The sequence below is a fragment of the Notolepis coatsorum genome (genome assembly GCF_963971535.1).
Source record: "Notolepis coatsorum genome assembly, chromosome: 6".
In the NCBI taxonomy this organism is placed as follows: Eukaryota; Metazoa; Chordata; class Actinopteri; order Aulopiformes; family Paralepididae; genus Notolepis; species Notolepis coatsorum.
Genome location: NC_140170.1, coordinates 122,874,861 through 122,946,949, shown reverse-complemented (window position 1 = coordinate 122,946,949; position 72,089 = coordinate 122,874,861). Strand labels below are relative to the sequence as shown.

General features: G+C 43.1%; 1 protein-coding gene across 1 annotated transcript; it reads left to right on the top strand.

Moving 5' to 3' along the window:
• Positions 1-18,669: 18,669 nt before the first annotated feature.
• Positions 18,670-58,552, top strand: LOC311229658 (uncharacterized protein; the record flags this gene model as incomplete). Its single annotated transcript, XM_084315735.1, has 6 exons — positions 18,670-18,810; positions 20,340-20,528; positions 21,736-21,848; positions 22,054-22,133; positions 55,041-55,151; positions 58,545-58,552. The coding sequence occupies exons 1-6, from the start codon at positions 18,766-18,768 to the stop codon at positions 58,550-58,552; spliced, it is 546 nt and encodes a 181-aa protein (XP_084171861.1). The 5' UTR covers positions 18,670-18,765.
• Between the last annotated feature and the right edge of the window lie 13,537 nt (positions 58,553-72,089).

The following is a 72,089-nucleotide window of genomic DNA, read 5'->3' as shown; positions in this document are numbered from 1 at the left end:
CCGCTGTTGCAGACAGGAGTGTGTGTGTGTGTGTGTGCGTGTGTGTGTGTGTGTGTGTGTGTGTGTCACAGTGTGTGTGTGCGTGTGTGTATGTGTGTGTGTGTGTGTGTGTGTGTGTGTGTGTGTGTATGTGTGTGTGTGTGTTTGTGGGTACGCCAGCGTCGGACAGTGTGAGAGAGAACGCTGCAAGAAAGTAGGAAGGAAGAAATTTAAATCAATCAATTAATCTATCAATCAATCCGCGATTTTTCTTTTGTTCTAGATTGAGTCAAGACCCATCAATTACATCATCCAACATTGTTTAAAATACTAACACATTCCCCTTGACAGAATCGCTTCATATTTAGTCGTTATGGTGCTTTCAACATAACCATTTGATCTCCGCGATCCTGTTTTCTCCCGGAGTGAGCCGGGGAGGGTTATGTGATTTGGTTGTGGGCGGGTCCTGAGCCCAGGACCGTGGATTGTTACCAATAAAGACGTGTGAATGGCCAATCAGAATCGAGAAATTTGCATGCCGTTGTATAAAATACAATATACAATCATAAATACACGTACCCATAAATGAAACAGAACGTTGGACGACAGACGACAACGTCGTGGAATCTGTATGTTGTCCGTGAAGCCACGCGTACGCCGTTGACTTTCTTGGTCTTTTGAGTCATCTCTGATACATTTTGGCACGTTCCAATAATGGACAACAGACACATGTCGCTTTCTTTTGGTGTCAACGACGCGGTGTCCAATCTGTTTTGGTAGATTAACTCAACCGACAGTTTTTTTTAACAAGACAAGGCAGATTGTTCTGAATTTTCCTTTCGCCGTTTCTGGCAATTACAATCGAACGCTTGTATCTTTCTGAGTTCCTCTGCTATTTCGCTCTCCACCGTTAAACCAGACATAGTTTCAACTGACCGCATGGTCGATTCAGCTGAAATGCCCAATGCTACAGTTTCAACGCACATGTCTTTTTCTTCATCCTCATCGTCTGCATCGTCGTTAGATTCTATTGAATCTAAAACAAGTTTGTCTCCTCCTTCTCCCTCCTCGTCGTCAGATGATGATACCAGCTGGCCGCTCACCTGTACTGTCATCACCATAAACGTAGTCCATATTGTACTCATGCATTAAATTCGAGGAGTCAATATTTCGTCCATCTCTTCCTCTGTTAAGAGCAGCTGACAATCTCTGTGCGTCCATCGTTAACGGTGAAATGAGCAGCACGGCTCAGTGAATCTGAATATAAACACAGTGTGGGCGTACCTCTCAATGCGCAGACTATTCACATGCAAAAATGTGCCAGCCCTCACAGACTCCGTGCAGAGGACAGACTTCTGTCTCAAAACAGGCTTTTTTAAACACAGATTTCTTACAATTAGAGTTATTATATCTGTTCGCAGTTATACTAAATATGTTCGTCAACCCTCGAACTGTAATTATATATATAATAAAAAAAAAATGAAAATAACAAAACCAGAATTTTTTTTTTTTCCTTTTTTTGAAGAACTCAAGAGGACGACTTGTCGGCGTTTGCACCAGCCGCGGTCACATATGAGAGGTCAGAGGAGGTGACACCACTATTTATTGGTGACTTTAATTTTGTTTAAGTTACTGGATGGGAAAAGAAAAATGGGTGATTACTCAGAATAGGAGCAAGGAGCATTTGGTTTGTGAGATTATAGACACTGACGTCATTTTACACATTACAAATTAATAATTGAGGTTGTGTTGTGAGGGCTTCTTTTGGCTCCCCCATGAGGACGCGTGGCGCGTTGACACAACCCCGAGGCGTACGTCTCTCTCACGGCTGGTGCTAATGAACAATTAGAGAATGCTGCCTTTTCCCGGACTATAAACACCTGACCAGCCCCAGCAGTCGATGCGAGTTCGTTCTGTAGGAACAGTAGGTAATATCGTGTCTCTTTTTCTGTTATGGTTTGTAACCGACCCCAATCGCACAACACAAGACAGGTATGAGAGTAAGCCAAAACAGGGCAAATATTTATTATAGAACAAAAAGCGGCACAGTCCCTTTAAGGGAAAACACAAAAACACTAGAGTCAAGGAAAATATGGAAAATGCGGCACTGTGCCTTTAAGAGGCGAACAGGCTAAGGGACTAAGGCTAAGGGCCAGGGCTAAGGACCAGGGCTAAGTGTCAGGGCCAGGACCAGGGGCACTGGACAGGGCGAGGGCCAGAGCTGCTTACAGGGATGAGGACAGGGGCCCGACGGCGGAGGCCTGGCACGGGAACAGGGGCCCAACAGCGGGGCCTGGCACGGAGATCCTCCTCCTCCTCTTCGGATGCTGCAGACGGGCAGCGCAGAACAAAGGGGGTCCCAGGGGACCGGGATGGGAATACGCCGTCCTCCCGTGGAATACTAGGGAGCGACGACGAGCCTGGGTCCAAGGGGAACGGGATGGGCACACGCCGTCCTCCCGTGGAATACTAGGGAGCGACGACGAGCCTCACCCCCAGGAACGATGATCACGAAGAGACGCCTTCCTCCCGTGGAATCGGGAGCGATGACGAGCCGGCTTGACGTCTGGAGTGGGAACACTGGAAAACCTCCCGTAGAGAATTAGAGAGCGAAGACGGTGTCCCACTCCAGGCAAACGGCGACAGGTGGTGATGGCTGGCACGTCGTCTCACGCCGGAGACGCGGCAGGTGATGGTAACGTACAGGATGGTAACGTACAGAACTCCATGAACACAGAGTGTACACAGATACAGATACAGAACGAACACAGAGTCCAGAACACAGAACGACCCGACCAGGACTGGAGGGGAGTCTGCAACCTATGTACTCTCCCGAGGTGATTGCAAACTCCCAACAGGTGCGTGAAGGTAGAGGATCAAGGATGTCCAAGGGTGGGGGCTGGTGAAGAGTTGAGGAGAGTAAATCATCGCAAGGGTGGGGGCTGTTGAGGAGAGTAGACAGGGAAAACACAGGAAAAGGTACAGGGACAGGCGAATCCTCACAGTACCTCCCCCTCCACGGGAGCCACCGGGCGACCCAAAAAATCAGACAGCGGGGCAGGGGACATGACAAAGCAACAAATAAAAAAAAACTGGGCCCTGCTAGCAGGGGAAGCTACACCTAAAGTGGGGCTAGCAGAGGGACTGGGTAGCTGCCAGAGCATTGCTAGCTACAGGGCATACGCTAGCTGTACTGCTACATTAGCATAGAGGCTGCGCTAGCTGCCGGAGCTAGGCTGGCAGACAGGGCTGGACTAGCAAAGGAGAACAGGCTAGCTGGAAGGACAGTCCTAGCTGTGGGGAAACAGGGTAGCTAACAGGGGAGCTAACAAGGCTAACAGGGGAGTCAACAGGGGAACTAACAGGGGAACTAACAGGGGAAACTAGAGGGAGCTAGAGGGAGCTAGAGTGGGTTAGAGGGAACTAGAGGGAACTAACAGGGGCTAACTCACATACACTGTCTGTGCTGGCTGGGGTCGTCGACTGGTCGGGTCGTACTGTTATGGTTTGTAACCGACCCCAATCGCACAACACAAGACAGGTATGAGAGTAAGCTAAAACAGGGCAAATATTTATTATAGAACAAAAAGCGGCACAGTCCCTTTAAGGGAAAACACAAAAACACTAGAGTCAAGGAAAATATGGAAAATGCAGCACTGTGCCTTTAAGAGGCGAACAGGCTAAGAGACTAAGGCTAAGGGCCAGGGCTAAGGACCAGGGCTAAGTGTCAGGGCCAGGACCAGGGGCACTGGAGAGGGGGACAGGGACAGAGGCCCGGAGAGGCGGGCTGGAGACAGGGACAGAGAACAGGGTTAAGGCCTTGGACAGGGCGAGGGCCAGAGCTGCTTACAGGGATGAGGACAGGGTTCCGACGGCGGAGGCCTGGCATGGGGACAGGGGCCCGACGGCGGAGGCCTGGGATGAGGACAGGGTTCCGACGGCGGAGGCCTGGCATGGGGACAGGGGCCCGACGGCGGAGGCCTGGCACGGGAACAGGGGCCCAACAGCGGGGCCTGGCACGGAGATCCTCCTCTTCGGATGCTGCAGACGGGCAGCGCAGAACAAAGGGGGTCCCAGGGGACCGGGATGGGAACACGCCGTCCTCCCGTGGAATACTAGGGAGCGACGACGAGCCTGGGTCCAAGGGGAACGGGATGGGCACACGCCGTCCTCCCGTGGAATACTAGGGAGCGACGACGAGCCTCACCCCCAGGAACGATGATCACGAAGAGACGCCTTCCTCCCGTGGAATCGGGAGCGATGACGAGCCGGCTTGACGTCTGGAGTGGGAACACTGAAAAACCTCCCGTAGAGAATTAGAGAGCGAAGACGGTGTCCCACTCCAGGCAAACGGCGACAGGTGGTGATGGCTGGCACGTCGTCTCACGCCGGAGACGCGGCAGGTGATGGTAACGTACAGGATGGTAACGTACAGAACTCCATGAACACAGAGTGTACACAGATACAGATACAGAACGAACACAGAGTCCAGAACACAGAACGACCCGACCAGGACTGGAGGGGAGTCTGCAACCTATGTACTCTCCCGAGGTGATTGCAAACTCCCAACAGGTGCATGAAGGTAGAGGATCAAGGATGTCCAAGGGTGGGGGCTGGTGAAGAGTAGAGGAGAGTAAATCATCGCAAGGGTGGGGGCTGTTGAGGAGAGTAGACAGGGAAAACACAGGAAAAGGTACAAGGACAGGCGAATCCTCACAGTACCTCCCCCTCCACGGGAGCCACCGGGCGACCCAAAAAATCAGACAGCGGGGCAGGGGACATGACAAAGCAACAAACAAAAAAAAACTGGGCCCTGCAAGCAGGGGAAGCTACACCTAAAGTGGGGCTAGCAGAGGGACTGGGTAGCTGCCAGAGCATTGCTAGCTACAGGGCCTACGCTAGCTGTACTGCTACATTAGCATAGAGGCTGCGCTAGCTGCCGGAGCTAGGCTGGCAGACAGGGCTGGACTAGCAAAGGAGAACAAGCTAGCTGGAAGGACAGTCCTAGCTGTGGGGAAACAGGGTAGCTAACAGGGGAGCTAACGAGGCTAACAGGGGAGTCAACAGGGGAACTAACAGGGGAACTAACAGGGGAAACTAGAGGGAGCTAGAGGGAGCTAGAGTGGTTTAGAGGGAACTAGAGGGAACTAACAGGGGCTAACTCACATACACTGTCTGTGCTGGCTGGGGTCGTCGACTGGTCGCGTCGACTGGTCGCGTCGTACTGTTATGGTTTGTAACCGACCCCAATCGCACAACACAAGACAGGTATGAGAGTAAGCCAAAACAGGGCAAATATTTATTATAGAACAAAAAGCGGCACAGTCCCTTTAAGGGAAAACACAAAAACACTAGAGTCAAGGAAAATATTGAAAATGCGGCACTGTGCCTTTAAGAGGCAAACAGGCTAAGGGACTAAGGCTAAGGGCCAGGGCTAAGGACCAGGGCTAAGTGTCAGGGCCAGGACCAGGGGCACTGGAGAGGGGGACAGGGACAGAGGCCCGGAGAGGCGGGCTGGAGACAGGGACAGAGAACAGGGTTAAGGCCTTGGACAGGGCGAGGGCCAGAGCTGCTTACAGGGATGAGGACAGGGTTCCGACGGCGGAGGCCTGGCACGGGGACAGGGGCCCGACGGCGGAGGCCTGGCACGGGAACAGGGGCCCGACAGTGGGGCCTGGCACGGAGATCCTCCTCCTCCTCTTCGGATGCTGCAGACGGGCAGCGCAGAACAAAGGGGGTCCCAGGGGACCGGGATGGGAACACGCCGTCCTCCCGTGGAATACTAGGGAGCGACGACGAGCCTGGGTCCAAGGGGAACGGGATGGGCACACGCCGTCCTCCCGTGGAATACTAGGGAGCGACGACGAGTCTCACCCCCAGGAACGAGGATCACGAAGAGACGCCTTCCTCCCGTGGAATCGGGAGCGATGACGAGCCGGCTTGACGTCTGGAGTGGGAACACTGGAAAACCTCCCGTAGAGAATTAGAGAGCGAAGACGGTGTCCCACTCCAGGCAAACGGCGACAGGTGGTGATGGCTGGCACGTCGTCTCACGCCGGAGACGCGGCAGGTGATGGTAACGTACAGGATGGTAACGTACAGAACTCCATGAACACAGAGTGTACACAGATACAGATACAGAACGAACACAGAGTCCAGAACACAGAACGACCCGACCAGGACTGGAGGGGAGTCTGCAACCTATGTACTCTCCCGAGGTGATTGCAAACTCCCAACAGGTGCGTGAAGGTAGAGGATCAAGGATGTCCAAGGGTGGGGGCTGGTGAAGAGTAGAGGAGAGTAAATCATCGCAAGGGTGGGGGCTGTTGAGGAGAGTAGACAGGGAAAACACAGGAAAAGGTCCAGGGACAGGCGAATCCTCACATTTTCTCTCTTCCATCTAGTTTGGAGGACGCCGTCTCGGATACTCGTCATGTTCATCCGCCCGTTAATCCCCTTGTTATTTTCTCCCCCCTGCCTCGCCAAGTCCCTCGTGTTATTTTCCCTCTCGGGAATCAGTTATTGTTTCGCCCCAGCGTGGCCGAGGCCACATGTTCCACTACATCTTTTCAACACGGTAAGACTTTATTTACATATTAAGTACACACACATAGTCTGCTACATCACACATACTTCAGATTTTAACACACACCTCATAACCCAGGTCCCGACCTGCTGACACTACATTTCCACCGTTCATTGTTTGTATGCCTTGTACATTTTTTCGTATTGTTGAATTTGTCTCTGTTTGTAAAAATAACACATGCTTGTTTTAGCGTTTAAACTGTTGGACTGTTTCACTCTCTTATTTGGGTCCCGTACCTCTGTTCCCATAACAGGTTGATTAATGTAATAACTCAAAGCCATCTGATTATATTACTGAGTCAGAGTTTTCCAGGGAATCACATTGCTAGTTACAATTCTGCAGGTATTCAGTCATCTGTAATTATATACCATCGCAACATTATGAGTTCCTCCATTTCCTTCAAGATACTCTGCTGTAGTTGTATGTTCTCTTTGATTATTCATCCGAGAGAGATGTTTGCTTATGAAATTGCAAGAACAATAGGTGCACACAATTTATTTTACAGCATATTTACCACAACGATCGTCAAATAAATGTCACAAATGTATGTGATTATATTTCATTTTTGAGACCTTACACACTCCAATCGTCCACGCCTTTCTCGGGGAGAGCTCACTTTTCCATCATTTTAAATTGCTTGCTATCATGAAAAACTTAATTGATCCATTCAAATATAATTAGTGCATAAAGATAGAGAACCTAGAGGGTTTATGAGGAATATTTGCTTTGGTAACTTTAGTGATGTCAGAGCTCCCAACCGCTATATCACTCACAAAATAATTAGGAGTTTGTTTCTTCACACGTCCCTTTATGACACGTTTGCCATGAGCCAGTAGCAGTGTTGCTGGAGGAGCTAGTGGCTCAGTGTCTTGCTCAAGGACACATTATGAGTGCAAACAAAAATTATACACCCATAGTCCTGGGGCTGATTCTCAGAAAGTTTGCTGCACCGGTTTGATGACTTTTCAACAACTGTCCTACATTTGGATATTTATCTCCATCAGGCAGTAGTCTGGGGGGGGGCCTGTAGCTGTTCCGCAACCGTTCCTACTTCCGGGGTAGGCCTGATTGGCCCCGACAGGCATGTGACCCGCCGCGGCCACGCCCCGCGGCAGCCCAAGGAGCAAGCGCGCTACTGCTGGAGTTCGCTTCGCCTTTCACATCGCTGCCGTTGGCGAAAGCAGGATGAGAGCAGGATGAGAGGCGAGAGCGTCGATTTCGCTGTGTATCATTTAATCATTTAACATTTGAAAGGCATACATTGTTGTCATACAGAAGTACAGAATACTTTTATCCAAAATGCTTCTTACTGTTACACTGTTAGAGACTGTGCAGTGCACGGCTTTAGTCTCACTCGAGTGAGGAAGACCGCTGGTTCTCCAACATACAGCGGTGTGCTCTTCAGAATGTACCGGGAGAAACGTTTACTGTACCCCGCAGACATAAGCGGCTCACAGGGCTGAGTTGTGCACGGCTTTAGTCTCACTCGAGTGAGGAAGACCGCTGGTTCTCCAACATACAGCGGTGTGCTCTTCAGAATGTACCGGGAGAAACGTTTACTGTACCCCGCAGACATAATAAGCATATAAGCAGTGCTTACTAACGTTATTAGTTACGTTATTTCTGACCGAATTAGTCATTCATTTGTCTGCTTTCGCCAACGGCAGCGATGTGAAAGGCGAAGCGAACTCCAGCAGTAGCGCGCTTGCTCCTGGGGCTGCCGCGGGGCGCGGCCGCGGCGGGTCACGTGCCTGTCGGGGCCAATCAGGCCTACCCCGGAAGTAGGAACGGTTGCGGAACAGCTACAGGCGGGGGGGGGGGGGGGGGGGGGGGGGGGCATGGTGGATGAAACTTGCCAGATAGGCTGGCAGCAGGCCAGGGACGTGTATGCTGGAATATGACACGTGTTGAATACATTTCCACCATTGTCCATAGAAATATATATACAGTAATCAGGAAAAGTTACACCTCGTAACATGTGCTGTGAACATTCATGACCCCTAGAGGGAGACGTTTGTTGGTTTTGTGGACCCCATGACCTTGTCTCTAGTGTCACCATTATGGATTTATAGCCCGAGTCTGTTGAGATATTAGTCATCTACTAAGTACAATCTTGCATGTGAAAGTAATGGCAAAGTGGAGAGATTGTTGGAATCTCTACTGAGTGCATTCTTCTAGTTCCTTGTATTCAAGCATACTGGTATGAAGTGTTTCAGGAAATAGCTGTTCCCTTATATTAGATGTTGTATACTTGCTATTAGGGATGCATATATTACATTTTAATGTTTTACATGTATTCTATATCCTACTGCACTGTGCACACACATGTATAGTTCTCTTATGGATCAGTGACAAGTATCCCACATTCAATTCATGAATACAGACCATGCCTAGTTGTAATGCCAATTCAGCCATTCTCTTTAACACTAGCACAGCCATGGAGAAAATTACACTAATTCCCTCCGGGAACGGGTCAGATGAGAGAAGGAGATGAGATGAGAGGGAGAGAAGGGAGGGAGGGTCAATGAGGGAGGGAGGGAGGGAGGGAGAATGAGAAAGGGAGGGAGGGAGAGATAGAGGAAGGGAGGGATTGATTGATATAGGGAGGGATAGGAAGTGAGAAGGAGGGAGAGGGAGGTATAGAGAGAGGGAAAGAGAGGGAGGGAGGGAGAGGGAGGGAGAAGGAGAGAGGGAGGGAAAGGGAGGGGGGAGAGAAAGGGAGAGAGAGAAAGGGAGGGAGGGTCAAGGAGGGAGGGAGGTGGCCGCTCAGCAGAAATAGCTGAAATAACGTTCTAATTCCATTTTCCTGAAGTCATTTTGAAATTTCAGAAACCGTGCCAGATAAAACGGGTACTTTTAGGAAAAGTCATTGAGTGACAGAGCTGGAGCTCGACCGAGTGACGAGGATACATTTATTGAAAATGCCTAGGGGTCATGTGACCCCTTGTCGGCTGTGCTAGTGTTAAAGCCCTTTCAGTTTTTTTTAAGTTGGTACCCTTTCTTCAAATACCTACTTGTCTTAGAGGTATTGTCAGGTGTGGGAGGCAGCCCCCACTCTTCCTGCTTATTGGTTAGTCTGCTGCCTCTCTAGGGAGCGTGGCAGAGTGGCTCGTCAGCCCAACTAGACTCACCTGGGCATTGCTGCCTGCATATAAACATGTCTCTTGTTAACATTCTGTGCTCTTCTCCATCTCCTCTCACCCCCTATGTTCAACTAAGTTGTACCTGGTTCAACTAAGTTGATCAAAAGTCCCATTATCCAGATTCAATTAACCCGATGTTTGAATCCAGGCTTTTTGTTATACTGTAGGTTAAAATAAATAAGCATATTAAATTGCTTTCACGTGTGGACTCCCTTTTTTGTCACAATTGACCCGTTTGTGACAATATGAAGGCTATTTATTTATTTATTTTTGCCTATGGGTTGACTCCATATGGGATGGGGTTATATTGCATTGTGAAGGCGTTTGATTTGTGGGTGGAGCTGATGTGCTGTTTGGAACATTCTCATCCCATTATGGGTGTAGATGTTGGTATTTTTTGCTCCAGTGATCGCAAGCATCACCAATGTGGACATGCCTGTTACAGCCGCAAAATACAGTTTGTAGTTTGAGTTTGTCTGTGGTTTACTCTTGGTTTTTGTATTAGGAGCTCATTGGTCAATAATTGGTGAATGAATATACTGTATGTCTCCATTGCTTTTTTGTGTTTGTTGGTTGCGCTATCCAAGCGCAACCAACAATCCTATCCTAGAAAAAAAGAGCTGGAGAACAATGGCAGAAATAGGAATTCATGCATACGGTATCTGCATTATTCAATAACTAAATGGTTGCTTATTTACTTATTATCCCAAATGATTACATTGATTCTCAATATATACAGATGAACATAATTTAGCAATTATTGTTTTGTTCTATGTATGCCAATTTAAAAAAGAACAGGACGAAACAAAGAACACCTCCACAGGGATTAGCACTGGCCGATCACAGGGATGAAAACCCTGACCTTGCAGTGAAGGAATGGTCCATCTAAAATCCAGGCCACCCTGCTGCCTATTGTCATCCTCTGTCCATGGATGTTTCTGGCGGTCACAATGCACAAGTCTTTTTATACATCCGGCGAACAAACTGGTAATGTTGGTTCCAGAGTTGTTCAGACTGTATGTGTGTGCGGGTGAAAGAGAGTGAGCGAGAAAGAGAGAGATACTCTTGAGGTCAGAGAGGTAAATGGACCCCATCAAAATTGTGTTATAATACTTGAGAACATGTCCACCCCTTTCCAGATAAGCTATGGAATTGCAGCAGATTCCTCACAATCGCTTGGTTCAGGTGACACCTCTTTCTAACCTAGTTATTCCAAGAATAATTGGCAAGAATAATTGGCTGTGTTTGCCTTGTACACTATTCCACCTTGGAAGGCCCCTCTGTGGGTGTCTTAGCATCATGGGTCTGCATCTGCTGTATATTTGCTTGTGAATTAGTGACAACAATTGCGTTCATCCATCATTTGGCCATGGTCCTCCATTGCTCTCTTCGAGAGTGAGACAGAAAACTGGACGAAGGAGAACAACCGACTTTATGTTAGTTTCCTCCTCCCGTCATATTTAATCTCTAGTGACAGCCTGTTGTCATTTCAACTAAACGGCTGTGGCAGTCACAGCCTTAAGGGGCAGTAGACACATTTGTCATACAACAAAAAAAAAGTGGGAGGTATGTGATGTTGACTCTGAGAAAGATTTGATTTGTTAAAATAACCTCAGGCAGAACTCACTGCCATGTGCGTAGGCTACTGGACGTTCCCGACCTTGCATCACAGGATCAAGAGTCCCGAGGTTCACATTATTGTGTATTATGTCATACAAACGTACCCTCCATGATAACCAGTTGCTCCTGATATTTTCCCGTCGACTACTTCTTACCCACCGGTCCTTGGAATGAGTAAGACATTATATGACTCTACAAACTCACCTGCAGCGATAGTCGAGTCACTCTTTATTCACAGAGTGAAGAGAGAAAATGAATGGATGTGGAATAACTAGGTTAGATGGCTCTGTGGGAAGGATTTGACTCGGTTCAACATTTGCTACAAATTCAAATACATCGTGTAATGGATTGGTGAGAGCAAATGGGAAAAACCCAGTTGATCTAGTCCCTTAACCATTGATTGATTGAAAACTTTATTAAAAGATTGCAGAATGGGTACAATACAGTACGGCTCAATGCACACAATTGTTAAGGGGATGCAGGAGTGTGTACAAAAATGCTTCAACACACCACTCACTTCCACTGCTATATAGTCTCACTGGTCTGGTGCAGCCAGCTTGGTCAGCCATCTTACAATACCAGACTTGTGACACATGAAGTGTCTTTGTGTGGCATTTTCTGCAACAATGGAAAACAAATACGCGGCCACACCAACCACCAAGAATCCACTCTGCAGAAAGTCTGCATACAAAAAATAATAAAGCACATAGATGGCACAAAGTAAAGACACTCATGTATTGTAAGTGCTGAGGCAGTACTGTTTGCTGTCAGCAGGTGCCATGGTTACATTATTGCTTTAAGCTAATGTAAAATTCATATTTTATCCATGTACATTGTTGCTAGTAAATGTAAATCTGAAATCACAATTTCACTAAAGCCGTATTTCTGTATATGTACAAATAGTTTAATCAACACTTTCTTTCTTCATTATATTGCATTATTGCAACTACAAAACACATCTATACAAGCAATTGAAACTTCTAGTGAACTGTTCAGCACACAATTACTTAATTTTCCTTATCAAATCTCCGACCTGCAAGCTTCCTTGCCAGCCTAACAAAGCATTGAGTTTGCAATGAGCAGCAGATGCAGACTATTTCACTCTTCGCTGGCTTTCAGATGACTTGTGTTCATTGTGCAGGCTCTTTCATAATCACTTTTCTAATGACTTCTGGGCCCATCACAGCCATGAGGCCAAGTCACACGTACCTGCACCTCCTTTCTCTGCATTTGGATAATGAGTCAAACAACAATGCAGATAGTGAAAGTAACAACAATTTATTTGTACCAGAGAACAACAATTGTGGCAGGAAAATAAAGAATATACCCTCATTGTGCCTCATTTCTATATGTGTGAAACAATGAGAAATGCTGTGTAAGACTAAATGTTTAATACATGCCCATTGAATGATAATATTATGTCTGAATTCAGGTCAATATATCATAACTAAAAGATGGACAATAATAATAATAATTGGCTGCACGATAAGAATCTTTTCATAATACAACTGCTGACTGGAGAAGCTCAGAGATGGCTCTGTTATCTATGTACATGTACATACAATGGTTGCTGTTCCCCATCCTGGCAGCCAGTGGCGGTCGGTCCATAGGGGGCGCTGGGGCGCCGCCCCCCCCCCCCCCCCCTGGTTAAGAGAGCAGGAGAAGAAGAAAATGTTTTATTTTTATTTTAGACCACTAAAAATAAAATAAACGTGTCCTACTAATCACCCCAAAGTACCAGAAAATACCCTAAAGTACCCCAAAATACCCCAAAGTATACCCCAAAATACCCCAAAATACCCCAAAATACCCCAAAGTATACCCCAAAATACCCCAAAGTTGGTGCTTCCTGATTCTGCTGTACAGGCGCACCAACCAACCTGTAGGAGTCGCTGTCCACAACGTCCGATCCCCACCCACCGGCTTTCCCACCCCCTAATACTGCCAATTGTATTAGTATGAACGACCAGCCAAGCCGGAAGCAACGCCGAGAGCTGGGCTCGAACCCAGCATCTCCTGCGTTAATGGCGAGCGCTTTGCCCACTGCACCACTTAGCCGCACTGTTTCGTGCATGTTGACTGGAAGCAACTCATTGACGACCACTGTGTTATTTAGATCTATTGCTATTATATTTTATATGTTTTATGCACTCGCAAATACGTTTCCTCCATTCGATACAACCTTGGCCCAGAAGGGCATCAGCAGAAGGCGCTGTTGGCCCTGAAAGAGTTAACCACCCGTAGGTCTAATTTCAAGTCTAGGGGGGGACGTGCTTTTGCGGTTGCAGCCCCTGACCTCTGGAACAGCATCCCCATGTCCATTAAATCTGCCCCCTCCATCGAGTCTTTTAAATCGAAACTCAAAACCCACCTATATCGCCTGGCCTTCCCTGATTCACTTTGACTCTTGCCTTGCTTGTTGACCTGTTTTTCTGTTTTCCTTTGTCTATCCGTTCAGGGACGTTGCAATGGGGGGTGCGGGGGCTGCAGCACCCCCTCTCAATTATTGCAAAAAAAAAAAAAAAAAAAAAAATTATGACAGTATTTATATATTTGTATATACTGTAACTGTATAACTGTAAAACTGTATATTATAAGTTTATCCTGCTCAAAGCACTTCACCATTTTAATATTGTGTGTATTGAGCCGTACTGTATTGTAGCCATTCTCCAATCTGTTAAATAAAGTTTTCATTCATTCATTACACTACTGTATGTACACAATCATACGTGTAAAACCGAGTAGATTTTCGAGTGATGACAGACTGTCACAGACTGATTGAATGACAGGTGAAACAACTAATTGTATTCACCTCCCGTCTCCCGCCCTTCCCACGCGCCACGAACCACTGAGCTACTGTGATACAGTGCTTGCGCAGTCAGTCGATTTTAGCAAGTAGTCAGACTTTGCCAGCACAGAATGTCTCACTCGCAGAAAAGAAAAATATCAGATTTATTTTCGAAACGTCCCGCGGGTCCCAGTGACAGTCCCACTAAATCTGATAAACGTCAGAGAGAGACAGAGACGACAGGTTCAGCCTCAGCATCAGGTATTGAAGAGTTAACTGAGTCTGTTCCCCTAAACCCCCCCTCGGGCGCCAGGGGCTTCCACTGAGGGGAATAGGGATGATAATTGAGTGTCCCTGTCCTTTACAGTTAGCTAGCTAGGATATCGGAAAATAACGTGAGACCTAGTTAGATAGCTAATGTTAGCTGGAGAGTTTTAACTATCTCACCCATTAATTAAGGCTATACCATTACTAAACAGTGGCTTTTATGCTCTACTTACCACTGTATTTCTTTATTTTATCCTCCTCATCTTATTTCTGCTCCAGATCGATAAATCCTCTTAATTTAGCTTGTTTATTATACTAATGTTAGCTAGCAAAGTGCGCGAAAGCCACAAGGGACACATATTAAAATACCAATTGCACAAACATTTCAATATCAGGATTGAGAACATGAAAGCAGTGAGGTAAGTGTGTCTTCTTGAAGTTGTTCTGAATCTGCAGTGCACCCGGCTTCTCAGTCTGTCGTCGTTGCACTTCCAAATTGCAATCAGCACTGGAGTTGTCAACAGTAATCCTCATGGAAGCCAACGGAAGCCAGGCCTCCCTATGAAAATATGAATTAATATCAAATATGAAATATGAAGAAAAAAAAATTATATATTTTTTTTATATAATTTACAATAATAATAAAAAATATTTCATCTGTGTTATAATTTTTTATTTATTTTTTTAATGTCTCCCTCTTCTCCTTCTCACTCTCTCTAACACACTGTGCCTACTGCAGCAGAGGAGACTGGAGAGGAGGGAGTCGGGATGTCCTTCTCCAGCGTCCCATGTTAAACCAATACTAGCCAATCCGATTCGAGCAATCGAGCTGACTAAAGCCCTGCCCACACCTTAAAACGGGGCTTTGAGCAGAATAATTCGTTTTGAGTCTACATACTGGGATTACTGGAGTGGCATCTAACGTGAATCACGTGACAACGGCTGAACCATAGGTGACGTCATCCCCTCGCGGGATTGATTGATTGATTGTTTGAAAATTGTATTAACAGCAGGCACATTCAGACTAATCCTGTATTCTATTATCAAACATTTAGCACTTTATTAGCCACTTAGTTTTAGCCGGCGGGACATTTATTGAGGACCAGCAGCACAGCACACCACTGTGGATATTATCTATCTGTCCAGGAGGAGCAAGGAGGACCAGTTTATTGACCAGGTAAGATGCAGTTTCTACAGTAGCTTGCATGCTAAGCTAGAGCTACTAATGTAATGTTATGGCTAGCTTGGATGCTAACTGAGTGATTGATTGATTGATTGATTGATTGATTGATTGATTGATTGATTGATTGATTGATTGATTGATTGATTGATTGATTGATTGATTGATTGATTGATTGATTGATTGATTGATTGAAAAGTTTATTAACAGATTGCAGAATGGGTACAGTACAGTACAGCTCAATACATACAATTGTTAAGGGGATGCAGACCAGAGAAAGACTTTCGTCTTGTTTACATCAGGGTCCCCCATGTTCAATTCATCATAACATATATGACATACATGACATACAGATAGACAGTACTGCTACATCTATACATTTATGACATATCAGATTTTGCAAATACAGTACTGTTTGTGATACAAAAGTGTCCAGAAAAAGAGTGTATCTACATTTGACGTAGAAACTGTACATTGGAGGAGGTTGGGTGCGTGGGGTGGGGTTGGGTGGGTGGGTGGGGGCTGTACATTGGAGGTGGGGGGGGGGGGGGGGTTGGGTAGGGGACACACACACATTGTACACTGTACATTGGAATATTGACAAAGCCATGGCTGAGTTGTCCTTACAGTAGAGGAGTGAAGTGTCATGTTTATTAGTCACATCCCTGTGAAGGAGGAGTGAAGTGTCATGTTGCATGATGCTAGTAGTACAGTAACTAGTATATTGGTGCGTCCTAGGGTTAAATGCTACAGTATGCTAACTATTTGGAAAAATAACTGTTCAAAACTGTTCTCTTGGCTTTGTTTTGTTCATAGTAGTAACGCTGCAGAGCCATACTGTACATGGTGACTGCTTGGTTTGACTGGCAATGGCCGCTGAGCCATACTGTACATGGTGACTGCTTGGTTTGACTGGCAGTGGCCGCCGAGCCATACTGTACATGGTGACTGCTTGGCTTAAGTAAAAAAATATATATATATATATATTAATATTAATAACCTTTTTTTTTTATAACTTTTTTTTTTGGCATCCCCTATTATTTTACTCACGCGACGCCACTGGTTGTCAAGGGTTGCTTCTTGAAGCAGTCAAAATTAGCTCCTTGGCTACACCTACAATGGTTGTCAATCATTTCGACATCAGCTTTGACCGGTTCAGAAGAACCCACATTGAACTTGAGAGGTTATGTATCCTTTATTCCTTCCGCGCCGACAAATTATAGTCCCCTGTGTAACTACTGTAACCAGAGTGCTACGGACTGGTTTAAATTTGCATCAGCTTGCGCCAATATACATACATATTAGTCATATACATACATTTAGTCATTTAGGGCAGGGGCACAATGGGGGGACATACATTTAGTCTTTATCCAAAGCAACAAGTCATCAGGAAGGGCACAACTCTATCAGCTGAGTAACAATGTTCATCAAAGTGTTGAGTGCTACAGTGTAGGTTAGTATATTAGGACAAGTGCATGATGACAGTAAGGTTAATTAGGGTTATATTTTTATATAAAAAAAATATATATTATAAAAAAATGTAACTTGGGTGGCATCTCAGGGGCATCTGAGATTTCAGGATGCCCCAGTGGTAAAATCTCCCCTGATAGTATGTGACCCGACCAGGAAATATCAAAGCTGATCGTCTTACAAGGTGTAAACATAAGAGCTTAGATTGAATTGAGACTCCAGGGTCTGGATTTAGCACTGTAGTGCTTGCTCATCTGACCCTGTAATAACCTAAACTGATGATTGATGCTGCAGCCTTACACTTACCTGCTTTCTGAATAACATATGCCCAAGTGCCCTGCTTTCACAAAACCCAGACTGACGAATTAATTTAATGTTTTTCATTATTTTGCTTTTATGGTTATCCATCCACTCCTCAAGTATTCTATTACACATTTCCTTTTCTCAGAAAAGAAAGTAAAGTCAGTTGGAAATAAAACTGGGCTTCAATGGCAGACAGCATCTAAAAGAAGAGGGACATAGGACCCAGTGCAATACTACTATAGGAAGTCATTATACTAGAGGCAAGAGTGCAATACTACTATAGGAAGTCATTATATGTACTGTACTAGAGGCACCCAATGCAGGAGTGTGTACAGAAATGCTTCAACACACCACCCAGATAGCAAAAGATGTTAATTCAATGTTGAGTTATGGTCAAAATGCTTGATTTTTGGTTAAGGTCGACGATTGATGGTGGATCAACCATTAACCGATGAACCACTTGGCCAATGTTGAAAACATGTCATTGAATCAATATTGTTTTGTGGTTGCATTTTAATGATTGAAATGCCAATATCTAATAAATGTTGAATCAACGTATGCTGCTCAACGTATGCTGTCGTCATTGTGTCTCATCACCCAGACTGCACTGCACTTGTGCTGCGCCGCCTCCCAGAATGCACCTGTGCGGCAGCTTCCTGGCTGCTACCTCATGTCTCTCTGCATCGTTAAGACTGGTGAGTACTGCATGGCAATAATGTCGATTATGTTGTATGTTGTATGTATGCTTTCGATTGCAAACGCCAGCGGAGTAGTGCCGTGTTCGTTTTTACATGGTAGAGAATATTATATTAACCGTTATTCATGCCTGCTAGCTGAAGCTAATTTAGCTAGTAGCGTTAGCAGTTAGCTATGATGAATGTTTCCACCTGTTGCATATACTGTTTAGGGATGCACGATAAGGCCGATATCAGCAATTATGACGTCATCCCGATAAACTCGATAACGTTATTGATAGCTCCGATAACATATAATAAATTTTTTGGTTAAAAGAAATCCGGTGTGGGTGGATTTGGATGAAGGGCGCTTGTTTTTATTATAGCCTCCTCCCGTTTTGCCAGTACTGTGGTAAAACTGATAGCGTGTGGTTTAGGAACAGGGAGTTTTTCACAAATCGAGTGCTCTCTTTCTTGGCTGTGACGTAGTCACGTTACATTCGGAGACAGACAGTCGATCTGCCAATTACGTCCCACGGCTTGCACCCACCTCTTCTTCTTACCACCAATCAGAAGCTCTCGTTCGTTTATTTACTTCCGGATTGTCAGCCATTACTCTACTCGGAGCTAACGTTATCTCCCCGCCAGCCACATTGACAAGTACCAGCGCTTATACATTACTGGCAAATGTCTTGTTGCACTCGACTTTAGTAAAATAGACCCAGACTTTTGAACATTTCGTTCTCTCCGCCATTATGAGAGCAGAGCTGTCTGTACTGAGTCGGCAGCGCAGCACCCGTGTGAGTGAGTGTGTGTGTGTGTGTGTGTGTGAGTGAGTGTGTGTGTGTGTGGGAGGGAGCCTGCTCGCAGCAGGCAGAGACAGAGGCAGGAGAGATAATAGACAACGGCCAACAAGATTAGTTTGCGACGTTTAAATTCCTCTAAAAAAACCTCCATAATTTCTCGAGTACCGATAGCAGTACCGATGACGTCGGAGCTTATAAATACTAAAAAAAAAAAAAAAAAAAAATTGATTAAAAAAATATATATATATATATATATATATATATATATATATATATACAGTTAAAAAAATATTATAATACAATAAATATCGGTTATCGGTATCGGCTTGAGGAGCATAAATTTATCGGTATCGGTGTCAAAAAATCAATATCGTGCATCCCTAATACTGTTATACATTTTATGTAGGCTAACGTCAGTAACGTTTCAAAATGTGGCTTATGATGTATTCTTTAACAGGATACACTGGCACAATCAGTTAGCTTAGCATTGCTGCTACCTTGCTTGCTAAAAAGTCATGGTAAACCAGGGTGCAGGCATACAGGCCGGGCCTGTCTCTCTCCCTCCCTCCCTAATGTGTTTGTGCTTAAAACAGTGATGACCGCATGTTCTCAGAGCATTTTCAGAGCACTGTTAAACTGTTAAATTGTCATTTTAAAACTAATATAAGAAATTAATGTATATAGTGGTATATTTATGAGGGAAAAAAAATATTTGCAACAACTTTTAACATTTATACAGGTAGGTTATTGATAACTAATTCTGCTATGAGTGTCATATTACAGTGACATTCATACAGTATCCTTTGATTTCACATAATTTAATTATTATTTCACAATAAAATACTGTAATCAAAATCCTCTGTAATATCACATCAGATTTTGTAATCTCACAATAACATAGCAATATTTCACATTTAATTATTATTTCACAATAATAGTAATCAAAATCGAAAGGTCCATTTGCATATTATTGGTATCTAGGGACATCTATGGACCTCAGGGAATGTATTCACATTGTCAGAAATATTGTGTCTATTACTAGGCTTGCTTAAATTGTGATGAAACAAATGAGAATATGAATTATGATGTTTCTTTGCATCTTTGACAGTGAATAACACCATGCTAATAATGACCAAACATTAAAAACTGCCACTGATCTCGTTCAGTCCCCTCTTGAGGTCATGTGTAAAAAAAAATCGAAGGAAATTAATAAAGGGAAGATGATTAAACTGAAGGTTCTGTAGATGCAGTACTGAATTCTCCCATCCGGACCAATGCAATTTGAAATATTATTATAGAATATGATGCTTATAAATGACCTTATTATAGCCAATTCGCACATTTATATATATATATTATCTTTCAAATGCCTGAGTTCAATTTGGATTTAGTATCACCAGGCATGCATAAGAACAGATAATAATCTACTGTAATCTACTGTACTTAAAAATTTTCCCCACAGTGCAACCGGTTTGAAACTAATTTCAGATCTAATTGTTTCTCCCACTTTGGCCTCCTGACAGACACCGATGCCCTTCAAAAGATCCAAGATGCCCTGGGTCAGAGAGGACGGACCATCCTGCAGTTCTGCCAGAAACTGGACAACCCGGAGATCAGGGAAGTTCTGGCCAGATATGATCCAGAGGCTTCGAAGAAGACTCCTTATGGTGTACTTCAAGGAGCCTACGGAGAAACTGCTGCTCGGAGTTGATGTAAGTTTTATTTATTTAAATATTAAAATATTTGAAATGCTAAACGAGTGATTACAAACCCTACAAACACTGTGATAGACCCTCTAAACACTGTGATAGACCCGACAAACACTGTAAACACTGTGATAGATCTATCACAGTGTTTAGAGGGTCTATCACAGTGTTTAGAGGGTCTATCAGTGTTTAGAGGGTCTATCACAGTGTTTGTAGGGTCTATCACAGTGTTTGTAGGGTCTATTACAGTGTTTAGAGGGTCTATCACACCCTCTAAACACTGATAGACCCTCTAAACACTGGGACAGACCCTCTAAACACTGTGACAGACCCTCTAAACACTGATAGACCCTCTAAACACTATGATAGACCCTCTAAACACTCTGATAGATCACACCCTCTAAACACTGATAGACCCTCTAAACACTGTGACAGACCCTTTAAACACTGTATCAGACCCTCTAAACACTGTGACAGACCCTCTAAACACTGTGACAGACCCTCTAAACACTGATAGACCCTCTAAACACTGTGACAGACCCTCTAAACACTGATAGACCCTATAAACACTGTGACAGACCCTCTAAACACTGTGATAGACCCTACAAACACTGTGATAGACCCGACAAACACTGTGATAGACCCTCTAAACACTGTGATAGATCTATCACAGTGTTTGTCGGGTCTATCACAGTGTTTAGAGGGTCTATCAGTGTTTAGAGGGTCTATCAGTGTTTGTCGGGTCTATCACAGTGTTTGTCGGGTCTATCACAGTCTTTAGAGGGTCTATCAGTGTTTAGAGGGTCTGTCACAGTGTTTAGAGGGTCTATCACAGTGTTTAGAGGGTCTATCAGTGTTTAGAGGGTCTATTACAGTGTTTAGAGGGTCTATCACACCCTCTAAATACTGATAGATCTATCAGTGTTTAGAGGTGTCACAGTGTTTGTCGGGTCTGTCACAGTGTTTAGAGGGTCTGTCACAGTGTTTAGAGGGTCTGTCACAGTGTTTAGAGGGTCTAGCAGTGTTTAGAGGGTGTGATAGACCCTCTAAACACTGTGATAGATCTAGAAGTGCATGGATACACATTGTATTGCCTAGATGGTGTCAGGCTAGGCGATTGCTTAATTCTCTTTCCTGTCCAGGTACATATATTTTTTCGTTAAACACTGGACTGCAGATATGTTAATTGTCATTTTCTCTCTGCTCTTTCCAGAGACCCATGATGAGGCCAAAAAACGAGAGACCAAGTACACCTCAACTATGTGTCCAACCTCTGAAATTGAATCTGAGGACGAAGGAGATCTCCGCCCAGAAAAGAAGATCCAGGTACAGTGTTCACTTTGTTAAAGGGACAACTCTCCCTAGGGTGTTGTAAATAATTGCACTGCTGTTGTAGTTGCAAGTAGTGCTAAAAGGATAACACACAGTGGCCTGAGGGCCTATGTACAGTATTCAGACTTTAGCCTTGACTAATAAACGTAGTATCATAACTACATTTATTACATGTGTGTATATATATACTTTTTTTTAGGCCAAATCAGCAGTATGTGCACACGGACTCTGATGACCACTCGAGTGGCGACGCCAAAGCACCTGATGTGGGTTTCCCAGGTATTGATGCAATGCATTTATTTTATATAGGCACTTTGGAAATGATCACTGCTACAGATAATAATAATAATAATAATAATAATAATAATAATAATAATAATAATAATAATAATAATAATAATAATAATAATAATAATAATAATAATAATAATAATAATAATAATAATAATAATAATAATAATAATAATAATAATAATAATAATAATAATAATAATAATAATAATAATAATAATAATAATAATAATAAACAGTTAAACAAATTAGTCTGACCATGTACCGACAAATTGAGCATTTTAATTTGATTGGACTTCTGCATTTCTTGCAGTTATTCTATAGCTGGCCCAAAATATATACATTGTGAATAACATGCCAACTAAAATATGTTGTAGGACAGACTCCAAAATCGAGCCGGTCTCGTAAGGCGCTAAGATCCGTCAACCCTCCAGTTGTTGGCCAAGAGCCTACAATGAATGGTATGTTGCTATGCATGTTAAAATGCCAACTAGATGACTGTTTAAACATGATTTGTAGCATCTTCAATTCTCACCCTGGCTTACCTTTTTTAGATTATTTGGATGGTGGCATGATCTACAGCTATTTAGATTTGTTGCAGACTCCTGATCCAAATAACAGTAAGTGAACCCATATCTGTGTTCTTGTGAGGAGCTTGCTGGCAGGTCGCTGGCATCATGCATGCAACAGAATACATGTTTACAATGTGCATGCCAGCCCACTACAAAAATTCAAAGCCTTCACAACTTGCAAGCAATGTCACAATAAAAATGTGTAGTTGTACATAATGCTTTTATATTGAGCACAATTTCCACCATGTTTGAGTCGCAACTTATTTTACATTCCCCCTTTGTAGATCTGGTTACTAGCAACTACCGGCAATCGCTAACTCAACATAATGGTGAGTTATCAAGCAATCTCATAACATAATATTCTGGCATGTTTAAAATATCTGTATTGTCTCGCATTGTCTTTGATATTTTTATTAAAGTAGTATTTGGCAGTGCACGTGAAATCAGCTGAATGGAAATCAAACATTTTCTCACATATCTCGCATATTACAATAGCGTCATTTGCTAATAACTTTGTGTATTTCCTACTGTGTTTCAGCCGAGATGCCAGGATTTGATATTGTTCAGTATCACCAGCAGCAGCAGGCCTCACATGTCCAGCAGCTGCAAGATCGACAAAGTGCAAGTAGTGGTATGATACTGTACTCTTTCAGTAACAGTGTTTTGAGAGACGGGGATACAACTCCTTACACCCCTTCCTGACATAGAGCGACGCGAGCGAGCGAGAAAAAGTGATTAAAATGTATTCGTTTCAATCAGACTATCCTGACCTGCCGCGAGCGACAGTGAACTGAGCAGCGATGTCGTTCACCCCTCAAATATTCGCTCGCTGTGTCTCTAGTTGAGCGATTACGCGGCCGAGTCCCGCCCCTAAACACTTTTTATTGGTCGAGAATCCAGGTAACACACACTCGGACACGCGCTGCGTCATATCAGGACAGTGTCGTGTGCGATTTCGTCTCCAGTTCGCTCGCTTGCTGCCTGTCAGGAACCGGTGTTAGTGATTATGACATGTATGTTAATTTGACTGACAAGTCAGATTTTGTATTTTTAAATATAATGATTTGTTTCTACAGGGATGTCGGGATGCAGCTCGGGGCAATACTACAGTCCCCCTGGTCTCTCACAACATGCACAAAATGGTATGCAATTTTAGAGGGAACTACCACCAGTTTGATCCAATGCAGTCAAACTAGTGAAATATATAACTATGATTTTGTTTCTACAGCGATGTCAGGACACAGCTCAGGGCAATCTGGTGTTTCACAGCGTAGACAGATGGCCGGCGATGACGGGCAGCTTCTGAAAGGCAAGTCTATTGGACATGATGTAATTCCTCGTGTGATTTGCTGCTTATTTTTATTTCTCACTTAATGATTTTAACTCTTCTTCTGAAGACCTTACCATCCAGAAGAATAATTCAATGCTGGCTGAATTACTTGTCGTGGTGAAGGATCTATCGAGAGATGTGCAGTTCATCAAGACCGAGTTGGCTGAGGGCAACATATCTGGTGGGACCAGGGGACACGGGGTGGCCACCACAACCACTATGCTCCCCTTCCAGCTGCCAATCGCCAGTGAACAAGACTTCAATGAGGCAGAATCATTACTGATGGAGCAATCAGTCCGTCAAAAGATGGTAATTTATTGAACTGCATTCATTTATCAAATGTAGATCGTTTCAGTGTGGTCTTGTTCAGGGGAAAAATGTGTTTAGCACTTTCTAGTTCAAAACGTGTTAGAGCTTGTATATCTGCTATTTATGAAACGTTTTGAAATTGTTCAAATATACCGTTTACATATGGACAGGAGGGTTAATGTGGTTAAACCTAATGACTGGCATGGGCTGGAATATCAGTGCATGCATAAAGTGTGTGTATAAACAAGTTGGTTGCTCTGTGTTCATAAAATAAACGTTATGCTGTTTCTAACGCAGGGCCTTCATTTTTTTCTCTCTGATTTAGATTTCTCGCCTGGCTTTGGTAGGAGGCACCAATTCAGAGAACCTGATCAGACTGATGTTGAAAACTGCTATGACCAACGCCCTGGCCAGTGGGTTCAACTGGGCTGGAAAGAAAGACAAGCGTTGTTCAGAAAGCAAGAAGCCATTCAAGCACACCACACTACAAGCCTGCATGTTTGGTGAGCTTCCTCCCCTGCAAACTACTTCATAGGTTAAGTTTAGGTAGTGAGGTGGTGATGCTGGTGATGCTGGTGATTCAGAATATAATTATGCTGTTGCAAAAACTTTAAAAAAAAGTGTTATGTTGGAATAAAGTGATGAAAGTGCAACCTATAAGAAATGGACAACGTAATTGAGCTTTAGAGGTGCATGGATACACATTGTATTGCCTAGATGGTGTCAGGCTAGGCGATTGCTTAATTCTCTTTCCTGTCCAGTCTAACTGGATGCTGACTGTAGCTTGTTACTGTAGACCTACAGAGTGAGTAATTGAGTGATTAAAAAAAATCGCACTCGTGTGAAGTGAGGGGTGCTCTTATCATCGTACATCATCTCACCCACCTCTCTTCCTCCCTTTTTTATTTTTGTGTCTATCAGCTGCTGCTCGACACTTTGACCCCAAGCTGACCGACCAGGACTACAGCGAAACTGTCAAGAAGTGGCTTCGTTATGCGCCAGACCGGGAGGGAGGCATCTCAAGGAACCAAAGTGACCCAAACTTAAGTCAAGCGAACCAGAGTCAAACTTAGGGTACCCCAGCACAGCACAGCACACACTGTTTCCCTGGTTCATACAGTACAAGGAATTACCCTGATGGACACTGTTCTTCCATTGACGGCATCTACTTGAATGACATGCTGCTTCAGCCTGTTCTTGGAACCGAAGTGACCCAAACTTAATTGTCAAGCGAACCAGAGTCAAACTTGGGGTACCCCAGCACACTGTTTCCCTGGTTCATACAGTACAAGGAATTACCCTGGACACTGTTCTTCCATGGACGGCATCTACTTGAATGACATGCTGCTTCAGCCTGTTCTTGCAGTGTTTATTTTTTTAATTTTTAATTTTAACCTTTATTTACCCAGGGTAGGTTCGCTGAGCACAGATGCTCTTTTTCAGCTACGCCCTGCTTCACATTCACAGAGTTCCATTCACACCTGGGAGCTGCCCAGGCCTAACAAAATTCATAGTTGGTTTCAGGTTGCCGACCGACCCTGCTGATTTAGGTGCGACCCAATATATTTTATGAGTTTTTAGAAAAAATTATAAAAAAAAAAAAAAAAACGTTTTTTTTTTTTTTTTTTTTTTTTTTTTAATAAAGTTTCATAGAAATCTTAGTCAAACATTTAGTATTATGGATATTAAACATGCTGGCAGAGTACATGCATCCATGTTGTTGTGAACATTTGAATTAAATAAAGAAATTCCCTATCCATAGTCGCCGTGGGAAAGAATAAAATAAAAAAATAAAATTCAATAAATTCCCTACTTACCCATGGCCAAACTGACAACCAACCTGAAACCAACTATTAATTTTGTTAGGCCCCAGTACAACCACAGTCTGACACTGTTGGCCACTGAGCAACTCCACTGGAGCAGTTGGGGGTTTAGTGCCTTGCTCAAGGGCACTTCAGCGGTTGGTGTTAAGGGTATGGGAGAGAGTTATATGGGAGAGAGTTATAGAAACATTAGGGGTGTAACAGTACACAAAATCCACGGTTCGGTACGTACCTCGGTTTTGAAGACACGGTTCGGTATTATTTTCGGTAATATATTTTATTTAACTGTATTAAACAATATAAAACGAATTGGCCATAATTGACTGAGCAAACTAATGCTTACTGCTGTAACCTACTAATAACACTTAAGTAAATCTGAAGATTATTATATAGCAGATGCCTTGGAGGATAAGTCGTGGACAACTGTAGATCATCTAAGCTCCACTGTGTTTAAATTCAAATCCTATGCCATTGTTATTTAACCCTTGTGTCTGAAAACTAAAGTATTATACTCTTATTAGGGGACTAAATTGAAAAACTCCATAAAAAGATTATGTTGAAATAATTTCCCACTTTCTTTTCCATAAATATTTTATTCAACTTCAGCCCTGATCATAACCATTTTTTATATTATTTTTGTAATGAAATACTCCCACTTTTCTGAAAAGAGTTGTTAAATATGACAAAAAAAATAATATGTGGTGGTTATGATCGGGCTGAAGTGGAATAAACAATTTATGAAGAGTAAAAAAAAAAATACAAGATAATTAAAAGATTATGCCACATATTATGTTGGCTCATCACTGCAAAGTTATCAAACAAATACGAATCTGATCAGACACAAGGGTTAAGTTGTTGTTCCCTTTCTAATTTCCTCAAACATCTAGTCTAGTTAATGTGATCAATATTATTTGACAATTGATGCTTTTTGTTGGACATTTCAGTCAGTAGTGAGCTCATACTTTGAGCTCATAAATTTATAGTTAAAATGATTGAGACAACGCAATCTTGTCTTCGTTGTGCATGAATGCGTGTGCTCACCACACACAATATGTGTGTCACTATTCTGGCAGTGGCTATATTGTTAATGAAAGCCTGTTATAAGGTCTGTTATTTGTTTTTTGTAAAAAGTTTTAGTCACTGGAAGTTCTGATACCCTAGAAAAAAAAGATTTTCATATTAAAGCCATGTTGTCATTTTTGTTCACACATTTTTGGAAATATGGTCATATAAGAATTTTATTATTATTTATTTAACAATAGTGTGTTTAACAGCTGGAAAAAAACATGTAATGTTATGATGTATACATATCAACAGCAATATTTTAATGTAAAATGTACATTAATCAGTATTGATTCCTTAACTTTACAAGTTACAAGTAGATGTACAAGTTACAAATGTACAAGTAGAGTACCATTTAGATTATGGTTGAATAAACATTGATGTCTAACATTGATTCAATATAAAATCAACTAAAATGTGCATGTAGATTACCATTTAGATTATGGTTGAATAAACATTGATGTCTAACATTGATTCAATATAAAATCAACTAAAATGTGCATGTAGATTACCATTTAGATGATGGTTGAATCAACATTGATATAGTATCAGCTATGGTTGACACCTAACGTTGATTCAACGTGTAAGTCATAGACAACGATCTGTATAATTTAGATGTCAGGCTTCAACATAGATTCAATATTTCTGCCGAACCCTATTTCAACGTTGATTCACCCTTTTTTTGCTATCTGGGCACTCACTTCCACTGCTATATAGTCTCACTGGTCTAGTGCAGCCAGCTTGGTCAGCCTTCTCACAATACCAGACTTGTGACACATGAAGTGTCTTTGTGTGGCATTTTCTGCAACAATGGAAAACAAATACGCGGCCACACCAACCACCAAGAATCCACTCTGCAGAAAGTCTGTATACAAAAAATAATAAAGCACATAAATGGCACAAAGTAAAGACACTCATGTATTGTAAGTGCTGAAGCAGTACTGTTTGCTGTCAGCAGGTGCCATGGTTACATTATTGCTTTAAGCTAATGTAAAATTAATATTTTATCCATGTACATTGTTGCTAGTAAATGTAAATCTGAAATCACAATTTCACTAAAGCCGTACATATTTCTGTATACTGTATGTACAAATAGTTTAATCAAGACTTTCTTTCTTCATTATATTGCATTATTGCAACTACAAAACACATCTATACAACCAATTGAAACTTCTAGTGAACTGTTCAGCACACAATTACTTAATTTGCCTTGTCAAATCTCCGACCTGCAAGCTTCCTTGCCAGCCTAACAAAGCATTGAGTTTGCAATGAGCAGCAGATGCAGACTATTTCACTCTTCGCTGGCTTTCAGATGACTTGTGTTCATTGTGCAGGCTCTTTCATAATCACTTTTCTAATGACTTCTGGGTCCATCACAGCCATGAGGCCAAGTCACACGTACCTGCACCTGCTTTCTCTGCATTTGGATAATGAGTCAAACAAGAATGCAGATAGTGAAAGTAACAACAATTTATTTGTACCAGAGAACAACAATTGTGGCAGGAAAATAAAGAATATACCCTCATTGTGCCTCATTTCTATATGTGTGAAACAATGAGAAATGCTGTGTAAGACTAAATGTTTAATACATGCCCATTGAATGATAATATTATGTCTGAATTCAGGTCAATATATCATAACTAAAAGATGGACAATAATAATAATAATTGGCTGCACGATAAGCTTCTTTTCATAATACAACTGCTGACTGGAGAAGCTCAGAGATGGCTCTGTTATCTATGTACATGTACATACAATGGTTGCTGTTCCCCATCCTGGCAGCCAGTGGCGGCCGGTCCATAGGGGGTGCTGGGGCGCCGCCCCCCCCTGGTTAAGAGAGCAGGAGAAGAAGAAAATGTTTTATTTTTATTTTAGACACCTAAAAATAAAATAAACTTGTTTAAAATGAATAATATTTACTCATTTTAAGTATGTTTGTGTTTCAAATGCACAATAACGTTAATATATCAAATATAAATAATTTTTTTGTGATTCACATGACGTCACTGTCTGATATGATATAGAGAGTACCTCTAAAATGGGGGCGCATAGACGTAGCGCGCACACTGTGCATGTCACTGTATCATCGCAGCCAATTAAATAGGTCAAGCAAATACATTTTGCCTATCAGTGCGTTCAAATATGATGTAATATGATGTAATCGCGGCATGTTTTTCTAGCGCAGCAAGCAAGCAGGGTCCTGCTGTGTTGTCACTCCCCCAGTGCACAGAACGGAGAGTTTGCTAGCTTACTAGTAGCTACCATGGATCATGGACGCAGTACATTACAACCTTGAATGCAGGTAAGTCCCTCAAAACAATATCTTTTGAGAGATGAACACTGGAGTGAAAGAGTTTCGACCTCATCAGCCTGATATCTCCTCAATTCAGAAACAATCAACAGACAGAGGAAGACGATATACTCTGTCGTTTTCTAGCTGATGGTACTTTGGCTAACAAGAAGCTATATGGCTAGCTGGATGCAGTCATGTAAATGCCTTGCTTTCCATTCCTGCTTTTTAAAACGATGGGGACAGATGCAACATGCCCATGGTATGGACTGTTACTGGAGTTTCTTTTTGAGTGGATTTAAAAAAGAAAAGTGGATTATGGCTTGTGGACAGCTGAATATCTCGCCCCCTTCAACTCTTGTGATGGTAAGTCTATGTTTAAAATATGCTGTACAGCCTGTACTCATACTGAAGTTATTCTTGGTATATACTACATACTACTAGGTCTGATCATTTGCAGTTCCTTCTAATTTGTTTAACGATAGCTGGGATTCTACGTCGCGCTGTGTGTGAGTGAGAGAGAGAGAAAGAGAGAGATAGAGGGGGATACTAATTAATTTCGCCGCGGGGGGCATAATCACCCGGGACAATATAATGGTAACTTGTTTCAAATGACAAGATATACATCTGTGATTATTATTGTACGGATCTGAATACGGGCGTGGGAGAGAGAGCGAGAGAGAGAGAGAGAGAGAGAGAGAGAGAGAGAGAGAGAGAGAGAGAGAGAGAGAGAGAGAGAGACCTGGGCGTGCATGTTTGTGTAGGCGCTATTGGAAACGTGGCTGCATTGACTGTGATCATATATTGATTGATGGCAATGGTGATAGTTGTACTCTACCTACTTAAATATTCATACCTTGTGGTTTCGCCTAAGCTCTGACGTGCACAGTAGGCTACTCAGTGTGTGGTTTTGCCAATGCGTGCACGCGTGTGTGTGTGTGTGACATTGTGATACCTCGGTACATGTTTGCAAAATGTTTGGTATAGCGCCCCCCCTGGAGAAGAATTCACCAGCCGCCACTGCTGGCAGCAGTGGTGTGCGAGGCTAGGCGGCTGCCATGCGTAGCACATTACGCAGCTGTGTGAACCTGAAAAGTGTGGCCCAGAGGAGTTTCATAAAGGGAGACGATTCAACTCGCTTTATTTCCTGAAATATCTCACTTGGGTTACACAGGTTTCACAAGGTGCTGACATTGGCCGGCCTTGGAGTTTAGAGATTAGAGCAGGTTCCAAGAGTGAAGAGGGGTGTTTCCCCCCCTTGGTGGATTTTGTCAAATCAGTTGTGCAATAGTCACTTTTGGTGAGTTCTATACAATTCACTTATATGACATTTAGATATGACACAGGACTACAAAAGCATTTAGTATAGAAATGTGTCAACAGACTAAAGCAGGGAACCACAATATTTTGCATACCAATTATGCTGAGCAGAATGTAATATCATTCTATTATTTTTCAGCATTGCATTGCATGTGTCCAGAGTTAATTATATTTATTTGTTAAATAGTTTACACTTCTTTTTTATTCTATTTTATTTTTACTTCTCCACTGTACTATAATTATGTCACCTGTACCATGTCTTATACTACCTGTACCCCCCCCCCTCCCCCATGCTGCTATGATGCCTGCATTTCCCCAAGGGGATCAATAAAGGAATATCTTATCTTATCTTATTCATTATAGCTTAAAATTACAAGAGCAGCTACAGTAGCTAAGTTAATAATATGCTCAAGTCACCAACAGTGTTTATGAGCTTTTGAAAAGCAAAGTGCATATTTTTCACAAAATCAAGCAATGAGACACTAGACGATTGCATGTTAGCTGCATTGCCAGCAGCCTGGGTGTTACGATTATGCTTCTTTGGCATGGTGAACCCAGGTGGCAGAGTAAATAACGATGATAGATGAGACAGAAGTCGACGTGGTGATGATAACAGTTTACTTTACAAGACAGGAACAATACACGACTGACAAACATAGGTAACATTTAACAATGAACCCGCAAGGGACTGCTGGCCCACAACACCTAATATACAGACACTGATAGACACAGAGGGTAATTACAAACAGGACACAGGTGTGGTAGACAGAAACAACAGAACACAGAGCACACTGGGAAAACAATAACAATTAAACAACCAGACTAAAACATATTTACAAAACACAGACAGGGGAACACAAGTCTAACAAAGTGGAGACAACAACGACAACACAGACAATAAACATAATAAACATAACTGGCAGTAAATAATAATAAGCTGGTGTGTGAGCTGATGCCAGATCTGCATCAGACCACCGGTTGGCAATGTTATGTTATGAGGGTTATTGATGGGGGGTTGTGAATGTCTGGGTCCTGGACAAACCGAACCGGGCGGAGGGTTGCCGGCTGGTCCCACTGGACCGGGGGAAGTGTTACAGTACCCCGCCCTCAAAGGTCGACTCCCTGGCGGCCCAGCAGGCCCCCCGGGAACGGGAAGGGTGGGGGGGACGGAAGCCGCATCAGCGAAGAGGTGTGGGGGGAGGCTGGAACAGGGAAGGATGGAGGGTAGGGGTAACGGCTCTGGAGTAGGACCTGGGGCTGGGGTCTCCACAGTGGCGAAACCCACCGCCGAACCCCGAACCAGAGGCTCCCTGACGGCAGGACGCGGTGCAGGACCCCCGACCGGGGTCCCTCCGGCAACGGAATCCGGCGTCGTCCTCCAGGTCTGCCATGGTGGTGGCTCGTCCTCTGGAACCTCCCAGGGCTGAGGAGACCTCGACCAGGCCGGCGAGGAAGACCTGCGGTCCTGGGAACCCCCTCCCCTGGGGCTGTGGCGTCGGGATCCGCGCCCCTTCCCCGACGCTCCCCTGCGGACCAGGCGACACCCCACCCAGGGATCCAGCACAGGAGTGGCCGCGGTGCAAGCACCCGATGTCATCGGCGCCGCTGGCCCGGCCACTGCGTCCCATGGTGCCAGATCCCGAGCGGTCGCCTGGTCGGCACGCAGGACAGAAGCGCCCAGGATCCCAAGCGCGAAGCTCGCTCCGTCTCTCCTCTCTGCCTGGTTCAGGTTAGGTGGCGGGTTCATTCTGTTACGATTATGCTTTTTCGGCATGGTGAACTCAGGTGGCAGAGTAAATAACGATGATAGATGAGACAGAAGTCGACGTGGTGATGATAACAGTTTACTTTACAAGACAGGAACAATACACGACTGACAAACATAGGTAACATTTAACAATGAACCCGCAAGGGACTGCTGGCCCACAACACTTAATATACAGACACTGATAGACACAGAGGGTAATTACAAACAGGACACAGGTGTGGTAGACAGAAACAACAGAACACAGAGCACACTGGGAAAACAATAACAATTAAACAACCAGACTAAAACATATTTACAAAACACAGACAGGGGAACACAAGTCTAACAAAGTGGAGACAACAACGACAACACAGACAATAAAGATAATAAACATAACTGGCAGTAAATAATAATAAGCTGGTGTGTGAGCTGATGCCAGATCTGCATCAGCCCACCGGTTGGCAATGTTATGTTATGAGGGTTATTGATGGGGGGTTGTGAATGTCTGGGTCCTGGACCAACCGAACCGGGCGGAGGGTTGCCGGCTGGTCCCACAGGACCGGGGGAAGTGTTACACCTGGGTAACCTGTCTCCCCTATAATCAAGCCCTTCGTTAAAAACCTGGGAGTGCTCTTTGACCCAGAGTTTTCCTTCAATAGGCAGGTAAACTCTGTGGTGAAGGGGTGTTTTTTCCAGCTCCGGTCCATAGCCAGGATCAAGGCCATTCTCTCCCCCTCAGACCTGGAAATAGTAATTCATGCCTTCATATCTTCACGCTTAGACTACTGTAACTCCCTGTACATGGGGCTTAATAGATCCACCATAGCCTGTCTACAACTGCCCCAAATGCTGCCACTAGACTGCTCACAGGTACCCGGAAGAGAGCTCACATCACCCCTTGCCTCCCTCCACTGGCTCCCGGTACGCTTTAGAATAGACTTCAAGGTCCTCTTATTGGTCTACAAAGCCCTTAATGGTAAGGCCCCTGCTTACCTAGCAGACCTCCTCACCCCATATACCAACATCAGGGCCCTCAGATCATCTGACAAGGGTCTCTTAACTCACTGGAGGCAAAACCCGATATAGTCCAGGTTAACTCGCCATGCTCTGGGCACCAAACCCAAGAAAATCCGGGTTTTAATCCATATTTCTTTTAATAGCGATATCCATAATTCTTTCATCCATCCAGCCTGATGTTGTCACTGGGAATGAGTCTGAGCTCGCAAAGGGCAAATACCGCCGCCTATCGTCTCCCGGATGGTATTGCACATCATTGGATTGGATTGGTTGGGACTGTGCAGCAAAAAAGATTGTCCGGTCCAGGTTTTACTTCTCGGGGATGCAGCTGGATACTATTGCATTGACTGTGGGGACTGGGAGCAGCGTGGATCTATGTGTTTTTGGATATAACGTTGGATCAATAAACGCGATCAATATTTGGAATGGCTCATGAATTGGATTAATCTTTTTGCATGACATCAGATGTGAGGTAAGGCCTTTATGTTACGAGTCTTCTTCTGCCATCGGAGCGTGTGTGTGTGTGAGTTTCGCGCTAACCAAAGTACGAAGAACCGATTTTCAGACCCGCTGCTCTTTGTGCATAAGTACACATATAATAGCGATAATCTAGCGTTTATTTGAAAACGATTCATAAAGAAACCGACAAATGGCACGATTTCTAAGGAAATACAATTAACTTGATTTGCTGGGGTTTATTGAGATGAGACGAAATATATTGATATTCATCACGGTATAAAATGGAAATGTATGTATGAAAAAATTATCTGTTTCGTGCATGTTTTTTTTTTATCTACTTTTTCTCCCCATTTTCAATTTTTCTCCCATCACAATTTTACCCTCCCCTGTCTCTTTTTCAACCTCTCCTGCAGCTGTCCTCCTTGCATACCCGCTCTTCTCAGTACCTCCTCATTCTTGATCTTATACTTCCATGTTATCTTCAGCATCTTCCTCAGCGTCCACATTTCAAAAGAGTCTCATCCTCTTTGCCTCTTCATTCAGCGTACATGCCTCTGCTCCATATGAAAAGACTGACATAACATACGTTTCCAAAATTCTGGTCTTTGTTTTCCAACTTGTGTTTCCTCTCAATAATTCTTTATGGTTCCAGAATGAGCTCTTTGCAATTCCGGTTCTTCTCTTGATGTCCATGTTCGCTCTTCCACCTTCACTGATCCAGCTTCCAAGGTACATGTACTCTTTCACTTGTTCAAGTTTTTCTCCATCCCCCTGTATTTTACAAACAGTTCCTGGTGTGTTTTTTCAATGATCACTACTTTTGTTTTCTTTGTGTTTAGCGACATTCCATCGTTTTTACATTCAGCATTCAGCTTATTCCTCATGTCCTGGAGATCTTCTTGACAGTTACAGACTATAGCGGTGTCATCAGCATATCGTATGTTGGTGATGTTCTCTTCACCAAGTTTTACTCCTTTCCCTCCTCTCAGACCATAATGTACATATTAAAGAGTACATGGGACAAGATGCATCCTTGTCTTACACCCTCCACAAGAAGTCTCTTGATTTCTCCTTTCCAATTCTGACATTTGCTTTCTGCCTCCAGTATAAGTTGGCAATTATTCTTCGGTCAGAAACTGGTATTTCAAATTCTTCCTCTTTATATTGCTCATACACATTGTGGCAGGATTGTGTCCAGAGCATGTGAGCTCATCAGCCCTGCCCATGTGAGTGCTCCGTTCCACCACTTTCCATCTTCGTTGCAGCTCTTTACCTCTCTCCCACTCACACGATGAAAAAGACAGCTCCAAATATACTCTTTAGAAAGCAGACGCTCGAGGTGAGTGGTTTTGTCAATTTGGAGCATGGATGCACGGATACTGTACGAATTAGGCCACGTGAAAATGCATAAGAGGGGTAATTTCCCTCATGCAGACTGCTTTTGATGTACCAGCATTTGAAACCATGCTTAGAATAATGAGTGGATAGCCCTTGTATATGCGTGTGTAATTGCTAGCATTTCAGAGGAGACTCAGGTCCTTCAATGTGTGTAATAGACTGCTGAAGTTGTTTTACTAGTCTGTAGTAGCCAGCATCCTCAAGTTTTTTTTACAAAAAAGTTCAAGGCCTGGAATTCCTTGAAAACAGCACATTTTTAACAAGGTGCTTAAGACTCTTAACCACCCAAACCAGCACAGACTACAACATATGACATATGTCATGCCAGTTAGCAGGGTTGATTTGGCTGGCAGGTGAAGCTGTTCTGTTTTGCTTAGGTTCAGTTTGAGATGGTTGGTCGTCATCCAGGCGGAGATGTTGGACAGACAGGCCGAGATCTGCTCAGAGACATGGATATCTGAGGGAGGAAAGGAGAGAAAGAGTTGAGTATCATCGGCGTAGCAATGATGCGAGAAGGCATGAGATGTGATAATGTTACGCAGAGATTTGGTGTAGAGAGAAGAGGAGGGGTCCAAGGACCGAGCCCTGGGGGACACCTGTCCGAAGCGGACAGGGGGGGCGACAGGGTCCCTCTCCATGACACTTGGTAGGAGCGGTTGTCAAGGTAGGATGTCAGCCATGCCGACAGGATGATAGTTGTCTGACGGTGGGGTTCATGCTTGTTTATGAGCCGTGTGACTGGCTTGTTTTAGGGAGGTGAGAACCACTCCCGACTTGAGGGAGGAATTGATAGTTTCCGTTAGAAATGGGAGAATGTCTCTGGAGGAGTGGGGAGGGTATCGGCTGGCAGGTAGTGGGACGGTTCAACGTTACCAGTGTGAAGGCCTCTGTGTCTGTAATGGGAGAGAAAGATGACAGGGTGAAGGATGAGGTTCTCGATTTAGCATTTGGAATGGGCGGGGTTGTGAGGAGCAGCTGCGGATGCTCTAAACTTTTTTCTCGAAGAAAATCGCTAAGTCTTCGGCAGAAAAAGAGGAGGGGGGAGTGAGGACATGGTGGCGTGGAGTTTGTGAAGGTTTTTAGCAGAGGCCTCGATCTTATGGTGAAAGAAAGAAGCTTTGGCAGTAGTAATGGTTTTGGAGAAAGCTAACAAGAGGTTGTGAACTTGTGATAGGTGGTGATGTCACCAGTGAGGCGCGACTTTCTATACTTCCTCTTGGCCGCTCTCAGGACCTGTCTTTCTTCTCTCACTGCATCCGACAGCCATGGACTGGGTGGGGAACGGTGGGCCAGCCTCTTGCCGAGGGGACCGAGCTTGTCGAAAGAGGTTGAGAGGGCTGAAAGGAGGGTGGAGGTTGCCATATCTGTGGGAAGAGCAGAGAAAGTCTCACTCAAAGGTAGAGTGGATAAGATGTTGGAAGAGAGGGTGGAGGGGGATAGGGAGTGCAGGTTGCGTCTGACTGAGACGGTTTGGGTTGGGATGGATGGTTTGGGGTTAGTGAGAAGGATATGCAAAAGTTGGTCAGATACAGATTCCCTATCTTGATTTCACTCACTCACACAAACATCTCTCTCATACACCTGTTCAGCTACGGAATCCTCCTGGGAATCCTCTTAAGCCCTATTTTCAGAAAATCCACCTAAAAATACATACCTAAGTAAATGGAAGATTGCTCCACTTCTACAATGTCCATGTGCACATTCTTGGTATCTAGGGACATCTATGGATCTCAGGGAATGTATTCACAGTGTCCGAAATATTGTGTCTGTTACTAGGGTTGAGTAAATTGTGATTTAATTATAGAATAGAATATCAGGCCTATAAATTACCTTATTATGGCCAAGTCGCACATCTATGGAGCGCGTTTCCAATGGCAGAGTTCAATCTGGATTGAGTATCACCTGGCATGATTCACAAACCGTGAATGAAATCTACTGTAAATACAGTTATTTTTATAATGTAAATTTCTCTGCCGATTGCAACACAGTTTTTTTGCTAGACGTTCACATAAAGGTAGATAAACTAACTGTGGCAATCCATTTTATGGCAATAATGTTCAGGTTTGTGGGAGATGCCCCGAAAAATAAGAGAAATAAAAAAGTGACTGACAGGGGCTGGCGTGAGCTAGGAAGTGTAGTTTTTTTTTTTTTTTTTAGCCCATCGAAAGTCCTGGGTCTCCTTTCCACATAGGACTACAAACTAAATGGCGGCGTCATTTCCCAGCGTCAATTCTCATCTTTTTCGAACTAGATTTCATATTTCACTAACTTTAAACCATTGGTAAACAAACGTATTGCTGAAAATATACACTTTGACTGCTGATTATTATTATAATTTTTTTTGTATCTCTCTTTCTCCGATTTTTCTCTGTTTTCTCACTGTCCCAATTTAGTCGTTGTGCCAATTACCCCCCCCCTCCCCTACCTGGTTGTTGTGCGCATGTTCTCCTACTGGTCGGTACAAGGGAACCCTGAAGTATCCGCACGCTTCCTCCGACATGTGCGGCGACAGCCAGTGGCTCTCTTCTCACCGAGCGCTCTCATTGGTGAAGTGTAACGCGTGGGAGGTCACGCTGCCTTCCTCAAGTCCTGCCTCCGCTGAGCAAGCGCCCAGACCTGACCTGTAGGCGTCGCTGTCCACAACGCCAGTTTCCCACCCACGGCTTCCCTCCCCCTAACCCAGCCAAACGAGTTAGTATAGCTATCAGCCCAAGCCAAGGCAATGCTGACTCCGGGAGTCGAGACCGCAGCCTCTTGCATTGGTGACGAGCGCAATCTCCGCTACGCCACCTGACCGCCCCACTTTGACTGCTGATTTGACAGGGTTACAGTCTTTACTCTTGGCTACATTTTGAAGAAAAAAAACCTGAACATTAATTCATACATTCTGTAGAGATGGATTTATAGCGTGATGTAATTTGCGGTCCAGTACCGGACCGCTCAGGCTTAACTCATTGACTGCCACGCTGTCTTTCCATCTTTACTCTACGATCATTACAAAAGCATGTTTTATGATGGGGTTCGGTAAAATATACGTAATATAGATGTTACCTTTGTCAGTAGGTACTCCACTCTCGCTCCAAGTGTCTTGAATCAGAACAGGATCGATACATGTAACGTTAGGTGGCCCTCTCCTGTTGTCTTCTTCTATAGTCTGCTTGGGCCAGACTATACCACAGAGCCGAATAGGTTTCTTAATCGGCCGGTTTGACTATAGTATTTTTATGATTTACCAGAAGTGCTGAGTCCAACATAGTCTGGTGGAAACGCACCTTATCATCCATAATTTTTTCTTGGACTTATCAAAGGCCTTTGACACCATTGACTTCACTATTCTACTTGGGAAACTGTACCATTATGGCATAAGCGGTCTGGCTCTCAACTGGTTCAGTAGCTATTTACATGGTAGGCAACAGTATGTCGCTATAAACAATCACAAATGAATAAAAATGATCATCTATGGGGTCCCCCAGGGGTAAATTCTAGGGCCTTTACTATTTATTCTATATATAAATGACTTTGTCAACTCATCTGAACTTCTGCACAAAGTAATATTTGCTGACGACACAAATTAGTTTTTGTCACATAAAAATCCACTCGAGCTACAAGATTTACTCAACACTGAACTACAAAAAGTGGACACCTGGTTTAAATGCAAAACAAACTTTATTTTCTTCCACTCAAATTGGATGGGCACAGATCATATGTGCATACAAATAAATGGAAAGGAGCTGTCAAGAGTGGTGTCTACAAAATTCCTGGGGGTCGTCATCGATGAGTCACTCAATTTCAAATGCCACATAAAATATCTACAAACAAAACTGTCCAAATATGTTGGCTTATTCTGCAAAATACGTCATTTTCTTCCCTTGCCTGCCCTTCTCACTCTATATAAAACCTTGTATGAACCCCTCATTAATTATTGTAACGTCATATGGTGCAACACTTACCCCAGCCATCTCAAGAAACTTGAAAGCTTACAAAAGAAAATACTACGAGTACTATCATGGTCCGGGTATAAAGCGCCCTCACGCCCTTTGTTCCATCGCTTTGGTCTCCTGAGGCTCGCTGAGTTTAACATTCACCAAAACGCATCAATTATGTATCAAGTTGTCAGCAACATGAATCACAGACTGTCTGAGCTTGTCCCAGTCTGCCGTCCACTGCACATCCACAGCACAAGAAATAGGCATGTTATATTTGGCAAGAGGAGACAACTCACTGTGCTAGCCTAAGCATAGCATGCAGGGGCCCATGGATCTGGAACAAGCTTGACGGAGAGTCTGAAAGTGTCAAAATCCTTTAAAACATTCAAAAGATCACTGAAAGAGGAACTGCTTAAATCATATCTCTAATTAGAATTATAACTTAGGTATATAAATTGCCTGTATTTATGTATGTTGTATGTATGTTGTATGTCAGTTAGTAGGTAGGTGTGTAAACCTACCCACGTTGTATGTTTTGTTTTTTTGTTTTTTGTTGTTTATATTTTGTCTATATTTGTGATCAGGCTCCCTCCAAAAGCTTTAAATAGCTTCTTGGGAGACCTGGCACATGCACACAATTGCGTCATTGTTGTATCACATGAAGATATGTACATGTAATATATTGTGTGTGTGTGTGTGTGTGTGTGTGTGTGTGAATAAATTCATTCATTCATTCATTCATTCATTCATTCATACATTCATTCATTCATTCATTAATTCATTCATTCATTCATTAATTCATTAATTCATTCATTCATTCATTAAATATAATCATCCATATAATCCATTTAGTCTTCACAATATCCAATAGTTCGCTCTAGGCGATCACCATTATCGAACGTTAGATTGCTGTAGTTTGCTCACTGCTGCCATGCCACTGCTGCCACTGGTGGAAGTGCCCTAGTGATCCCTAGTAATCATTGCTCTCACTGAACTGGCCCATGCAGTTCATAAGGTAGGCGATACTGCCACCTGCCGGGATTCAATCGTCATTGCAGGTTCCAGCCACACTCACAAAGGCCTGCACGAGTGTTTAGAATAAGAAAATAGAAAAAAAGGAAAAAGGAACCAGAAACGAGATATCTTGTTTTTGGCACTCAAGCGGTGGCTCTCAGAAACTAAATATCTCGTGTTTGGCGCTCAATGAGTTAAGAGGTTAAACAGAGATAATTCATCAGTATTCACCTAAGCCGCTCAACCCAGAGAAGGTTATCTTTTATACCTACGCCTCAAGGCAGAATTAATCTGCAAGACGCTCAGACGATAGAGGCTCAATGGAGATTGAGAGTGAACAACAGAAAACAACGACAGCTGATAACTGACTGTGTCGGAAAAGGGAGAGGGACAAATGGATGGACAGAGGAAGGATAGATGGATCAATACATGGACAAAATGTTGCTGAAAGAGAGAAGAAAGTGGATGGATGGATGGATGGATGAGTAATGGACAGATGGACAGAATAACGGAGAAAGAAGAAGGGAGGCACCATGGATAAAGAAAATATACAGTATATAGGAAGGGAACATACTGTAGTAGGAAAGAAAGGGAGGTACAGAGCAATATTGAGAAAAAATGCGATACTGTTTAAATGTCCAGAAATGGAACTAGGAGAGATAATGAATGAAAAAACAGAGCGAAAGAAACAGGCTGTTGATTGCTTGATTTATGTCTGGAGCTGCAACCATGATAGTGTTACATCTGTCCTTGACACCTGAGGCTCAGCAAAACTCCTCTGCTAGTCAGGCTTAATGGAATGGAAAGGTGCACTCACACACACAGAGACAAAAACACACACTAACGTGCACATTGGCTCACATGGCACAAATGCACATGCACGTGCATATGGGTGCATACAAACACTGCCACTAACATACATGCAAGTACTGTACGTAAATGCATGTACACATGTGCACACCACACACAAACATAGGCACGCATACACACAGGTATGCACACATGAGCAAACACACACAGGCCTTTATGGCATACATAGTTACCTTCAAGCACACACACACACACACACACACACACACACACACACACACACACACACACACACGCACGCACGCACGCACACACACACACACACACACACACACACACACACACACACACACACACACACACACACACACACACACACACACACACACACACACACACACACACACACACACACACACACACACACACGTATACCTGGTAGAATGGGAAAGGGCTGTGGCACCACATTGTTTGCTTCCACATTGAGTGAATGAGAGGAGACTAAGAGAATAAGTGTCCCAGTGCATTACCTTTTCCCACATCACTTTACAGCACACCGAGCAACTCTGTGACAGGTGCTATGTGGTGTATATTTCCCAAGCAGAGGAGAGGGCATGGACTTGAAATCCTGTTTATTTCGCTTAAAGGAATTACGGTACATTAGATTTACTCAGTTTACTAAAGTTCTAGACTAGTTCAGGTTTTCTTGCATTTCCAACTCATTGGGATATCAGCTCTCATAATGCTAACGCTTTGTGACACTAAGGCGTGAGTCCATGTGGTTATAAATAATTTGGGCTTCAGTTCAAAGCTAGCACTACACTGTAAAAAGTGAGCGTCATCTGGTCATTTTTAAACCAGCAAATTTTATTCAACGAAAACTTTGTAAATGCAATTCATAAATGGGTCAAATTCATAGAATTCAGCTCAATTAGATTTCAAACGGCACAGTTTTTTTTATTATGTATAGGTTACTAATAATTATTTAATACATATTAATTAACCCCAATCCCAGTTTGTACAGTGTATACATAAACCTGCACAGTTATTTGCTCCTGAACATCAGTCGACCTACTAGCCAGCCAATCATATACAATTGATGACACAGCGCGGTGCAGAACAAGACGGGTCACAGCTATCACAACGGTCAACAGTGGTCCAACAAGGCAAATAATGTGTATCGAGGAGATGGTGGATGTGAGCAGGTGTAAATTAAGTTAATTTGGGAAAAACCCCTCTCACACTATTCACTTGAGATGGGGACAGTGTTGACCACAGCCTGAGGTCCTTCAGTCCATATGAAATAGGTTCATCATCATTCTCCCAGTATTCTGTGTACTGTATGCCTGGATTGTCATGCACCTCCAAGCCTCCAGGCTTCCCGTCTTCTATAACCCTTGGTTTCTCTCTCTCCTATGTACAGGATGTGGTGCAGGTGTGTGAAGACCAGAGGAGCAGCTGATTGACATCTACCGACTGATTGCTCTTCCTATTAGACCTGGCTCAGATGTCATGAGGCTGCCAGATCGTAGTTTCTTATTTACCAGCCAGTCATACTCTTGCTTATTTATCAGCCAGCCATACTCTTGCTCAGTCTTTTATTATTCTTTTATTCTACTTTTTCTATCTGGTTTCACTGTTTTTAACACTTTAAGTGCCGAAAACGTGTTTAGGCGTCTTTCCCCGCCATGCTCAAGTTGCCGAGGACGCCGTAACTCGTCTTTAATATCAATATTTCAAAAATCTGTGATCGGAATCATATTTTCCATCCGCAGCCTTCACACACAGTTCTGAGCTCCTCTCAAACCTCTAGCGGTTCAAGAGCGCCATCTGGTGGCCGATCGGCAGAAGCGCCAAACAGGAAGTTATGTGGTTGAAGTGCTGATCTTCCATATTACTACCGGGCACTCTCTATAGGTCCCGGGACTCGATCTCGACACAATACATAGCGATCCGTTGCCAATAACTCGATAAACAACATGATTTGGACGTATATACTATTATACAACCTGGAATTAGATCCCGTATTTCTACATCCCATAATAGGAATATTTCAGTTCCACGCTCATCGTCCAACGGCGCGAGGAAGATACGGTAAGATTCAGCGTTATTTTTGAACGTGTTCGATATCAACTGCTCTGATGATCATATCACCCACACTAGATGAATGATATAACGCTGCCCACGGAATTATAAACGATCCCCCGCCCATCCGGTCATCATCAGATGATACGTAGAAACTTCTAGAAGTACGTCCAATTGAAATTTTAAATATATATACCCGCTATTTGGGTTTTCTCTGATTCAACATCTTCTCTGTCTGTTTGTGTCTGCCTCTGGGTTCTGGCTTTAGTTCAACCGTTACATGGATGACATTCAATGTGCCATCGGTGTCAAACAAATACCAAAAGAGTGTATCCACAAGTTCAAGTTTTTTATTTGTCAAATACACAACAATACAGATGCATTGCAGGTAATGATATTTTTGTGTTTCGAGCTCAGACACAACAGTGCACAATATTAACCTCTTAAGCCTGAGCCATATTTTCAGAAAATGTGCCTTAAAGTACATACCTTGTTACATTCCACCTGGTCCTGCCCTCTTCCCCCCTCCTATTCCTGGACTTATCCCTCCTGCCCACTTCCCCCCGCTTTCTCATGGACAGTTCCCCTCACATACCCTTGGACTACCCCCACCTATCCCAACACCTGTCCCTCCACTAATTCATGGACATCTTCCCCCACCTGCTGGACAATACCCCTCATTACCTCTGGGACTCCTTGTGCAGTTGTGTGTAATTAGATTATCTGTATTTCTCTGTGCAGGGCCGCCTGGGAGAAATGCGAGGCCCTGTGCGAGATTTAAACGCGAGCCCCCCCCCCCCCCCCCCCCCCCCAAATGGTTAAAATAAATAAATAAAAATATCAACAGTCAACATATTCTTAAATAATAGCGCTGCCCGAGGCTGGGCATGATACAGTCAACATATAGCAAGAGAGAGAGCGAGAGAGAGCTCCCGTTCTACAGTCAATATACAGTGTACAGATAGAGAGAGAGAGAGAGAGAGAGAGACACATTGGAAATAAATTGAAATGCTATTTGGCCCTAAACAGAGAGTACACAGTGGCAGAATACCTGAGCACTGTGACTGAAGATCCTTGACTAGGTACAGACTCAGCGAGCACAGCCTAACCATCGAGAAAGGCCACCATAGGCAGACTGTGTGTGTTAGAAAGAGAGAGAGAGAGAGAGAGAGAGAGAGAGAGAGCATGTGTGTTTGTCGTGTGTGTGTGTGTTAGAGAGAGAGCATGTATGAGAGAGATAAGCAAAGATGACCCCCTAAAGGATATTCAACTTTTAATGAAAGAACAAAAAACAGAGGAAAAGATAACTTCACAAAGGCAACATGAATATACATAGATCCAAAAGGACAAAGATCAACACTTAAATCCAAAGAGAAGAGGGTCTATACCAGAGAAAACAAAGCAGCAAGGAGCCAATGGCCGACATCAGCTAAATAGGCTAGCCAGGTAGGCTACTGACACCAGGCCACACACAGCTTTGGCCAACGGCCCAACGCTACCCAAGCTACACAAACGACCAAGACAATTCACACAGCACATGTCGTATCTCCAAATGTTGTGAAGTAACATATGTTTTGCCTGGAAAAAAACATTGTTATTAACAAAACATTCGGGAGGGGAAGGAAGGAAGAGTGGGGTAATGTCATGACATTTTCATTCATCTTACCTGCACCAAGGAACGCAGGGTGAAAGGCCGCAACACAGGTCTCCACGTTGACGAAAGGCCTCTCGCTGGCGGCACAAAAAGAAGCTATGGCCGGCGCCTTGTCATGGTGCAGGCCCGACTACATCTTCTGTAAAAGATGATGTCGTAGTCAGAGTGCCAGAACCCCCTGCTACTCTCACGGCTAATGTCAATGGTCGTAGCACAAGCTAACAGCTAACTCTAGGCTAACTGATAGCATCAAGCTAACGTTCCCAGCCAAGCGCAGCCAGCAGCTAACATCGTAGCTAAACAGCTAACTGGCTAACAGTTAGCTCAACCCGGCTATCGCTAACCATTAGCTAACGCAGAAGCAAGCTATGCGGCTACCACTGAAAAACTGTACAATGTGAGAAAAGCAATACAGGTGCTGACACCAGGCCACACACCGTTAGCTACTAGTACTACAACAGCTAGTCGGCCAGTTTGGCTCCAGAGAGAGAGAGAGAGAGAGAGAGAGAGAGAGATATCCACGGCGGGAATAGAATAGAGTTAATAGAATAGGTTAAAAACTCACCAAACGTCCAAGAGGATGGAGACAACCGCGTGGAGTTGACGAAGTTCATCTGCCAAACGACCATCCTCTTCATCTTGGCTGCATGCGCTGTCTCTAGGTTAGCTAACGCTAGTTAGCCTTTAGCTAAGCTAGCTACTAGCCGACATCATGGCTATATCCCGACTGCACCATGACAAGGCTCCGGCCATTTGTCCCGCCAGCGAGAGGCCTTTCGTCAACGTTCCTTGGTGACCGACCGACTGATAATGACCGACCTCTTCGTCTTGGCTGGCATAACTAAGCATAACCTCCAAAGCTGCACGCGCGAAATAGTCAAACGCAGCTGACGCACGCCGGCGTACACATGATGTAACCACTCCCTTCGTTGAAACCAATAGTATGTCTGCTGCAGAGCCCCAGAGCTCCAATAGTGAGTATGTCTCCTGCAGAGCCGCAGACCCAGGAACAAGTCAGACACATTCTACAAACGTGTCTAATGTGAAATATATAAGCATATAAGCAAAACTAGATTTTAGGTCTGTGATGAAAAAGGGCCTCGCGGGAAGGGGGACCTCGCAAAAAAAAAAAAATAATAATAATAATAATAATAATAGTAATAAAATAAAAAAAAAAATATTGTGCGAGGCCCCCCTTCCCGCGAGGCCCTGTGCGACTGCACTGCCCCCTGAGGCGGCCCTGCCTCTGTGTTCGCCCCCTTTTGCTGTCTCTTCCTGTCTGTCTGTTACCCTTTGTGTTTCACTGTCTGGTTTAGAGTATTGAATGAATGAATGAATGAAAACTTTATTTAACAGATTGCAGAATGGGTACAATACAGTACGGCTCAATACATACAATTGTTAAGGGGATGCAGACCTGAGAAAGACGTTTGTCTTGTTTCCATCAGGGTCCCCCATTTTCAATTCATATAGACATTTATGACATACACAACATACATGGCATTTATGGCATAGGGACATATAGGTATTTAGTACTGATACATTTGTGACATAACGGTATTCAAATATACAGTACTGTTACCCCTAGATCCTGACAGAGTATATACATATGATGGGGAGGGGACTGTACATTAGGAGGGGGTGGGTGGGTGGGAGGGAAATATACATACGGCGGGGAGGGAATATATACATGCGGTGGTGAGGAGACTGTCTATTAGGAGGTGGTGGGGGTTTTGGGCATTTACGGTGGCCAGTTTCGAATTGCAGCCTCCCGTAGGTGCTCTTTAAGAGCGGTCTTGTTAGTCTGTTTAGTCTATCTTGTATTTGTTATCACTTTAGTCTGTGTCTTTTAGGTCATGTCCACACGTATCTGGATATTTAGCTAAACGGATATTTTCAGGCTCCGTTAAAAAATATATCCTCGTCCACACAGCAGCAAAAAAATTATCCATCCAGATGCAGACACAGAAACGCATATAAATTGCTCCAACAAACATGCTGGCCAGCAGGTGGCGATAGGCGATATCTCGAATACTATAGAACAACAGTCTGAGCATGCGTAGTGAGCTGATTTTCATTGGCGGCAAAAACTGAAAAGTAAAATAATGTAGTGACATAAAATCAGAATAAGAGAACTTGTTGGCAGTGTGAAAATATGCAGACAAACATTAAATATCTTTGGAAGTGTTTGTGTTCAATTGTATCTGAATCGGGAGATATCTCTGTGAAAATTGAAAGTGTATTATCTCATTTGCATTAAGGCTGGTAGTGCACATAGAATAGGGCTATGTAACATAATATAGAAATACTGTAGATGCGTTCATTAGAGAACATTTATTTCAATATGATAGCCTATGTTAATGAAATAAATGTTCTCTAATGAACGCATCTACGGTATTTCTATATTTCATATAGTTTCTCTATCTACTCCAGTGCCGTCCGACATATTCCGCCATCAGACGCTGCTTGCATGTAACAGAGATTTATGTGTTATTTAGTTAGGCGTACTAGATATTTTCGTTGACATGAGTGGTCCCAGGATGACCTAATAACTTAACATTATCATTAACAGCTCCGTCTTTTAATACACACTTATATCATACAGTAATGTCAAATAAGATATTGAAAGATATTGAAAGATGAAGTATGAAGTTACAAAGGAAAAAGGGCAAAAGCACTTACTCTTTGACAATTCTATAGCGCACAATGGGTTTTAAACTGTCAAATCAGAGCAAAAAAAGCTGAATCCGCTTCAAGAAGACTCACCACATTAGATACAGTATAATAATTACAACAATTGCATTATTACTGTTCACATGTGTGGTGCCGTCACAGTCATATATAAGTAAGGATACCGTTTGAATGACCTACTGAACTGGTGTTGTCAGTCATTCCATACCACACTGCTCGTCTGCCATTTCAGCACCAGGCGCTGTCCACAGATGTTATTATTACCTTCATGCGCTTCAAGCGCTACAGGACACCTATTGCCATAGAACAACAGTCTGAGCTTGCATAGTGAGCTGTGACATCATCGTTTATCTAGACTATGCGTTTACAGTGGCTACACGGATCCACTGAAACAATATTTTGGAACATCTTCACTTTAAAATGTGTTTTCCGAAATCTCTGTTTACGTTTCTGAAAACGGCGGTTACGTGTGGATGAAAGGCCCAAACGTGGAAGAGAATGTTGGTTTGGTAACTATTTAATAGTCTTTCACAGGCTGACAGCAGGGAACAATCCATCTGTTGTGATGAAAGGGACCGGGCCCTCATTTATCAACGTTGCGTACGCACAGATATGTGCGTAACCCGTGCGTACGATCATTTCTAAGCAAAGTGTGGGACTTATCAAATTGAACTTGTGCTTGACTTTGTGCGTATATCTACGCACAGCTCGGAGCATGCGTAGCTGGCGCCCGGTGGTAGAATATTGAATATTGCACCACAGAAATAAGATTCCGGGCATTAGTTTCAACAATGACGTGTTTTGTATGACCCGTAATTCACTATAGTTCATTGTAAAATAGCGACATTAGTGTAATTATTGTCAAACCCTAAATAGCATGTGGAATAGGTATTTCCGAATGAATTCAGCCTGGTTCATAGCGTTATTATTATAGGAATACTTCTCCGGTGTGCGCTCAGATGTTTTTAGAGATATAGGGCATGTCTATTTGCAGAGAGAGAACATAATAATATTAAGTAGAGTCAGCTACCCGAGACACATTCTCCTTGATTTGTACTGCAATTTGAGACCCACATTGGAGCGTGGAGCAAAACGCAGTGTTGGATGTCTAATTTCCCCAATTCTCAAAAAATATCTATAATCATACGATTAAATATTGTTTAAAATAAAACGCTAAATACTATTATTCTGTGTGTCATGTTTCCAAATAAGATTGTTCACAACGGGAAATGCTGTATACGTTCAATTTGTTGGTTGGACCTCCGTGATCAATCTCGCTCTCAGTGAAGTTTCTCAGAGTTCGCTCGGGTTAGACCATTATTTCACATCCCATGGGGGTGTTTCATGACCATATATGGATAATCATGCACAGGTTGTTAAATCCCGATATTTCTGTGCGTACACACATTCTAAATTCTGTGCTTAAGCACGAATATAGAACACTTTCTAAGAATTGTTGATAAATGAGGGCCCAGGTATCCATCCAGTTGCTTAAGCGTAAATTTGTATCGTGCAAAAATGCTAGCAAGTTTCACCAATTTGTAATAATAATAATCAACTTTATTTGTATAGTACCTTTCATACAGTACAAGAATTGCAGCCCAAAGTGCTTTACAGCAAATGAAATAAACATAACATGATACATTTGACATAATAAAAGCAATGCATATAGTGCAGACATAAGAATAGGCATAATAAAATGAGTGCTTAAGAATACAATTAGCATAAGATAGACAGAATAAAAGTGGTGCCATAGAATAGCTCTCATTTATGGTACAATAATCATAGTGTGGATGGAATGAGTATAAGTGGCATAGTGTGTTCTGTATGTCCAATGTCCATACAGAACGATACACTATAGTACACTCACTAGTAACAAACACAATCAATTTCACCCAGTAAGATTCTAATGTCACCAGCACTTAATGTAGATTGATTAATGTGATGTCATTAGTGGTGGTAAATCCGGTTCATTTTATGGACTCGGGTCAGTCTGAGTCACTCACTAAAGTGATCCGGTTCACCTGAGTCACTTGAGTAACCCCCGTCCCATCCCCCCCCACCTCTCTGAGCTCATCTCCACAGTGACCTCTTCAAAGGGCTTCAGGATGTTGCAGGTCTCCTTTATTATCGTCCACTCTACCAGAGTTAACGCTGGCAGCTGCGGGTTAACCAGGGCCAGTGTAGAGATTAGGGGCTCCTTAATTTCAATGAACTGCTCCAGCATGTAAAATGTAGAGTTCCACCGAGTAATGACATCTTGTTTAGGCCACAGCAGGGCTTGCTTCCTCTGCTGCTTTGAATAGGCCACTGTGCACATATTCAGTGATGTCCTTCACCTTTTGAATTATCTCTTGTAATGCAGGCAATTGGATTGCATTCCTGGCAATCAAGTTAAGGAGATATGCAAAACATTGAACATGGTTCCACCTCAGCACTGCATTTACAGCTTTGACTATGTTGCTTGCATTATCAGTAACACAAGCATCAATTGTGTCTTCAATGTCCCATTCATGAGCCACAGTGCTCAACTCTTGAGCCAGATTGTCTGTTGTGTGCTGCTCTGTGATTACAAAGCAATCCAATAAGTAGTTTGTAGTTTGTACTCATCATGGATATAATGTCACAGACATGTAGTGTAGTATATTTTTGATGGTTATTAGACATTAACAAGCAAATTATTATAGCATGATCTAGTTACTAAAGTTAAAGAAGCAGAACAGCCCCTAAGACAAACATGTAAATTACAAAGATCACCAGACTTCACAAACAACCAAGGAATCTCACACCAATCAATAATGGCTCACCACGAAGGGACCTGATTTCATCAGCCAGGTCACACACCAGGTATAATGTCATTAACATTTGAGTGACAGAAACCCCCATCCCAAAGACTCACTCACACACACACACACACCCACACACAGAGAGACACAGACATATCAGATGACACCCACACGAACCACACAGAGACACACCAAACCAGTTTATCAACTATTAAGGCCAATGGCAAAAAAAGGGCCGAACTCACTTGTATATTGGAGATTGTATTTAAACCACTTGTTGAGAACAGTAAGACACACAGTTTGACTGAGACTGTTATCAAGGAGGGACCTGTTGCTGTTGTGCTGTGAAACCTGTGCTTTGTATGCTGAATAAATCACCTTTTCATCAATTGAGCAATTGCCTCTGAAACCAACCTCCTGTCTGAATTATTCCGGGAAACCAGCGCTCTCACTCACAAAATATGCTTCAAAATGGTGCCGAACTCACGGTCGTCCTCAGTGGCTGCTGTTCTAATGGAGACACACCACCAGCTTTTTCTTCAAATTTGAGTGAACCTAAACCTTTCTTCAAATTGAGCGGTGAGTGAACAATGTTATAACAGCAGGGGCTTGCGAGACACCAGTGGCGTCGCGTGGGTAAAATAACAAGGGATGCCAAATTTTTTTGATTAAGTTTTTATTTATTTTTTGTTTAAGTCAAGCAGTCACCATGTACACTACAGTATGGCTCGGCGGCCAGTCAAACTTTCTTTTAATTTATTTAACAGATTGCAGAATGGGTACAATACAGTACGGCTCAATACACACAATTTGATAAGGGGATGCAGACCAGAGAAAGACGTTTGTCTTGTTTACATCAGGGTCATTAATACTGCTGGAGCATTGGTTCATTTTTGGTCCGATTTTTCCTTGCACGATTTTGCGCGCCGCGTCGGAGCAAATTCGAGACACATATTTTCACGCGAATCGGAATCACGGCACGCCCGTGGGACACTTTTCCGTTTCGGCGAGTTTATTCCACGCTTTCGGCTTTCCTTTTTTAAGCATTTTCGGGGCTACATGTGAATGAGTAAAAGTTGCGGGACGCCCAGATGTTCCCACGATAGAAAGCTCGCGTGGAGCCCATAATAGGCTCACTTAATACAGCGTTTTAAAAATCACGCGACATTTTCAGGGTCGCGAGCCGACCTTTTCCCCTCTTTTTCGATGATGGAAGTGATTTAGGAAAAGCTTCGGCACGCCGAGAGGTACCCGTCGATTTAATCTCGCGAGGATCGGGGCAATATTCGGCCCGTGGGAGCAGTCACGGTTAATACAATTTTCAAATGTGCAGAGGGGAGGCCAGACTACTTAGGGCCCGCGTCCACCTGGCGCATATTTCTAGCTGAAACATGCTGGCAGTGCGCCCGGTAGAATAGGGCGGGGCGCATGCGGTCAGAAAAACTTCAGAACGTTTCAACTCTCTAGGCTGTATGCGGCTGCATAGAAAAGCTGAAAGGCGGTGAAAAAAAAAGCCGATCGCAGCGCCCTTCCCATAGGCGGCCGCATGCGGCCGCATACGCTCCCTCCCCATTGGAATACATTGAAAAAAGACGTGTGCGGTCATAAATGTGAGGCAGGTGGACGCGAGCCCTTAGTCTGCTGACAGGCCCGTTTTAAGGTGTGGGCAGGGCTTTAGTCAGCTCGAATCTGATTGGCTAGTATTGGTTTTGGAGTCCACATACATGGGGAGGCTGGAGAAAGACACCTCCCCCCTGCCTCCTCTCCAGTCTCCTCTGCTGCAGTGAGTCTGACAGTGTGTTAGAGAGAGTAAGAAGGAGAAGAGGGAGACATTTAAAAAAATATATATATAACACAGATGAAAAATAATGATTTTTTATTATTATTGTAAACTATATATAAAAAAAACTTTTTTTTTCATATTTCATTTGATATTAATTCATATTTTTATAGGGAGGCCTGGCTTCCGTTGGCTTCCATGAGGATTCACCACTGCGAGACACAGGGACAGAGAATGGAGGAGAATGCTGATTTAAAGAAAGAAAGGACAGAGGAAAATCTATCTAGGCCGTCCTCGGACGGGCCCTCCATCGGTGCTTCCAGTCATCCCGATCCTCCATGCATCTGGCTAGCTCGCCGGTGCTTTCTGTTCCTGCATCTCTCCTGAGTACGTCCACGTAGGTTAATGTGGGACGTCCTCGTGATCGATGCCCGTGTGTTGGTTCCCACAGCACAAGTTTGCTGGTTGGCATCTCATGGTGTCTCTGGCAGTGACCTGCCAGCCTCATTCTCCTGACTGCCACTTTATCGCTCACCTTTAGCACCCCCCCATACAAGTTTGCATTAGTGACATGCTCATCCCTGTTGATGTTGAGCACCACACGCATCATTCTGGTGTAGCACCCATCCAAGGACTTCTGCAGGGTGGGCTTCAAGGTCCAGCATTCACTGCCATACAAAAGGACAGACTCAACTGTTGCATGAAAGAAGTTGAGCTTGATTTGACGGGGGAGGTTGGATTTCCACACACTGGTCATGCCATTCAGAGCCCTCCACGCAAGCGCCTTCCTCACTTTAAGGGAGGCCTGGCTTCCGTTGGCTTTCATGAGGATTCACCACTGCGAGACACAGGGACAGAGAATGGAGGAGAACGCTGATTTAAAGAAAGAAAGGACAGAGGAAAAGGTTGGCGTATTTAAAAGCAGACAAAGTATATGAGTTGGCAAAGTACACAGAATTAAGTTTCCCTTTATGGTCAGACATTTTCAGTTAACAAACATTTATAGTAATTTAGATATTGAAGAACATTTGAGACAGAACAGAAATTGTTAAATATTGTTTTGGCCAGAGGGATCAAGTGGAATTCCGATCAATTGTGTAGGGAATTAGAATTAGAATTAACTATTAGAATAGTTATCAGTTGGGCTGAGGGGCCATCAGGAGCTCCGATCAAATAATAGTTGAGTGTAGGTAGGTAGTAAATGCATATTTGGCCTGAGATAACCAGAGGATTGTCAATCAATTAATACGTTTGTTAATGACCAGAAAAAGTAACGTGAGGCTGAGGCCACCGGGACGTTGTGCGTCCGGTATTAGGAAAATAACGGATATTAGTATTTGAAACAATATACAGACATCATAAGGATGTCTGACAAATTAATTTTAATAACTTAAGAAGTCTGGTAGCACCGATGCGACTTTGTTATTAAAACTAGGGATAAAAGGAATGGGTTAATAAGTCACAGTGAGAATGGGGGTTGGCGGAGCCCAATAGCAGAACACAGGAGAAGAGAGAATGGAGCGTTTTAGGGTGTTTTAATGGTATTCCCCAAGCAGACAGTGTAACTGCAGGAATGTGCAACACACAGGTATAGGAATGTTTCTTGGGGGGTGAGGACAGGTGCACTTCCTGTGCAGCATGGAGCAGAAGACACAGGTCTGTGTCGTGGGTGAGAGCAGGAGCACTCCTTGTGCCGCACGGGATATCCAGGTAGCTGGTGTACTGGAGCGGAGGTCCTGGGCACATAGAGAACAGGGGTTAGGTCAAGGAATAACAACAAGAACAGGTTTGCAAGGCTTAGGTTGCATCGTCGTACCTAGGTAGCTAGTTTAACACTCTGACGAGTTCAGGACAGGATCTGCAGACTGGAGTACCATCTTGTTGATCAGGGGATGAGTCACAGCCGTGTTGATTGATGAGCTTGGCAGCGTGTGAATCCGGGGAACAGATGCTGCCCATATATGGGTGTGAGAGGATAAGGGGTGAGTGAGGCTTCCGCCGTGAATGTGGGGGAGGATGAGGAGGAGTGAAGAAGGCTCTCGCCGTGATTATGACAGTCACAACTTAGCCGGGAGGAAATGAGAAAGAAGAGTTTGATCCATGACTGTAATATTATTTGCAGAATAGAGACGTCCGTTCTGTAAATAAGGATGTGTAAAATGGCACTTTATAATATAGCTTAGGAAACATATGAATGAAAATGTAAGGTTGTAGGTTAATTTACGTTGAAATAAGGTAAATAAACAGCATTAAAGACGATCGTGTGTATTTCCGGGGTTTACTTCCGGGTACCACGGAGTGTTTGAATGAACGGAGAGTGTGTTGCTGTTTACGTTGTAGCGTGCGATTACTCTTGGAAAAATGATAGCTTTCCATCAGGGAATCTCGCGTTAGTAATGAATTATTATATTATGTTGGGAATTATATAATATGGATGTAATTAGGCGAAGGGATAAGAGAGCCTTTGTGGAGAACCTGGCAAGTGAAGCAGAGACGGCTGCAGCTAAAGGACAACTCGGTATAGTGTATAGGATCACTAAACAGCTAAGCGGTCCAAGGAACATCTACACTAAACTAGTTAAGGATAAACAAGGTCAACTGATAACAACTGAAAGGGAACAAGCTGAAAGATGGACTCAACACTTTGAAGAAGTGCTCAATGGACCAGAACCTGAAGAGCCTGCAGATCCAGAACCTTTGGATGACATCGATATTAACACCGATCCTCCCTCCCAAGCTGAAGTACAAACGGCAATCAAGGATATGAAGCGGGGAAAAGCCCCTGAAAATCGACATGCTACATGCCGAAATGTTCATGGCAGATATCACCACAGCCTCCAGGGTGCTGACCGACCTCTTCGCCAAGATATGGGAGCACAATGCCATACCAAGGGAATGGAACAAGGGCCTCATATGCAAGCTTCCTAAGAAAGGTGACCTGAAAAACTGTGACAACTGGCGAGGCATAACACTTCTGTCCGTCCCTAGTAAAGTCTTTTGCAGACTCCTTCTTAAGAGATTTGATAGTGCCATAGATGTCAAGCTAAGAGAGGAACAGGCAGGATTTCGCAAAGGTCGAGGTTGTATCGATCAGATCTTTACCTTACGCAACATCATCGAACAGTGTATTGAGTGGAACGCCCCCTTGTATATGAACTTTATCGATTTTAAGAAGGCATTTGACAGTATTCATCGCGAGAGCCTATGGAAGATCCTAAGGGCATATGGAATACCTTCCAAAATCGTCAACATCATTGGAAAATTCTATGAACACTTTGAATGCAGTGTCATCCTTGATAACACCTTGACAGAGTAATTTCCCATTAAATCTGGAGTAAGACAAGGCTGCATCCTCTCCCCTATTCTGTTCCTGATTACCATCGACTGGGTTATGCGTCAAACTACATCAGACCGTCCCCGTGGACTCCAATGGACCCTGTTCGCCTTTATGGAAGACCTTGACTTTGCAGACGATCTGGCAGTCATGTCATCCACTCGTAGCCACCTCCAGGAGAAGTCTGACCAGCTAAGCAATTATGCAAAGCGAACTGGTCTCTACATCAACCAGAAAAAGACCCAGGTGATGTGCATCAATGTCCCAACAGCACCTCCAATCACCATCGATGGAGAGGCATTGGAATGTGTAGAAGACTTTACATACCTCGGAAGCCTCATAAGCAGTGAAAGTGGAACGCAAAAAGACATCAAGACACGTCTCAACAAAGCAAGAGGTGCTTTCAGCCAACTTCGCAACATCTGGAAGTCTAAACAATATAGCCTTAAAACCAAACTCAGGCTCTACAACAGCAATGTTAAGTCTGTCCTGCTATATGGCTCTGAGTGCTGGAGAGTAACAAAACAGGATATGAGAAAGGTTGACGTCTTCCACAATAGCTGCTTACGTAGGATCTGCAACATCTTTAGGCCAAAAAGAATCTCGAATGGGGAACTTTATAAGAAGACAGGCAGCTTGCATATGTCCCTTGAGATAAGGAGACGGATGTTAAGATGGCTCGGCCATGTATTGAGGATGCCCAATGAAAGGGAAGAGAAAGAGGGGTAGACCAAAGAACACCTGGCTAAGAACAGTGATGATGGAGCTGAAGGACATGGGTCTTTCCTGGGACGAAGCGCAGGCCAAAGCACGAGACATGATTCAGTGGCAGTGTATGATTGCGGCCTTATGCCCCAACCGGGACGAAGAGGATAAGTAAGTAAGTAATTAGGCGGAGATTTGCGCCCAGGTTTGAGCCGGAACTAAAGTGGGTGCGTTTTGGGTAAAATGTCTGTGTTTTTGGGTTACCGGATATACGTGGCGATGCATTTCCGGAACTACAGGAATTAATAGCCGAAGAGGAAAGCTGACGTTAGTATGGAAATATAGCTTGTGATAACGTTAATACATAAATTAAACACAACGCCACACTAGGAACATAATCTTTTGAAACATCACGACTAGGCGTGATAGTATAAAAGTAACAAGGTGTGCGTTTAGGCTATGTATTCGACAGAAGAAATGCATATTGCATTACAGCTGAAGTATGAAAAGGGTGAGCATATTGGCTAAATGCTATATGGGCTGTACTATCTGCATGGTGATGTTCGTATTTTAAAGTTCTGAGAGTGCATTTTCGGTAAAATTAGCCATAGTAGCATCTGTTTAAATGTGGATGGGAGGGGGGACGTTTTTGATTATGTGGATAATTAATGTAGGAGTGACATGTGGGCTGATTGGTGCTATAGAGTGTGGCTGTGGAGTAATAATTAATGGCATGATGCTGACTGAGTTGAGGATGTGCATTTTGTTGAGACAATATATGTCTATGGCCACTGTGATGAAGTTCAATATTGTAGGCTATGTTGTTTGACTGTGTTTATTTGGTTACTTGGGACATAGTTTATTAAGTTAGAGGGGAAATAGTGTGATCATAATACACTGCATTAGAACATTTTAGATATACTATAAATCAGTAAGTTTGACTTTGTGCATATACTGTAGGCTAACTAATCAGTTTGATAGAAGTAAATGTACGTATTAAAGTGTGATATATAGGTTAAGAATAATTCCAGATTCATCATAACACCCATAATTATATTTATAAAATACAAGATACATAAAAGTGTACTTCCCTTCACTTCATCAGTACATTTAAAAAAAAATCTGAGTTACCATTGGACACACATAAACACATAGAAACGTGTGATTTTGTAAAGTATAAGTGAGTGGCATTTGGGTAGGAACAAGAAGTGATTGAATATATTCTATTTGTTTTTATTGATGGTTTAGATAATGGGTGGTCTTGTTGTTTGACTATGTTGTTGAGTAAATTATAACATTTATGGGATTCTATATTCTGTTTGTTTTCTTTAAAGGTAATAGTAAATCCCAGTAATTTGTCATTTTCAGTATTTGTAAAGTAGTAGTTGTAAATGGGATTGGTTATGGGGAAATGGGAGTTAACAGGTAAACTAATTTAGTGTTATTTGATTTTAGATATGATGGTTAAGGCTGGATAAAGGATAATTGATCAATGCAACTATTTAGTTTCACTAAGCTTGTAATGATAGGAGACAGTTGTTAGACACATACTCTGCTATGTTTTGTAAAATATTCCACCCTAATTGTGAAATAATCCTCACTTGTAAATGAACGGTCCAGTTGGGCCTTCCCCGAATTAACTTGTATATCTGACTGTATTCAATATCCAAATTGTCATAGTTATCATAATCTATGAGGAAAGGTAGAACATCCTCCAAATGGCTTTATTGGATTGCAATACAAGACACAGAAAGTAACAAATGCCTTATTATCAAATGGAAATGCATTTACAGAAAATAGAATCAGACAAATACAAGACTAAACATAGTTATACATTTAGGATAGCAGAAATGAGAGAGGGTCTATATAGTTTCTGCTGAGTTCAACAGACTCTCATATCCTGACAACAAGGTGACTGTTGTGAGTCCACAGCAAATTATGGCATTCAGTTTAAAACAGTAGATAAGTACTGTACATAGATTGTCACTTACAAATAGATGGAATTATAAATAGATAGATAGATAGACACATAAGTGTTGATTGCAATATTAAAAAACAGTCACACAAGGATGTGAGTGAGAGAGTAACTAATTTACATACAATTGAAAATAACTGCTCCTACGAGAGGTGTGAACACTTAATTATGCGTGACTACAGGCTTGACAGAAGAAAGGAGAAATTACTTTAAGGGAAACTATGTCAGTTTATGGTGTGTTCAATAATGCTGTGCTAAATATGTACTTGTGACTCTATTAATCAATTATATTGTGCTGATTATGTGTTTTAGTAAAGTAGATGTGTGTGGTTTACACTGCATTTCAATGAAGATAATATGCTCAAATTCAGATTTCTGTGCTCATCAGAAATATAATTAATTTAGTAAAAGATTGTTTTGCATAACATAAACAATAGTTTAGATCAGTATAATGTTTTCACAGTAGGAACTTGTTGCAGGATTGACCATGCAAACTATCTATGTGTGATTTTATAGTTAATAACTGCAATGCATTAATTTGGTGACATTGTATACCTTAAGATTATTATTTAAGATTATTGGAAGTGTTTATAACAGAATAAATTCTGGCTTATTTTAAGTAATATAATACTGTATATTCATATTTTAAGTCTGACAAAAAGAAGTGTATATGTAACGTTCGGGGTTCTTGTCTTAGGAACCCTACTGTCATTCTGGAGTTATTTCACCTGGTGGTTGGTATCTGCATTCTGCACTCACTGTTGGTCACGCCCTATTCCTGATGTGTCACTCATTGTTCTGTCACCACTGGTTGCTGTCACAAGCTATCAATTACCTGTCACTAATTGACGCGTTGGAATGTTTGGGGTTTTGACTATTTATTCACTTGTTGTTTCTCTCTGTCCCTGTCAAGGCTTCAGACTGTTGATTGTGTGGAAGGAGCTGGAGATATTGCTGACCTTCTTGCTCTGGAATTATCTACTGTATCATCTCTTCTCTCAAGTTGACGCTCTGCATCTTTTCCTGTATTCTCCGTTGCTCTGTGTTCTTACATTAAAAGACACCTCAAAGAAAGAGCAACCATTCTCCAACTCACATTATTTCCTCCACAACTGGACTCACATTTGCTTACCTGCACTCGTAACAGAAGCCTCGACCATAATGAGATCCATGGAGGAAATAAGGGATGAAATGATCGTAAAGCGGGACCAGCTGAGAGTCCTGCTTGAGCGTCAGTCGGCAGTCAGCATCAAACTGGGTCGGCTAGGAGACCTGACAATATCCTCCCGGGAGACGGCGAATTCGGCCTTAGTGGCAGTCAACGACGCCCGGTCCACCGCTGCCGAGTCGGAAGCAGCCAGGGGAGCTGCATCTGGAGCGCCGCGGGCCAGCGGGGAAGGAGAGCTGGGACTTCCAGACAGAAGAGAGGACATCCGTGAGCCAAGGCTGCCACCCCTGGACCGGTATGGAGGAGTGCCAGAAGGATGTCGTGAGTTTGTCACTCAGTGCTCTCTTGTCTTTCAGCTACAACCTCGCACTTTCCCCACTCATGTGTCTCGGGTAGCTTATATAATCACCTTTGCTTACTGGCTGGGCCCTTTCCTGGGCTACTGCCGAATGGGAGAATGGATCGCAGATCTGCAACAGTGTGGATGCCTTCACCCGGGAGATGCGTCATGTGTTTGACACCTCCCGGGTGATTTCCATTTATGAAGCTGTCCTGCCGGCAGGGCATTCACACTGTTGCGGATTATGGAATCGATTTTCGCATAGTGGCTCGGGAGATTCCTTGCTGCGTTCTGTTTGCACAGGGGCTCTCAGTGCTTATGCGGGATGAGCTATCCACCCGTGAGCTACCCGAGCGCTTGGACTTCCTTATCAACCTGGCAATTGTCGTAACTTATGTAAACATATTAGGTTAGTTACAGTATACACAGTTTGCTGAATGGAGAGAAGAATGGTGAAATAGGCTTTCCGCCCAAATGAGTTGGCAGTCCACAACAGATATTGAATTAACCCATTGCTTCATTTTGTGAGGCCCAAGCGGAGAAGAGGACGCAGACATACAGGTCAACAGGGATTAATCATTTAACAAATATGAATACATGGTTTCCAATTAGCTGGTCTATTAGAATGACCTCACAAACTTAAACATTCAAAGCAGAATAGTACTCACACATAGCCATATTGTCATCTGAAGAAAATGGTGGCGGAGGAGGTGCAGGGTTGGGTACCTGACCTAACCTCTAATACTTTTTAAATGTGGGTTTTATAGTGGTTATGACATCACACAATGCCTGGCCTTGTCTGGCCAATCAAAAGTTACATCCAAAACATTGTCTCCCTCCTGGGCCGGTCTTTCCAAATACGGTCATGTCATTTCACACCTGGCGTCCTGCTGACTGTGGCATCTGCTGGCTTCTCCCCCCATGAGAGGATGATTCGTCAGAGTCATTTCTTGTGTACCATTTGAATAATAAAACATTTCTAAGGTGTATCTTTAGTGTAATGAATTATATATATCCAGAATTAAAACAATGTATTTGTTACCTATAGTTCAATACCAGACATTCTATATAAGATAACACAAAACCTGTATTTACTAGACTGAACTTATGGATACTGAGATTTCCATACTTATATATATAAACATTTTAACAGAGAAGTAGAAGAACATGTTCTATTACCTTCATAGACAGTTGAAATTCTAATGACATTCAAATATCCTTCCTTTTTATCTAATAAGTCAGATTAATGTGATATAGTTGTGATAAATAATACTATGATTCTTGAGATATTTTCAGAGCAAGTCTGGGGTCTTGGTCAGACCAGCTGTCTCTACTATAAGCTAGTCACACTGAGGTGTGACTTTTGGTCTTTGTTCTGGTGCTGAGTACATTAACATTATCCATTGTCTGTTACTGTGAGTATACAGTCAGAAGAGATTCCCACACTAAGAGTGGGGGGTTTTACGATGTCCTGTAAAGAGATCTACAGTCTTATTTAGCTCACTCCTGTGTGTTGTTTCAACCTGTTAGCTGGCATTCAAGCAGTCACCCAAGTTACACAGTATTTGTTGAAATAAAAAAAAAATTCAAGTCAATGGATACGACAATTCACCCTTGGCGTTTACATAACGCCATAAAAATACATTGACTTGAATCCTAAAAATAATAACCATACAAATTAAAAATTTTAAAAACAAAAATCATATTTTTTTTTCAATTAATTATTATTATTATTTTCTTTTTATACATATCATCAAATCTTCTTTCTTATTGTTTCTTCGTGTTTCCCCATCTTTCCCCTGACTATAGCCCCTCCCAGGAATACAATGACCCATTCATCAGACCCCCATTTAATCAAGTTTCAAGTTTCTTTAATAGTTGTCATATAGAATTACAGAATACTTTTATACAAAATGCTTCTTACTGTTACGCTCCAGAGACTGTGCTAGACAAGATAAGTATGAAATAACATAGTATAGCATGTAAATTAGAAGCAAAAATTAGAAGTAAAAATGAGGTCACAGTGTTCAGTATCAGTATAGACATATGTACAATGTTCGATGCAGAATAGACGTAACTGAGTTACCATATAATATACAATATACTATGCAGTGTACTAATATACAATATTATATAGTGCAAAGCAGAAATGGGATGAGGTACAATTTAGGTACAATTTACAGTAAGGCGTACGAGTTGTAGTGCAAATCCTTTATCAATAAATATAAAGTGTGTTTAGGTGATCTAAAGTGTGGAGAGTGGGTGCTGCAGTGTGTTGTTTGTTTAAAGTGAGTGTGTAGGTGTGGATGTGTGTGCTGTGCGCATTTGATGGTTGTTGCATAGTGTTTATTGTTCGTTGAGCAGCCTGATGGCCTGGGGATAGAAGCTTCTTCTGAGTCTTTCTGTGCTTGCCTTGAGACTCCGGTATCGCTTGCCTGACCGCAGCAGTTCAAAGAGGCAGTTGTTCGGGTGGCTGGAGTCCTTGATGATTCTCTTAGCCTTACCCCTGCACCGCTTGTTGTAAGTGTTCTGGAGGGTGGGGAGCCCCCCTCCAATTGTGTGTTCGGCTGAACGTGTCACTCTTTGTAGTCTGCTTCGGTCTTGTGCAGTGCTATTCCCAAACCAGGAGGTGATGTTGCCAGTCAGGATGCTCTCTATTGTACATGAGTAGAAGTTCTTAAGGATCTTCTGACTGACTTGGAACTTCCTTAGGCGCCTGAGGAAGTAGAGGCGTTGTCGTGCCTTCTTCACAACACTGTCAATGTGTGTGGTCCATGTCAAGTCCTCGGATATGTGGGCTCCGAGGTACTTAAAGCTGTTCACTCTCTCAACCGGTGCCCCGTCGATGCTGAGGGGGCTGTAGTCCTTGACCCCCGACCTCCTGAAGTCCACAATCATCTCTTTTGTTTTGCTGACGATCAGGGAGAGGCTGTTCTCCTGGCACCATCCCGCCAGGACCTTGACCTCTTCCAGGTAGGCCCTCTCGTAGTTTGCAGAGATCAGGCCCACCACTACTGTGTCGTCAGCAAATTTGATGATTGTGTTGTTACTCCGCTGAGCCACACAGTCGTGTGTGTACAGGGAGTAGAGGAGGGGACTCAGAACACAGCCCTGGGGGGCCCCTATGTTGAGGGTGATGGATGAGGAGGTGCAGTTGCCTGCTCTCACCACCTGGGGTCTGCTCGTCAGGAAGTCCAAGACCCACTGGCAGAGGTCATAGTTCAAGCCCAGGTCCCTGAGCTTGGCTATGAGTTTGGAGGGGACTATGGTATTGAATGCCGAGCTGTAGTCGATGAATAGCATTATCACATAGTTCCCCTTCCTCTTGTCCAGGTGTGATGCTGCTGTGTGCAGCACATGGGCTATGGCGTCCTCCGTGGACCTGTTGGGGCGGTATGCAAATTGCAGGGGGTCCAGGTTGATGGGGAGGGAGGAGCAGATGTAGCCTTTACTAGCTTCTCAAAGCACTTCATGGCTATGGAGGTGAGAGCTACAGGGCGGTAGTCGTTGAGGCAAGCAGGCTTGGATTTTTTAGGTACAGGGATGATAGTGGACTTCTTCAGGCAGGTGGGGATGACAGCCTGTTCTAAGGACAGGTTAAATATGTCAGTGAATATCGGGGCCAGTTGGTTGGCACAGACTTTTAGGACGCGGCCGGGGATGCCGTCCGGTCCTGCTGCCTTCCTGATATTCACTTTTTTAAAGGTCCGCCTCACCTCATGCTCTGTTACCCTGAACACTGAGTCTCCATCAGCAGACCCCCCCCCCCCATTGCCGTGGCTTGTAGGCTGGTGTTGTTATTACCAGCCTCAAACCTCGCATAGAAGGTATTGAGATCATTTGCTAAGGAGATGTCACTGTTCAGTTTGAGGGAGGTGCCTTTGTAGTCTGTCATCGTTTTGAGGCCCTGCCACATAGCTCTGGAGTCAGCCTGTTCAAACTGGAGTTCAATTCAAAATTCATTCTCCTTCTGTTATCTCACAATCATCAATGCATTCCTCCTCTATTATCCAACATGTCATCATAATTTTTTTGACCTACTGTCTATTTTTACCTAAATTCAATTTGGAAAATAGTTCAGTCACATTTGCATAATTAATCAATTGGTCTCTCATTTTACCCCATTCCCCCTTGTGACCATGACTTGTCAAAGGTCACACCTCATCATTCACAGCTCTTACCTGGGCAGAGAAATAGCAGAACAACACTTCCCTAACCTATGTGTACATGCCATTCATCTTTAGCCCTGCGTCGTGTTTTTCCCTATCAGCCGTCTGTTTGTGTGTCCTATCTAACCTCAAAATGTACACAAACAGAGTCCATCAGCGTTCCTTGTTCAGTGTCTTCCCTATTCCCCACCCCAAACATCCAAATTGAATTCAACATCTCCCAGAGGACCTTGTTTACATAACCGCTCAGTCACAGACTGTCCTTGCCCCCCCCCCCTCTGTGCTTTTCAGCCAACGGCTGTAGCCATGTTCCAGGCCAGGTCACATGACTTAAGGGCCCTTTCTCACTCACCCTATTCGTTTCTATTTCGTTCCGTTCTGGCCTGTTCTGAGATCTGATGCAAACTCCCCCCCCCCTCTCCCCCCTCCAGTTTGCGTACACACTGCAGTCTTGTTTCGTTCCGGGTTCTGTTTACGGTTTGCCTTTTGAGCGTTTACGCTTGCCGTAGGTGATGATGTCACGTTCGAAAATGTAAACACAGGAAGTGTTAACATGGCGCTGGAGACTGAATGCTGATATAAAATGAATAAATAAGCAATAAATATGAAGTTATATTTGAACCTCTGTTGTCAAGCCTTGTCAATATAACCCACCCCATTTTATCACGAATGGATAGTGTTGTAGAGTTCGCTTTTGAGCGTTTCCCAGGGCTAACGCTAAGCTAACGGTTAACGCTAGTTAGCTTAGCCTAGTCTAGTATAGCCTGTTGCACTTTCTTTTCAGCAAAGAACGTGCAATAAACAAAACGGATACATTCACTGTGTGTTCTGCCTGTCATTTGTTGATGAAACAAAACTAACATCAACACAAGTGACCACCAAGAGCGGATAGTTTAGTCTCAAAAAAGATCGGTGACTTTTGTTAGCTACATTGTTAGCTGCATGCTAACGTGAATGGAAGATGCCATTATAACAGTATAGCATTGTGGCTAGAAGCTAACGTTAGCTCACGCTAGTTAGCCAGCACCAAACTGATGATATCGGGAGCCATCAGTAGCTAGATAACATTAGAGACAACGTGTGTATTAAACAACGGTGAATAGATGACTGGGCCATTTGTTTAATGCTTGTTAAGATTGAAAGAGGAGCTCTGAGCTAACAGGGTCTGATAGCTAACGTTAGCCAGCTGCTCATGCAATCGCCGAATCGGTAATGCTAGCAGAACGAATGGATGTAAACTTTATTTAACATATTGCATATGGGTACAATACAATACGGCTCAATACAAACAATTGTTAAGGGAATGCAAATTGTTGTAGCTTGGACTGGGGTCCTTATAACAATAACTTCATGTTTTGTGTGTGGTGTTATCTGCCCAAAATTCAAGCAAGCATGACAGTAACGACGTTGTGTGTGTCACGCCCCCCGCACCCGCACGGCGCGATTCCGAGACCACCTAATCCAACTGATCCCATTCAGCGGGGGGTGAAACGAATCAGCGCCGTTTCGCATCGCAAAAGGGGTGAGTGAGAACACTCCCCCCCGTGCTCCGGGGCGGTGATTCGATCTCCAAACGTGAGTGAGAAAGGGCCCTGAGTCTAGTCATCTTTTTGTCCCATGACTATCTGTCCTCAGACTCGCAGACGGCTCTCTTAGTCTGGATATGTTTCCCAAACCTGCATACCACATCTGTTTTCATAAGTCTAACCTGGCCCCTCCCCTCAGGGGTTATGTAGGAGGCGGGGGTATTTGTCCACAAGAGTTCCCTTTCCACAATCTGGTAATTTCTCACCCTTGGATTGAAAAGAACCGGGAATACTGAAAATGTTCTATCGTGTTGCAACTAATGTAATGTATACTCATCCACTTTGCTCCTCCTTCTATGGTCTCTGCTAATGTGTTGTCCATGCACTCTCTCCCCAACAGAGCCTATGAAGAGATAAAGCATAACACAAGTCTCAATTACACAACAACCAACAATTTTAAGAGAAACGCCTTGAAAAATATATACACACGTGTAATGAGCTACTTAGCTTTCCAGACTTCCTGTCCTGAGTCCTGCTCTCCCAGCTTCACCCTTTGACGCTACACGTCCCTACTCACTCAGACCATGAAAAAAATATTGGAAAGGAAAGAAACAATTAAAACCAAATATTCCAGTAAACACATACTTCAATCATACATGTGGTAAACCACTTGAGAAACACCCCCACGCATACCGGAAAAAAATGGAAGGAAAGAAACTAAATTTAAGTCAAAAATAATATCTGCACACACACAGCTCTATCACACATTTGGTGAAACACCACAAGGACACACATGTACCACACTTCACACAGACCTCTGACACTAACCCCATACTCACGCATCCACCAATAAACTGACAAAAAACATCTACCACTCAAACTGAACAAAACAAACATGTACTCGTAAACATGACACATTAGTTAACACAGTCTTCCACACAGGTATCAACCAAACCATTCCACACACATGCATTAGTTGAAATACAAAGCGCATATGTATCAGTAAAATATACCTGCATACATTCTGATTGACAAGCTAAAAGCAATTGGTTTGAGCTGGATGCAATCCTACCTGGAGGGGAGAGAGCAGATGGTGAAGGTAACAGTACCCTATCCCCCCCCCCCCCCCCCTCACAGTGAGCTGTGGTGTTCCACAAGGAAGCATACTAGGTTCGCTACTGTCCCTAATTTATGCAAATGACATGTCGTCAGCTTGTGACTGCAACTTGTTCCTGTTTGCGGACGACTCAGCCCTGCTGGTCTCTGACAAGAACAAGTTACAAGTTGAAAAAACCCTCAGCTCAGAACTAGGCAAAATCTGCATATGGCTCGCTGATAACAAACTATCATTACACATGGGCAAAACAGAGTCCATTCTCTTCGGTTCAAATAACAAACTCAGCAAGACCGACGGCTTCTCAGTTACAGTGGGTGACAATATTGTCACAAGGAAAGAAGATATAACCTACCTGGGTTCCATCCTAGAGGCAAATCTTTCCTGTGACAAAATGGCATCCAATGTAATAAAAAAAGTCAACCAACGAACTTGATTCTTGTACCGGATCTCCTCACTGGTAAACAAGAATACCCTGAAGACTCTGGCAGGAGCACTCATTCAAGGGTACTACGACTATGCTTGCACCTCATGGTACCAAAGCACCTCAAAGGCGCTAAAAACAAAATTACAAACATCTCAAAAACAAACTGGTCAGACTACTGCTTGACCATACTCCTAGAACCCACCTCACCCCTGCCCACTTTGACAACCTAGGATGGCTTAGAGTAGACGACAGAGTACAGCAACTTGCAATGGGCCTGGTCTACAAGATACACTACACGACCAAGGTACCCATGTACATGTCAAAATACTTCCCAAAGGTCAGTGAATACCACGATCACAACACCAGAGGGAGCTCCACAAATCATGTTAAACCCAGATTCGACTCAAACAAGGGACTAAACACGTTTCGCAATTATGCCACATCAATGTGGAACGCCCTACCCAAAGCTGTAAATTAATGTGAATCACTACCCACTTTCAAAAACACTCTAAAAAAACACCTATGGGAGACTGCAATTCGAAACTGGCCCCTGTAAATGTCCTAACACAACCCCCTCCAATGTACAGTAAATTACCAAGTATGGTCTTGTCCATATTCCAATGTACAGTTTTGCTTGTACAGTTGTACAGTGTCCCCCACCAACCCGTCCTACCCAACCTCCCCCCACCCACCCAACCAACCACCTCCAATGTACAGTCACCCCCACCCCCCCCCCCACCCCCCCCCCCGGCACCTACCCAACCTCCTCCAATGTACAGTTTCCACATCAAATGTATATACTCTCTTTTCTGGACTGTTTTCGTATCACAAACAGTACTGTATTTGCAAATCTGGTATGTCATAAATGTATAGATGTAGCAGTACTGTCTATCTGTATGTCATGTATGTTATATATGTTATGATGAATTGAAAATGGGGGACCCTGATGTAAACAAGACAAAAGTCTTTCTCTGGTCTGCATCCCCTTAACAATTGTATGTATTGAGCTGTACTGTACTGTACCCATTCTGCAATCTGTTAATACAGTTTTCAATCAATCAATCAATCAATCAATTCCCACACACTCAGTCCATAAAAATTTAAATAGAAAGAGAGAAACAAAAAATTTAAATTCAAACATCCTACATCAAATCTGTAAATTGAGTCCCCATGCAGTAACTGAACATAAAACACACATGCATTAGTATCACATAAACAAACAAACATATTAGTGGCCTCCTCCCTTTCTGCTCTCCTCTCAGCTAAATTCAGTCTACACTCATTCTTATCTACTACAGTTCTCACTGTAACCCTACCCATACTCTCAGAAAAAGACTAGAATCTTCGTCTCAATTTAAAATATAGCAATGCCTTCTAGAGCACTGACAGCTTCAAATCATTCCTTCATCAACCAGTCATCATTCAAAAGTCATAATCCAACAAACTCAGCAAGGCCAACAGCTTCTCAGTTACAGTGGGTGACAAATGACAATATTGTCAGAAGGAAAGATGAAATTACGTACCTGGGTTCCATCCTAGAGGCAAATTTTTCCTGTGACAAAATGGCATCCAATGTAATAAAAAAAGTCAACCAACGAACTAGATTCTTGTACCGGATCTCCTCTCTGGTAAACAAGAATACCCTGAAAACTCTGGCAGGAGCACTCATTCAAGGGTACTACGACTATGCTTGGCCCTCATGGTACCAAAGCACCTCAAAGGCACTAAAAACAAGATTACAAACATCACAAAACAAACTGGTCAGACTACTACTTGACCTTACTCCTAGAACCCACCCCACCCCCTCCTAATAGACAGTCTCCTCCCTACCGCATGTATATTCTCTCCCCGCTGTATGTATATTTCTCTCCCACCCACCCACCCCCTCCTAATGTACAGTCTCCTCACCACCGTATGTATATATTCTCTCCCCGCCGTATGTATATTTCTCTCCCACCCACCCACCCCCTCCAAATGTACAGTCTCCTCACCACCGTATGTATATTTCTCTCCCACCCACCCCCTCCTAATGTACTGTCCCCTCCCCATCATATGTATATACTCTGTCAGGATCTATGGGTAACAGTACTGCATATTTGAATACCGTATATGTCACAAATGTATCAGTACTAAATAACTGTATGTCCCTATGCAATAAATGTCATGTATGTTGAGTATGTCATAAATGTCAATATGAATTGAAAATGGGGGACCCTGATGTAAACAAGACGAAAGTCTTTCTCTGGTCTGCATCCCCTTAACAATTGTATGTATTGAGCTGAACTGTACTGTACCCATTCTGCAATCTGTTAATAAAGTTTTCAATCAATCAATCAATCAATTCCCACACACTCAGTCCATAAACATTTAAATAGAAAGAGAGAAACACATTTTTTTAATTCAAACATCCTACATCAAATCTGTAAATTGAGTCCCCATGCAGTAACTGAACATAAAACACACATGCATTAGTATCACATAAACAAACAAACATATTAGTGGCCTCCTCCCTTTCTGCTCTCCTCTCAGCTAAATTCAGTCTACACTCATTCTTATCTACTACAGTTATCACTGTAACCCTACCCATACTCTCAGAAAAAGACTAGAATCTTTGTCTCAATTTAAAATATATCAATGCCTTCTAGAGCACTGACAGCTTCAAATCATTCCTTCATCAACCAGTCATCATTCAAAAGTCATAATCCAATTGAATGACTATCCTATTGATATTTCTCGCTCACACCTCATATCTTTTGAATTAGCTCAATCTATCAACTCACTGCATCCTATCACTTCCATGTGGCCTTTGATCCCTAACACCACTGCATCTCCAACTCCTGCTCTGTGTTCCTGTCGTAAAACAGCTAATGTAAACACAGCCTGTCTGCTATCTCCCCTAATCTCACCTCTGACCTCTACTTCCCCCATCTGGCTTCCACCAACTGCTCACTCCCGCCATAAAATGCCAGAGTGAACAGCTGACTGGTATCTTCACCTCAACTGCCTTACCCAGGCTTCCGTAACATGACCTTATCTGCCCCTAGCATTCTTAGGCAAATCATAAAACAACAGTTCCCCCTCAGCCCTCTGGCACGGTAACCTGGTGTAAGCCATTGAGCCACCCATCTCCTTTCCTGTCCCAGAACAGACCACGAGAAGGAATGTCCCCCTGTAAATACATAGTTAGACACCAAACACCATTATCCTATTCAAATCCACAGTGTATTACAATCTAATAATTCAATATCAATGTATTCAATACAAACATTATCCTATTTAAATCAACAGTGTATTACAATCTAATAATTCAATATCAATGTATTCAATACAAACAGCTCCACCTAAGTCAAACCCTGTACTGCAAACTTGAAAAAGACAGAACACTCGTACAGGACTAGTGTGAAAAAGGCCTGTCAGAAAGAAAGGTCTTCATTTTATTTGATGTGAATCATATCTTATCACATCGGTAGTTGGTGCATACTGTATGTATCTTTAATGTATCGGATTGTTGGCACTGTATCGATATACGTATCGTATCGGCAGAGATGCACAACCCTAGTATTCAGAGCGTCAGGTGGTTATGTGGGAATTAGAGACTCCCACATAATCAAATCAACCAAATCAACCAGACCAAATCATCCTGAGTCTATGTTGTGTGACAATTGCATGCATGCCACATACATACTTACTTACATGTACATACATGTACACACACACATGCATCATGTCCCGCATCATTTGCTCCATAGGGAAATATTTGTCATCTATTGAGCTAATTCACTTATTCTTCAGCATCCCTTGCGTAATTCACCATACATATAAAACCATTATGCAACTGGGTTGTCGTATGAGATTATATTAATGTGATCCTTTTTGTAAGGAGATAAGAGTTTCACAAATTTCACAGTGTTGTGACACAATATATACTTAATTATACATGATTATATAGTATATATAAAATAAATAGCAGCATCAAGTTCAAGTTTCAAGTTTGTTTTTATTTGTCAGAACAAAGTACAGAATACATTATAATGAAATGCTTGTTTCTTATGAGCCCCTGAGAGTGTGCTACATACAGTAAAGAGAAAGTAAGTAAACTAATTAAGAAGTAAAAAGTAGGTAAAGTCAATATACATATATATACAATATACAATACAGAGTAAAATTAGTAACAGTGAGGTATAATGCAGAGGTACAAAACTTGGGGTAGGGTGCAAATGAGGTATGCATGTGGTGCAAAGCATGTATATTAATGGTTGTGTTTGCTGCAAAAGAAACTGAACAATTGTCTCTCGGAGAGGGAGTGAACATAAGACGTCCCTGATTATAAGACAACTCTGATTCAAGACTTATTTTTGGAGAAATACTTTTTTGAAGACTAAATCTGAAATGAATTTTTTTTTCTGTCAATCTCCTGGAAGCGACCACTTTGCAGACAGCAGCCGGATTTTCTCTGACTGTTTGCATTGAAATATTTTTGGGCTTGCCATCGTCTAACATTACACTCTGTAACATGGCTGCTCTACAGTAGTTTGATGTGCTTTGTGCTGAACGCAGCACGATGGACAGAGCTCATACTCCACGTCGATAAGTTTCTTCCGTGTGGCTATCCACGGTGATCCGCATGTATGTATGCACAGTTGCACACACCTGTTGTTTGCACCTGTCACTGCAGGCTGTGTGTGAGAGGGAGATACAGAGAGAAAGATGTTGACTCACTTGGGGAACATCTGCTGTCGCGATCTGTTGTGATTTAATTACATTTAAAAGTCTAGACCCCAAAAATAAGACAACATGTGTCTTATATTCGGCACAATACGGTATTAGCAATCAACTAAGCCAGAATGAAAGTTCAAAAGGTTTTTGGAAGGCACTGATGCAGTTACATATTGCTCATCTAATGCTAGGGTCCCACTGTTGATGACAAGATAGTAACCACCAGTTTTCATTCATTGCCTACATTTGAACTGAGGCACATCCCTATTTTGCTGAATATAAATTAAATGAACAAGTACATGCGAGTTTGCCACAGGAACTCTAGCATAGTGATTCTGCTGAAATAAATTAAGTAAAGTGTTAGGGATATGTGACATGTTTTGAGTCCTGTGATCTA